Genomic DNA, 72089 nt, shown 5'->3' with positions numbered 1-72089 from the left:
TTTGATATGAAATATATTCATGAAAGATATTCATCGTGATGTACATGATATACATCTACAACAGACTGATAAATGTACTAAAGTATGTGAAAGTAAACTTTAAACTGCTTTAAATTTTGGTTTTACATTTATTCTTGTTTGACCGCTTCGTGCGAACTCCTCCGTCAGGGTTAATGAAGCCAGATCACGAAAAGAAACCCTGGGGATGTTGAACGTGCTTCATAGTACAGGCCTCTGGTTGGTTTAAGTTCGTACCATCACCCTTTGCTGACAGATAGAAAGAAATGACATCAGATCTCACTTTCAGATGTTGAAGTCAGGGTTTTAACTTATCTCTGTTACTATGTCTACAACAAAGTGCAAAACAAGAAATGCTACTCAGTAGAGACTATCCTATGTGCACTGCTATCTCCATATTCAAACACAATCAGACACCAGGCTTTGTGTTGACAACAACAGGGACTACAGCTCAAACTGACATACACCTGATGACTTTTGCAAGATCCCTTCAGAGCCACAGATGACATTTTGCAGCTGCTTTAACAGGCTGAGTAGTACACAAAAGCAGTGGAGTGTGGCTTTAAATGTATCAGGAGGGAATGAATGCGGCCAGTGGAAGGACACAGAGATATAACTCCTTTGTGAGAGTGTGTGTGTGTGAAGGTGAGGATGAGAGGTAAGACAGAATGTGAGAAGACAGACGACATGAATTTGGTGAGTCTGTGTGCGAGCAAAGAGGGTATGTGTGAGATTAGGTGTATTTGTGTCTGAAGGAGAGAAGAGGGGGGAGAAAAGGTGAGAGGAGGATGCACATTTGTATATGGATGTGCAAATGTGTGAGAGTGTGGGTGTGTGTGCAAGCTTGTGGCGGCGTTTGTTCTTGCCTGAGTGCATTTGCACAGAGGAGAACGGATATGACAGGCCTGTCTGTTGTCTCCCCAGAATAATTGCTTATGGATTACCTGAGGCGAGTCCCACTGGAGATACTTAGAAATGACACTCCCAGGTGACTCCTTGAATCATGTTCATATCCGGTCTGAGTGAGGATTTGATTGTGCTTTGCCTGATGTGCGTGTGTGTGTATCCTTGTAGGCGTCCCCGTATGTGTGTGTGTCTGTGATTGTGTGAGCGTCTGCAGATCCAAGGGGATACGTTGTCTCCTTCATCTCACTGACTCACACACAAGTAAATCCAAAGACGTCACAGCTGTTTATTACACACACACACACACAGTTCGTACAATGACAAACAGCGAACACATAATTCCCCCAAATCCTACCGCCATGACTCAGCTGTATTTCATGTTGTTACAGTTGACAGACTTATCACAGGGACGTTTTCTGTGCACATCATCACTATATGGTTTGTGTGCTCCATGAACACTAAAAATACTTCAGTGCTACTCCTTTGACGGAGACATTCACTGTGTCTTAATTTGGGTTCCTCCATCTTGGACGACGTGACAGAAGTGAGGCCTACACGTCTCGTCCGCCCCTTGCTGACTGGCTGCAGTATATAGGTCATAAAGCCCGCCCCTCCCTGTTAACAGATGAGACATGGGTGAAACAATGAAATCAAAATACACAACAACATTTTCTCAAACATGGTTTCTGTCATTATATAGTTCTTATCATGCTGATTTGTGTTATGTTATTTGATGCTATAAAAAGGGGGTGTAACATCCTGAGTGACAGCACTGTTGACAAATATGGCTCCTGTAGCGTTACATTCCCGAGTAGCGCAGAGGAGGAACGGCATGAGGAAACATAACTAACAGTAACACTACAGTCATTGAACTTTTCATAACCGTCAATAACAAGAAGCTGCTCTGCTGTAAACCTATGAGGCATAAGAAAATGTGAGTTTTAATTAGCAGAATGGGGCAGGACGTCAATACTGCAGACTCTGGCTCCAAATGCACAAGAAGGCAGCCCAGGCTCAGGGGTGTAATTTTGTACAACAAGAGGAGGAGGAGACACATCGTCCATCTACAGTCATTGGTTCACGCTGACAGTTGCAGTGTACAACAAGAACCTGGACGGTATTCCTAGGTTAAAGAGTTGAATGAGGAATACTGGACGTTGATCAACCTTGGTCACGATTGTTTCCTCTTGCCGTTCGTCCTCCACTCTGCTTATCCAGAACTGATCGGCTGCAGGAGCCGTATTTGTCAACAGAGCTGTCAATCATCATTTTGACAGCATCAAAAAAATAATTTAAAATAAACTTGTCAGAAAAATGAACACTTGGACGTAAATCAGCATGATAATAACTAACTATAATGACAGAAACCATGTTTGAGAAAAATGTATTTGGCGTGTATTTTGATTTTAGTTTGACTCATGTCCCATCTGTTAACATGGAGGAGGCGGGCTTTATGACCTATACTGCAGCCAGTCAGCAGGGGGCGCTTGAAATGTTTTGGCTTCACTTTTAGGGAGCTGTCATGTCGTCCATCTTTTTATACAGTCTATGCTACAGAGCTTAAGGGGGTGCACATTGTTGCCGCATATGGTGGCACGATTAGCATATTGTGTGAAACAGGGTGCACATGCAAGCAACTAAAGTTAAAGCAGGTTCTATTAATTTTAATAAAACTATACTGAAGCAAAATGTTGGCAATAATGCTACACAGTTGCAATTTTCTACTTAAAAGAATACAATGGAGAAGAACAGCACAACGGAGACAACACAACCCTGCCTTATAAACACACGAAGGGTACTATTAGATACATAATGTACACAGTATACCATATGGTGTATTAACAGAAGTAGCCTAATCTAATTGAGACACAGCAAGTTCTTGATCAGAGAGCCTCCAAACAGAGTTTACATGTCCCAGTATGTATTGGACAGTAGGTTCTCTTCTGTGAACCCTCACGGGCTAACACATCCCGAGGGTTCTCTCTTGAGTGATTCAGGAAACCAAAAGCTGCACAAGGACTCTGGAAGATGGCTGAGATTACAGATATTTGTTGCTTTAAAACTGTTGTGCTGTTGTCAAGAGGCCAAGAATTTCTAAAGCCCTCTTGCTCAAGCTTGAGGATGAGTGTTTACCTGCCTGTTAGAGTAAACTCTTCTCATGTGTGCCAACTGAAAGCAAGTGTTTCTGCTTGACAAATAACACAAAATGGAGCTGTTACACGGTTCATTAAAATCCCCAAAAAAGCCAATTAAATGGCCATTGTTTATGTGGACAGTTGGTGAAATACAGAATAGCCCCAAAAGGAACTCTGTTTACCAGCTAGCAGGTGTTCTATCTATGCTAGGAATTAGTAACTAATAATTGCTAATTGTGATTAGCTGCTAAGACACAGATGACATAGAATGTATCGGTTTAATCGTGTACAAAGTTTCAAGCCTCAGCACACAAAGACAACCTCTGTACACAGGTCTAACGACACAGTTAGCTGACCTAAAGTAAGGCTAAGTTACTGTATAGCTAGTAGCGCTTATGCTAGTGCTACTTTCTTTGAGAAAAACAGGCAATATAATCAATGTTTATTTTCCTGTCAGCCCGGAACATTTTTCTTAGCTCTGGTGGTTGCTGAGTTATGGCTGCTAAACTCTTTGGCTTGGTTAGTCTTTTAACAGAAGCTCAAATCTAGCTAATACTTTACTGCGCCAACTTTTGCTTTTTTATGCTATCCCAGCTGTCATTTATTGGGGGAAAAAAATTCAAAACATAAAAATAAAGGTTGCTGCAATTTTCTCAGTATGCGAGAAGCTTGTTTTCTTTTTTATAGCAAATTAGGATTTCAAACAGTGACAGTAACTGCTATCAAAAACTGCTCCCTGGGAGGGTTTTCAATATCCCATGGCATATTGAAAGTAGAAAGTGTAAAGGTCAGTGTGATGATTCGATGAAACATTTTTGCGGTAATGACAAAGAAAAAATCCAACTTGAAACAAAAGTAGAGGCCTCTTTTTTTGCTGGAACATTTATTGATTTAATGAAATATGTCCTCTCGTAAGTGCCCTCCTCATAATTGACTGGACTTAAATAAACTGCAAGGTGAGATAGGGAAGTGAATGACGATGTGATATTCTTGAAGGTCAGCCCTCAGTTCACATTTTGTATTAAATACCATCCGTCATTTACTTGAATATACTTTGCAGGCAAATTCTGAACCTTCTAGGTTTATTGGTGCCATTAAAAAAGGGGAAATTCTGCAACAAATGGAGGGTGATAAATGTTCTGCAACAAATGGTTTAATTGGCGCATAAAAGCAAAGGAAGTTTGGCAGGAATCCCGTTAGAAGGAATACATGAAAGATGGAAAATTGCTCTGAAAGACTTGTGCGACATTGACACAACTCTAAAAAAGTAGTTTAGTATCCCTTAAGCAATCAGGTAAAGGTCAAAGGTCATCTGTCAATGATTTGTATTACCTGTACTGCAGCTGGATTACATAAAAAAGAGCAAATAACAAAATAGATATATTCTCCAAAGCAGGATATATTATCTCCTCATTTATTCAGCGTTCTATAAAAGATTAAACCAGAAAATAACACCTGACATGAAGGCCACAGACAATGCTCCTGCTCAAGGATGCCTTCAGACCCCAGGAGGCTGTTTGTGAGTGGGGGTATTTGATAGAGTTTCAGTCTCGCTGGGACTCTGTGAGCAGTGAAAGGTGTAGGTAACATTCAATTACATACCTCTCTACACACAGGCGGTATTGAACCGTGCTGTGCCTGAAGTAGATGAGGGGTGACAGGGATAAGCTCAAAACTCACTGGTCCTTGTATTTTTTACTTGCACAGGAGCACAGAGTGGTTGATGCACTCGTCTATGGCAGAATGGGCTTTGGTTACACTATTTACTGTGGTGAAACTTCTAAAAATGTCTGTATTGGTTGCATTTTGAGAATTCAAATATGAGACTGTAAATGACAACATTTTTGTGTCATAAGAATAACATCCTGAAATCTGTCTGTGCACCATGTTTTTATTGCATCCTTTTTGGTCCTTTTTCTCTGCCAAGGCCGCCTGGAACTCCTTGATTGACCTATTGAGAATCAGTGATTTGAAGTGGTAATCCTGGATCAGCTGTTCTGCACTGCACTTGACAGATACCTGTTCTGAAATACTGATTTACTAGAGTCACATATAAAATTCAGTGCACTTTTAAAACATTTCTTTTATCTAAAAAATGGACTGCGTCCTATAAACCGGTGCGACCAATATAACAGTTTAAAATGCAAAGAGGGATATTTTATTGTGTTAAAGTATCTTATCCAGACGATGGCGCTATAATCTAGCTAAAGCTTCATCACGTACATGCGCTGTCATGATCGCCAGTGCAGCCGCCATCCTCACAGCAATCAACGTTACCGTAAGCTGAGCTCAACTACCGCACCGGTAGCTAGCAGACTTGCAAACTGGACATCACTAGGCTGTAATTTGTGTGTTTTAATGTGTTGGAAATGAAAATAAATTGAAATAGTGTTGAAATAACGTTATTATTAATACATAGCTATAGAAAACCTTTTTTCCTCTGGGATAGCCCAAAAACAGACTGGGTCTTATATCTGGTGTGATTTATATTCCGGATTTTATGGTAATCTATTTGCGACTAATTTATACATTTGCCATTACTTTAACATTTCTGAGCTATATAACTAAACATTGTTTACGTTGCTTTACTTCCTCCTTGTTTGGCACACAGCTTTATGTGTAAAAATAATATTTGCAGAGGCAATTATTTCTTTTCATCCGATGTTAACCTGCTTAATCATATGTTTTCACTTCTTTTGCATTATATAGTCAATAATCATTGTATCATCAGCGAAGGTTACTTTAATGATGCAGTGTGTGTTAGTGTATGTTTTGATAGTGTCTCATGATTTACTGTTGCTCTTCTGCCTTGAGAGATATAATTATCCATAATACATTTTCTATACTGCTTATCCTTTTTCAGGGTCGTGGGGGGGCCGGAGCCCAGCTGTCATTGGGCGAGAGGCAGGGAACACCCTGGACTGATGGGCAGTTTCACGCCTTTCACGCTCACACCAACACCATGCAAAAATGCAAAAACAAAATCGAGAATCCAACAAAAGACAAAACGGAAAATCAAATGGTAGACCAAAAAGTCTCATAGTCAAGGTAAAACAATAATCCAAAGGAAAAACTGGAAATGCATACAACAACGGGGAGCCACAAGGGAACAGGGATCATCCACAAGGATGACAAAAGTCCACAGGTAACACAACAAAGACAATGAACCAGCACAGAGACAGGGGAGCACAGAGACTAAATAAACTTAGGAAGTGAGGCTAATCAGACACAGGTGAGACAATCAAGGGGCAGGTGAAAACAATCAGGGCAGGGCACACAATCAAACAAGCAGGAAACACAAAGGCAGGAAGTGGACCAACACGAGAGACAAGGTGACAAAGTAAAACAGGAAATGATCTAATCAAAAAGACACAAGTGAAATACTTAACTAAACAAGACTAACAACTGACAAGAACACAGAATAAACTAAATACAAAACTAAACGATGAAAACTCGTGACAAGAGACAAAGTGACAAGGTAAAACAATAATAACTGAACACCTAAATACAAGACAAAACCAGAACCAAACTAGAAACAGTTTATATGATAAATTGTCTATATAGGAACAACATTCTAATAATACAGGGCCAATCATTTGTTTTCAATTAAATATATTTGTATATTTTTGCCCTTTTTGCCCAACACAAGAAAAAGGAACAAACTGATGCTGCACATTTGAGAAAGATTACAACATACAGTAATGTTTTAGTGCAGAAAAGAATAGTGTTTTATATATTATATGGGTTATACATGAACGAATATGGAGTATATTGAATTTTGTCGCCATTAAATTATTATTAAGTCATTATTAAGGGCAGTAATGTGTAATGCTATGATATAATAAGACAATATGGGTCAGTTAGTGGAGCTGTGTGGGTGCAGCTCATATAAATAGTCAGGAGAGGGCGATAAAGACACTGTAATGGAGCTCATCCAGACTGCGGCTTTGGGGAAAAGCTATGAGCTCCTCTCCAACCATCTGCAACAGAGAGGAGCTGAAACTGTACGTGTGTGTGTATGTGTGCACGCCTTTACATGTGTGTATCTGTCATAGCACTAAGCTTCAACCCTCTCCAGCACACTGAGAGCTGGAAGCCGCTGCCTGACATTCACAAACAATGGCCACACAAGACAATGCAAACAAGATGCCTGGGATCACTTCCCTGTCCCCGTGTGCAACAGCTTGCAAAGCTTTTACTTCCTCCACCCACCCCTTTCTTGCTCCAACACAAGACTTCCCCCTAGGTGTGGATTTATGTCACCACGCAGATCTCTTCTTCTTAAACCATCCTTTAACCAAATCATCCCGCATTCAAAGCACCTTTATATCTCGGCACCAAATCAGACATTTTAGCACCAGAGCGTGTAAGAGTAATCGGAGTTTTCCGGAAAAAGCCCTGCTATTTACTCCAGGGCGATTGGAAGCTGGCTGCAGTTTGCAGTGCAGCATAAACATCCTTAGGGTGTTGTTTGAGTCAAACATCCATTTGGCTCAGTAATTTTATGGGTCAACTGCACACCAGAGGAAGGGCATAAATACTCTGACAACACCTTGAATAGTAATGCTCCCTGGGCATCCTCTAACAGGCTGCGGTCATGTATGTATACGTGTGTGTGTTACCGGATTTGCAATGACGGACAATGTGTCAAATAAACTTATATTGGGTGAGTTGCAGTGTATTTGAGGGTAAAAGTAAGTGGTTATTTGTCGTGATGGTGTCATTTTGAGGTCGAATTGGTGCTAAAAGCTGCGTAGACAGCGGTAGACTCGAGGTTATAAGTCCGCCAGTTAATTTCCACAAAGCTATGAGGAAATCTGTGCTGACATTACATCATCAGTTGACCGGTGGGTTTGTATAATTACCTCCAGCTATAATTAGATCTGCTGTGTCACTGAGTATGACAAAGCAGAACTCTGGGCCTTGCTTAAACTACTTTATTTGGTATTCAATGTATAGCTCTCTCTCGCCAAGCACACCCACAATGAAGTGTATACTCTCCTACAGTTTACACAAACCAGTGATAAATCAGTCCTTTCAACAAAATAACACCTCCACGGCACTTACACATCTTTAAATAGCTGTGGTTAACATTTCTAACAGCATTCCTGCCATAATAATCCCTTTTAACACAACTCTGTTTACTTTGAAGCCTTTGTGCTACGTTCACAACAAATAATGTGCCATATTTTTCTTCCTTTAGCTTCAAAGTGATTATTTTCCTCATTGCTTTGTGTCCAAGTGCTTACAATCAATCATGACAGACACAGCAGTAAGTGTTTACTACATATGTGCTCAGTTGATTGTCTAATGAAAACAATGTCAGTGTTCTGTGATTAATCCTTTTCTCGCAAAGTTGCCAACTAAAAGTAACATGCTGCTACCTCTATTGTTGTTGTCTTGCCAAGAAAAAATGTATAAAGAAACAAGCTGCAACCTCCAGGCCAGAGATGAAGCAAATGCTTAAAGAGGGTGTATTATGCTGTTTTACATTTTAAGACATGTATATAATGTTACAATGTTGGATGTCCAGACTAAACGTGGGTGAAGTTTCAAATCTGTAGTTAAAAGCATGTTGGAGTAATCCCCTGGCTTCTTAGCTCAGTCTGCAAGGCTGCTGTGAACGCCAGGTTTAAGACAGTTTTTTCTACACCCTGCACTTTATGACTAGCCAATAAGAAGAAAGTGGGATTGTAGGGACGGGGTCTCTTAAAGGGACAGAGCGGACTGAGTCATTTCCGGCATAGGCTGTATGAGGGCCTGCACAGAGCACCAGTGTAAGAAAAATGATGAGCTTTTTTTAACTGTAAATTATGCTAAGCTACTCCAAAGGTATCACAGAGTGAAATATGACAGTTCCTTGAGTCGCCACTAGAGGCTGGCTCAGAAAGTGAGTCAGTCCCCATTAGGCTCCATATTAAAATGCACAACTCTACAGCAAAATAAATACCTAGCTTAGTACCTAGCTTACTAGCTCGTTCAACGTTTCATCATACATTGATTTTTTTATGAATGGGAAGCCTGCAGAGAAGATTACTGACAGTAGAGGTGACAAGACCTGTTGTTTTTTAGTTTCATGGTTTGTGCCGTTCACCTTCCACAAGCTACCTTTGATAACTTGGCCTTTTCAGACTCCTCGCTCCCTCCAGCTCCACCCTCTCTCCCAAATATGGTCATTTCTGGCTACAGGAAATCAACATAGGGATGGAAAATGTCGAAATTTAAGCTTCAGAGATGAAGTTACAAAACCAATGGATTTTTACGGTCGCTACATAGATTATTTATACAGTCTAGGGAAACAATACAGTACATTAGGAACACAGGCAAAGACATACCAAAAGTCCAATGCTGACGTTCATCTTATCTGTTATAGTACAGTTTGTCATTTATTTATCTTTACCCTGAAAAATGAAACACTAAAGTGAGATAGTAGCAAGTTTCCTATAGGTGTACTTCTGCCCCTTCTTGGAAAAGTTACTGTGCGGATGAACGCTGTAGAATTAATGCAGACCGAAGGCACATCTCACCCTGGTGAGTCAGTGTGTTTTGACGCAGAAGTGATGCCCTTATATGCCACACTCTGTATAGTAAAGGAATTATTGCCCCTCTGAATTGTAGCTCAGGCGTACAGCTCGCAGCCCAGTGGAAGTGCATTTCAAGGTAGAGATTTGGGGGATTTTAGGAGCATTTGAGGCTGAGAAGTGGAGGGAATAGTCATCTGTGTAATGATGGTAATAATATTACTGGGGGGAAGGAGGCTAAATTGCAGCCGGGCTGACTGGAAGTGAAACTCAAGGCAGACAATCAGTGTACATTTAGAAGTGAGGTGACCTATTGGAGTCAATTAGAAGTCATTTCGACCAAATCAAGAACCCTTTCTGTAGTGTGTGTATAAGTGGAAATGAAATACCAGCATTGAAATATTGTTATAATTATTATCAGGGGTGCAATAAAAAAAATAAAAAAATCAAACTGTTTATTAATTAACTTACTTATTAATGTACTTCAATGGGTCTATATACAACGTATTACTCGACCTGCTGGAAAACGTGGTGGGACTTTGTGTCTATAAGTAACCTCACATCTGCGCTGACAAAAATTACATGTGGCGTTCCCCAAGGCTCTATTCTTGGGCCTCTTCTGTTTAACATCTACATGCTTCCACTATCAATCAAGTAAAGTGATATTTTCCTCTGTCTTGCTTGTCCTTTCCTCATGTCGACACATGGGGGAAGTGATCAAAAGCACAAAATATAAAGTATTAATGTAATTGTATCCTGATAATTATCATACTTAACTAGAAATTGAGAATGAACTCCATGCAGGTAGTACTTGTAGTGTAGTGTACACTTACAGTGTGAAAGAGTATAAAAGTCTGTTCACATGTGAGCAAGTTCATGTAGAAATTGGCAATGTATGTTTGCTTATGGATACAGCTGTGTACGTGTAAGCACGTCTCAGCTCCTCCTCATCCAGCATGTCTGGAGATCTGTCTCCTGCAGATCAGCCAGAGCTCTGGGTGAGGTACTTCAAAGCGCTATGAGAAGTAGTCAGACTAAGAGTGAAACAGGGGGAATCAGCTCCTCTACTCCAATCAGCCCGGCGGATGGAAATGCTTAGCTCGTGAGACCTGCTATATTCTGCTCTACGGAGCCAAAAAAAAAAGAGATTTCCCCCCTTGTGGATTCCTCACAGCTTGTAAAACCTGCCAGTTAGCTACCTTTAGAATACCCACCAAGCATGATAAGCAGAGAATATTACAATTTAGGAAAATAAAAGATGAGGGGGGAAAAAAACATATGCCAAAAACATGGCCCAACTCTGGGCTTATCCACCACCGCCCCTCCTGCTTCGCTGCCTTTGAAGAGAGGCAGCTAGCCGCTGGTCTTGGTAATTCTCCAAACACAGACTGCTGTGAGTTTGGAAGCTTTAGAACTTAAGTTTTGGAATCCACTTCTTGTTGGGCTGGATCATCTACCCTGCTTTTCGTATCTCCCCTGATATGTTTGCTTTTTTTTTTTTTTTTACGGAAACTTGACTCAGAAGAATGTTGAAAAAGAGAAAAAAATTAAGCTTTTCCCCCCAGAAGAATACTGGAACGTGGAAGGAGAGAGGAGGTAAAATCCTAAAAATACAGGCTGAGCATAATTTCAAGGCTTTCCTTTTGAAGCAACATCACAAAAAGCCTTGTGACATATGAATAATGTTCATAATAATGAGGATGAATCATTGCTTCCTATGGCAGCAATATATTTAAGACACAGACAAAATGTAAAAGCAACTAATTTGAGGCCTAAGATGCCCTGTGTGTGTTTGTATAAATTGCTCATCAGCTGCCATCATCACGCTTTGTGTCGTAATATGATGGGCTTTCTTGTGTCTCAGCACAAAAAGCAAGCAGCACTCCACACCGTTTGATGACATCGTTGGTGAATACAAGCCGTGCAGATTCAAATTGGAGGTCCAATTTTTTCTTCGACTCAAAATGGAGCAGGTGGATAATCACCAGCAGCCTACAAAAGCTAGCTTTCATTCTCTCTAATGATCAGATCTATGTGGAGGCCATTAGCCTGCTATTCTGCTCAAACTCCATCAAAAATTCTGTCAGACGCAGCCGAATATTATGATTTCAGCTACTGTGGTTAGATGTGTTGAACAGTGTAATATTACTGAATTATCACAAGGTGTATGAGTGTGGGTGGGTGGGTGGGTGATGTTTACGGTCTTACAGCCACAATACTATACAGTATCTAACCAATGGACACAGAATAAGTATAACTTTTGCTGAAGCTCATCTCAATGGTATCAATGCTTCAAGTTATATGCATATATTGACCCCTGTGCACAGACATTAAAAAGGTCCCCACCCAATCTACGTCAAGGAAAGACTTGCAGTTGCACGTTCTGAAGGCTTTTTTGGTTTGTTTGCTAATATTTAGTCTCATTTTGCATCTCTTTGTTGTTGTTTATTGTGTCTCTATAGCCCTTTTCACATAGCAGTTCCGCCACAGCACTGTTACAAAGCTCCGCCATCATGCTACCTTTGCCATTTTATATTGGACATCAAAGACAGACTTGCAGCTGTATGGTTTGTTGGCTGTTTGTGGCTGGTTTATGACTATTTGGGGTAATTTTACATTCCGTTGTTGTTGTTTATTGTGTCTTTTTAGCCCTTTTTACATTGCAGATCCGCCACAGCGACGTAACGAAGCTCCGCCGTCATCTTTGCCATTATACATTGGACCAAGCAACACTGGCGTAAAACCGCCCCAGTGTGTGTTTTTACATCCGGAAGAAAAACATGGGCAGGGTGTTAAACTGCCCAAGCTTCACCTACACAAACATGGTTGTGTTCCACCCTGTAGGTGTTGGCATTTAGCCACTGTTACGCTTCTGTTACTAAGTCTGATGCTGGCTCAGAGGCGGAACGACTTCGCTCCCCCAGTCCACCTCTGTTACGTTTTGTCTTCTATGTAAAACGCACAGAGGCGTCAAATCCCACCTTGAACTGGCAGTGTAAAAAGAGGCTTATGCCATTGTGTGTACATGTGTGGTTATTTCTGTCTCTGTAGTTGATTGTGTCTCTTTGTGGACATTTTGCATATCTTTGTAGCATCATGGTCATTTTCAGTTGCAATCCTCTGCCTGCATTGAGTTAAATGCAAACATCACTATGCCCCAAAACACAATGCTGGGATGAGTTTAGCAGGTGTAGTGTTCAATGTTCTGGCTAAGATTAAGCATTCTTATATGTGTCAAATGTCTCTATATCTAGTACAAAATTATGAGGATGCATCAACTGAGAACCAGTAGAAAATTGTATTCCCAACCTTCATGTATACATCGAAATATTTCATTGGATAATTGAACCCAAAACTAAATTGCTGGGACTGCAAGCAGGGCCAACTGAGTCTTTATGATGTATCCCTTGGGGGCCACCAATATCTGCACCAGATTTCATAGAAATCCACTTTCCAGTGCAAAAAAGTAAAGCTCATGGTTGCCAGAGATGGAAAAGTCAGAGTAGGCTTCATCATCTTAGGACCAGAATTACTGTCCATATAAGAACTGTTGGATACACCAGGCAGAAATCTATATCACCGATGACCAACAAATCAATAGAACGACCACACAGTGAAAAATAGGTAGCAAAATATTACTGGTATTGCCAATGCTGTGTAGTAAACCGTTCATTTAACCTCGTCAGACATTGCACAAGTACCCAGGATCCTGGAGCAGTTAAGATTTAAGTATCAAAGCATGCATAGGGGAGACACCAGTTAGCCCCTGCCTCTGATATTTTTCAAGAAGTCAAAACCTAAAATATATCGAGCGAGAGGAGAAATCTCATCTATAAATGCCAAAACATTTCATGTTAGAATTGCCTAATTGCTTGCCGACAGCCTTGACAAGCCTGTGGTTAAGTTTCAAAGGGGGTCATTGAAATATCCATCACAGTGGCCAAGCTCTGAATCAACACTGTACATGACTGAGCAGGTTATAAATATAGTATCCAAGCAAATCCAATAGTCTCCAGCACTGTGATCATTACCACTCCTGAGGGGATTGCTGGTTGGTTTAGGAATAACATCAACCATGAATGATTACCTACCAAACCAACATCAACTTTTCTATGATCCAAAGTCATGCAACTGCAAAGAATAATGTACTACAATCGCTTACAGAAAGGATTGATTGCATTCTTGAGTGTACAGTGTTTGGCTGTTAATTTTTGGTTGTGCCTTCAATCATTGTGAAGGATGTGATTAAATTATAAGGCTGAGATGAAATTAATCAAAAAAAGAAAACCACTAAGAGGTCACTGAGCTCAGGGGCATTAAAGTGCACAACAGTTATAAGTCTGATTAAACCAGAAGTTGCCACTTTCATTGATGGAGAGGGAAACCATGCCAGTACAAAACAAACGGGTGGGTCTAAGGGTGCATTTAGACAGCTTTGGTCCAGACTTTCAAACTGTACCCCAAAAGTCTGGTTTGTTTGGACAGGTGAGAACACGCATTCGAAATCTGGTGCGAACCAAACCATCGGACTATAGCCTGCCAGAAAAGATGGGACCTGGTCCGTTTCTAAATGAAACACTGTCCCGTTTGAGTCAGGTGAGAACATGATCAGACTTAAAGTAGGACCTTATATAGGAAGCACACCAAAAACTGTGCATTGCGGGTTGTTAACGGATGTCCCTTGCAGAGACAGCCAGGCAGCAAGTTGAGTAGAGTCCAAACACGGGGGAGTGTCGAGGTTAATAATTAAAATAAATAAAGCTCTTATCGCAATTGTAATACACTGCTGTTGCTCCGTCGTTGTCCGTGACAGTGTGATTTTCCCTCAAAAATGTTCTGCCCAATAGGGTGTGCTCTCTCTTTTTGTTTCCGGAAGTTGTCCTATGTGGAAATTCTGACGAATCATAAAGCAGTTTCTTTGCGCATTAAAACTTTTGGTCCGCTGGTAAAAAATGTGAACACAAACCAAACCAACCATTTGGTCTTCGATTCGGATCAAACAAACAAAGACTTTTGGTGTGAAAGCACCCTAAGGGTTCATCTCATATGGGATTTTAAATTTTGTGACATTTTTTTCAATGACTTGTGCTTTTTATGCATCAATGTCAAAGTCCTCTGCAACTCTCAGCCTGAATGTAAAAGGAATGAGGAGTCTATGAGAGTAGAGTTCAGTTGCATAAATGATGTCAGATCATAGACAAGGGCTAAACGCTAAGCTAAACCCTTTATCCCCATGAAGGATAGGTTTGCCAAGCTTTAGTTGACTGATGTCCACCAATGTCCTAATGGGAAGTATGATATAAAAGTGTATTATCTTCTGTTGAGAAGAGACTAAAAGTATATATAAGTATAACCTTCAGTCCAACCAATTGAGGAAGGATTGGGAAGCCTTGATTATTTTCAACAACATTGGTTCTTCACTCAAGGTTATGGAGTTGGAGGGTCTTCTGCTTACATCCTCAGAGAACTGGCAACTTGTGTACCTAGGAGAATACCATAGCCTAGCTACTGCCAGTAGAGACTCAGTACAATCTAAAAACAAAAATACACACATTTACTAAAAACAGCTCAGGGTTGCTGTTTCCTTTGCGCTGCTTGGACATACACAGGCTTACCAAGCAGACAGTGGAAGCGGCTAACGAGAAAGCAATCTCGCTTGGTTGACTTCTCAGTTGAGAGTTGTACATGCGCCATTCCGATCAAGTAGCGCCATGATTATCAGCGGTCGATGATTGTGCACATCAATTTTTAGGTTCATTGGTTAGGTAGTATACAAGGTTAGCTATGGATGGACCAATACAAACCCACACACAGGACCGAACGCATGATCTCTTCCTGCCTGAGAGAGTCTCCCATGTTGCCCACTTCACAGCACTGGGAGATCGGCAAGAGGGGAGTAAATTTGAACAGGATCCGTTCCAATTGAGACTTTGCCGTGTTATTTTCAATCAGACTCCCCTGATACAGTTGCCAGCCCCTTCACATTAACCCTCCCTCCCTGTTCTCCTGACCCTTCAATACCTCCAACACCCCCCCCAGCCCCCCCACCCTCCGTCCCAGCTTGCCTCCAAGGGATCAATTGTACAACAAATTCAATGAATTCTTTGGCAGGGCCTGTATTTCCTCTGAGAGCACCGGTTGCTCTTGAGCTTTGAGTGAAAAGGCGATGGGAAAGGGAAAGACGGGGGGAACAAGTGAGAGAGAATGAGAGAGGGGTAGTGATGGAGAGATGGGAAGGGAGGTGGAGAGCACCTTTGTGGCCGCTGCATATTTAGCGCTGGGCTTTTGACGAGGCTTGGCAAAGAGAGTTTTGCTGCGTTGTGGCGGCTAAATGAAAGGCGCCAGACGGAAATGAAAGGGGGGCAAAGGATAAGATCAAGAAATACAATAAGGAGCTGTCTTGTAAACACGCCTGGATGCCAAAAACAGATAATAAAAAGAACCGGCTGATGAAGCAGTACTTTTATTTTCCTCGACAGAGAGGTGTGTCCAGGTCATTATCTTTCAGGATGAGTTTAGGAAGTGTTGCGAGTGTTCCGCTGACACCAACATTATTTGTTTGAGGAGCTAAATAGCTCTTCATAGTTGTGCAATATTTCCTCTCTTCCTCCCCCTTCATCTCCTTTCACAATCTTTTAAGGTAAAGAGTGAAGAGAAAAGACCTTACAGCACAAGTACTTGTTATTCAGTGCTGTGAATTAAAAGATCCCTCTGAGCCACACACAAAAAGCACCGGCTAATAACATTCATAAGGTGCTAGATGAGTAGAATATGTAAGTAAAGGTTTAGCATTATTGTTGATTTTATTCATACATTCCATAAAAGGCCATGATAACACTTAATTAGCCTTAGTCGGCCCGATACATTATGTATCCTTTCCAGTATAGAACAAAAGAAACAATGGTTGATGCTGGAAAATACGCCTCTAAATGCTTCACACAGGTACGAAAGGTAATTATACACGTCCGTGTGTGAACTTTACTTTTTAAATTATGATGCGAGAGAACTTCCTGTCCCAAGAGGGGCCGCCAAAATAGTAGAGCACAGTATGTGCTGGACGGAGCACATCATGTATACCAAGGATGTTCCAGAACTCTAATGAGTAGAGAGATCACTGTAACCCTACGCAGAGAGTCCATAGATCAAATGCATGACTAAAGAAGATTGTACTAATTGCATCTCGTTATTATGCATTGGGTTTCTATCTAAACACATTGTACTAAGGCTGCAGCATCTATTAAGTCCATGGGTTTGTTTTGCATTAACAAACAATAAGAAGGAGTACAAAGACTTTAAAACTGTTGGAACAATCAAGTTGTGAGTTCTGCAACACATTAGATTTGGATACTTAGGCTTTATTATCTGATCACCCACAAATTTCACAGCTTCTTTTTGGGGGTTTTGTCAACCTAAAGCTTCTATTACTTTGCCATCTTAAAGGACAGTGGATATAGTTGGAAATGAAGGACAGGCGAGTGAGGACAACATGCAGCAAACAGCCAATAGTTGGAGTCAAACCTGGGGCCACTACGTCAAGGGTTGTGCCTCCACACATGGGGCGCATGCTTCAACCAAAGTTGCAAAGTTTTGAGGCGTTTTCTTCAAGGAGCACATGAATTTCGCAAAAGTAGTTGCAACTGGTGTGAGCGTTGCTTGAAACTTAACAGTAATATGCTGGAATATATATGGAATATATGGAATACAAAAGTTCAGACGAATCATGCTTTATTATGAGATGCAGAAGTGCACTTGGAACTGGTGCACCAAAAGCCTAAAAGACAAACCTTGTGTTCAAAGGAGATTCAACTAGCTATTTCTGCAGATGAGTTTGTATTAGACCATTGATAAGAGACTGGGAGGATTATAATCCCACTGCACTATGCCCCCATTAGATCAGCGCCAACACACACTCCAGTAACACAGCCCCTGATTAGTCGACAGACTCAATTCAAGGCATCCCTGGATGGTGGACAGCTATCTGTTTTCAACAAGGAAATGTTTATAAATTATCCCAAGAAGACTCCAGTATTGGACAAAAAACATTATAGACTTCCTATACAAAGTCAATGTAAAAAAAAGATTGTTCATGGCTGGATTCCAATGCATCTGAAAAGGACACGATCACACTGCAGGTCTTGTTCGAACGGTGCAGCTGTCTGCTTCACAGCAAAAAATAAAGTAAGTCTCTAAGATGAAGCGTTCCAAAGATATTAAGGATACAGTAAACAATACCTTTTGATGTAAGTTGTTGACTATTGCAAGGATTGGTAGATTTTGCGTTCTAGTGCGACCGCAGCTTCCTTTGGCGGACTGATGGACTGATCAGCATGTATCTCCGTTCTTCAAATTGACATCTCAAACAGCAGATGAATGAAGCCGTGTGCTATCTCTCTTCATGCCATGTACTCCCTGCACAGACGTCCTCCATCACAACAGACAAGATCAGCAGTTTCTGACATGTATAAATGTGTTTGCAGTCATGGATGGCCACCTCTGAATTCCATGTAAACATCACATCAGTAATGTGTTGAAAACCAATTTTAACAGTCACACTCTGACACACCACTGGTAAATATGATATCTGTTTGACTTCTGCATGTCATTGTGTGCCTGTTAGCGTGCTGACATGAGCAGAGACTGGTTTGACGTTGTATGATAAATGGTATGTAACAGGTCTGCTAGTCAGAACATTCAGGAGCCAAATAGTTCCCTCAGATCATAGGTTTAGGATAGCAAGGTTTATCTAAGTTCATTCATTTCATTTTACTAACTGTATTTTTTTTCCAAAAATTCCTTAATTCTTCCATCTTTCCTTTCCAAACTCTATTTCTGGACATTAGGATCAGAGCCCAAAAGGGTCCCAGCTCAGTTTCCTTTATTCTAATTTTATTATGGTCGTTTGGGTCTGGGTCATATCTCACTATGAAACCCCCTATCCAGGTTACTGTTTATTATGTCTGGTCAGAAGAGAAACGATGTGCTGTTTGTAACTTGCATCATGATTAGGCTTACTTAAAGCTCCTGTCAGGAGCTTTTGGTTTGTGTTGATTTTGGCGCCCCCTGTGGACAAAGCCGTACCTCTTATCTCTGTGCTGATTTTGTCCTGTACATCCTAAAGTGGTGGTTCTTAACAAAAAATCACATCCTGCTTCCACTCAGTTTAAATTTCTGCCCTGGAGACAGCACGCAGTTAATCTCCTCGTCTGACGCCTACCACCCACCAGTGGTTTCTGGCATTAAAGATAGCTATATAGAAATCATCAATATTGTCGCTGATGGTCTGGTTTGTTTTTGTAATATTATGAGAAAATTCTGAGATTAAAGTGGTAAATTTGCCAGAAAAAATCATTGCAAATTTGCCAGAAAATAACTAGCAAATACATTAGATTGTACACTCATACATTTTGGAGAAACACAAAAATAATGAACTTTTTTGAGCTGCGAATCCCCCCAAAAAAGTTGGTTGGGGTTCACGGCCCCCTCCTTCTCCATTCACCTGTTTGTCTTTTGGCGCTCGGCCCTGTTGGCACAGCTGCTTACACATGTTTGCATGGCACTGAGCTCGGCACACATTTAGGCTATTTTCTTTGCTCCCCGTTGCCCCACGGGTTACAATCCCACATTAAAGTTACAGTAGGGACAAAAAAACTATACAAAACTACGTGTTATGGTCCTAACACACCGGCGTACAAGTCGGAGGCAGTGAAGTGGAAGAAAGTCAGATAGCGCCTACAAGCCAATGAGTATTAAGAGGTCAAATCTAGCAGCACCTTCTCCGTCCGGGCCTCATGTAAAGGGTTGCAGACTGTTACGGTCTGATTCTATCATACAGCCATATTGCAGAAACTTACATCACAACACCAAAATAAGTAACAAAAATGAAATGAAAAGACATCTGAAACAATATGATATACAGTCATACGGGTAAGAACAGTATTTGAACGACATTTGTAGTAGAAATTCTAAGTAGCATGTTATTGCGTCTATTTAATGGACCTGATCCGTCCAGGGTCTCGGCTCTTTCTGCCATTCACCAGGTAAGTTATGAATATCTACATATCTATATATTTATTAATTATTGGGTCAGATCTCTTAAGAATCTTCCAGGTCCGTAAGGGTTCGAGTCATTCATTCGGACATGTGCAGACCTCTATTCTTAAGCCATAACGTGCTCACTGTAAAACCATGCAGCTGTGTTTTTATCAAGCGAATGACAGCCTCAGTCGAATCGATGCAAGAAAGGGGAAAGTTTTATATGGTTTTTAATGTTATATAAAATGTGTTTACAGTGTTTCATCACAAAAGATTCAATTTCTTTGTGCTTTACAAGACGAAAACTGAAGTGTATTCATTGTACACCAAGATAGAAACAAAACTATCAATTCTAAACAAGTTATTTCCTTTCGAGCGTACTAGAAAACTTCTTTGCGAGCACTGAGTACAGGAATTGAACACAATTTAAATATTGAGAACAACAAATAAACAGTTCACAGCACACACTTGTTCTTGTAGACACAGATTTATCCCTCCCTCCATATCTTTCTAGAACACAGGTTTCAACGCAAACCCAGCAACAATTCTCCGTCTACCTTGAGCTGCTTTGTTCATCTGCTCCACTTCACTGAACTGTCTCGCGGCATAAAAGACAAGTCTCGCCTTTCAACAGTTTGAGTGCCGCATTGTGACAGATGGCTCTGTCTGGGTATGTGTGGAAACTTTATGGTGATGGGTAGATTAAAGACGGTCAGCAGAATCTGCAGGAGTCGACCGCCCACGCAGGTCTGAGTGACGCCTCGCTGGAGAACACTTACAGGTATACACTTTCTCTGCTGCTTTACATCTCGCTGTAATTACTGATGTCTCGACGGTTTGGGAGGGGAACATATGCACACTAAGTATTTTTTTTGTCATTCCACATAAAGTAACATACAGTCTTTATTTTTTTTACAATCTGAAAATATGTCATTTTCAAAAATGAAGCCAGCAGCGATGCAGCAATGTTGCTTTCAGGAGAGAGGGAAATGTATATTACAGAGCCCTAGGCGGACATGCATCCATACATTTTAATTACAATCATTTTCCTGTGATAACGAGTAACTTAAGGTTGTTTCCTCTTCAGCATGCCTTATATTTCTCTTTATCTCGGGATAATAATGTTGGTTTTCACATGATAACAGATTGATTTTTCTCATTATCTTGACATAAAGCTGGTTTGTCCTGTGATAAAGAGTCATTTCTGGTGCTTCTCTTGATCTCTCGACTTCTTTTTCTTGTTATCTCGGGATACAAAGCTGGTTTTCTTATTGTGATGGGTTAATTTATCTCATTAAGCTGATTTTCCTGTGATAACGAGTAATTTCCGGATGTTTCCTCGAGATCTCCAATTATTCTCTTTATATTGGGATAATGAAGTTGGTTTTCCCAATATAATGGATTAATTTTTCTCATTATCTCAAGATAACAAAGCTGCTTTTCCTGTGATGACGAGTCATTTCCAGTTGTTTCCTCGAGATCTCTTATTATTCTCTTTATATTGGGATAATGAAGTTGGTTTTCCTAATATAATGGATTAATTTTTCTCATTATCTCAAGATAACAAAGCTGCTTTTCCCGTGAAAAGTAATTTCCGGTTGTTTTCTCGAGATCTTGACTTATTTGTCTTGTTATCTTGGGATAACATTGGTTTTCCCATTATCATGGATTTATTTAATAATCTCGAGTTAACAAAGCTGGTTTTCCCGTAATAACAAGTAATTTCTGGTTGCTTTCTCAATTAAATTTATCTCATCTCGAGATAACAAAGCTGGTTTTCTCGTCAACGGGATAATTTTCCGGGGATCTAGAAAACACTGTGATATTACAGACCAGGACATGCAATGCCACCATTGCCTGCATTAATGAGGCAAGTTAAGCTTTTTTCTATGTATGTTTTGTGCCTTTGCAACTCTGGGGATATGAGTTATGATCATCTGACGTGACAACCTGACATGACTTGTTATCGCGGGAAAACGGAGTAAATAAAATGTGTGGATGCATGACCGCGTAAGGCTTCCGTAATATAGAGCACTTAAGAAGTTGCTTGCCTTATTTTATTGCTTTGGTCAGTGAGATAAATGTGTGAAAATATCAAAGGTACATCTTTGCTAAAGAATTGCATCATCTTTTGCAGCATGAGGGCGGTTGGTACAGTAGCTTGCATTGTACCTTAATTATTTAAAAGAGCAGCATGCTGCGTGCTTTATAGGGAAAACCACCAAAACATGTTGTGCATCTGCACAGCCTGGGGATAGTGGATGCTGGGTATTGAACTCTTGCTCTTTTGCCAATACTAAATGTTTAATCATGAATTTTTGCAGTTCATGTAAACTGATCAGAGGCAGGATTATTCGATTCTTTCCAGCAGGAATTGAATTACCCTTTTATAAAGCAGCTGATTAGAAGAAATTGACAGGGAAATGCAATATGAGGCGCATGCAGAGATGTAACAGAATTGGTTAAACTGATTTAAACGTAGTGTGTGTGTGTGTGTGTGTGTGTGTGTGTGTGACGCATCGGAAAGCCAGTTAATCAGAGTTGTGCATGTGTGCAGGGAGCGGAGAACAGGAAGTATTTCTGTGAATGCTGAGGCCACACGGTGACAAATGAAGCAGCCGGACAGCTGGGCGTGATACATGAACCTCATTGCACGCTGCAGACGACCACATTCATTGTGGATTTAATGGTCTGTTTAATTAGCTTTTAATCATATTTTGATTCAGCCTCTTTCACTTCTGTGAGGTAAACCCAGATTTCTCCCCGTGTTCATTAACTCGAAGACGAATGCGCCGTCGGATTCGATGACGTTCTTCGGACCTCAGGTAAATCTAACCTTTCCTTTAGATTACTCAGGCGGATAATGCGAAGATACAGGAGAACGCTGGGTGACCAGATTGTGGACTTCATTCATCAGGTGAGAAAAGAAGTCGTAGGGCTGTAAACACAGTGAAAACGGAAGGCCAGAGGGGTGTACCATGAAGCGATATTATTTGGTAAGCAAGGTATGTTGGGCGTAAAGCAAGTGTTTTCCGTGTACCGAACTGGCTCTCTTGGCTACACACGTAACCGACTCTGATGGAGGATGTGTTCAGAGTTTCCGATATATGACTCACAAGCACTATTTCAACGCTCTAAGGTGTCGTTTCCAAAAAAGCGATATAACCCAGTCATGCAAAGAGGATAAAAGAAAGTCAAGGCCAATCAAAAGTCTGAAAAAATCTATTGCTGGAAGACGACCTGGCAGGCTGCAATGGTGCATCGAGGAAGGGGGACGATATATCAATATTCTGGATGAGTAACTGTACTTATATGTGTATATGTGACGCCTCACAAAGGAGATAACGGTGCACAGCCTGACGTCACGAGCCAAAAACGCTGTCTACCCCGTCTACACGTCTCCGTGGAACCAGAATTTCTAAAAGTCTTCACCCTGGCCGGAGTTTTACAATTTACAATTTTTTACAACTATTAAAGAGTTTACGAGCTATGTGCTGTTGTCTCGTTAGCAGCCTGCGATTGTTCCTACTTGTGTGAAAGAAGGGTCAAATGATGCCACAAGCAAAAAAGCCTGGGTTAACAGAGATAGTTGATCGAACCTTTGTGTTACCCGTTACTCAAGTTTAGGTTCTGTACAGCCAGTTCACGTAAAGAAAGTAAGGCTAGGTCAAATTTGCTTCATTAAACACCCCTCAGACTGTCTCTGCAACTCCATTTCTCCACTTACTGTCAGCAGTTTGATTTGTGTTACACAACCTTCCTGAACTCTTCAGAGGTCCCAGACCAGTGTGCATTTTTAATTAGCTTAGTCTACATGATGTATAATGCAGGCAAGGTGTCAAAACGAGATAAACGTCAAGCTCCGGAGGTAATTACAAATTCTTTGTCCAATTTAAGGATGAAAAATAAATGAAAACTTCTCTTTACGTCCTTTTCGAGAGTGGTTTTTAACTCTCCAAAGTCACTTTCCTTGTCTGTCTTAAGAATGGAGTTAGCTCAATGGTTTCCGCCTCATTTACTACGCAACCTCTGAAACCGACTCCTGTGTCAGGGCCAACCTGTGCTGACAACCCCCTGCTGGAGCTCACACACACACACACACACACACACACACACACACACATACACACACACACACACACACACACACACACACACACACATACACACACACACACACACACACACACACACACACACACAAGAGGCCTGTGTGCAGTCTGAAATCCAGCATGATGTCTTGGATCTTCTCCCTTCTCTTTTCAAATCTTGATTGACTAGCTTCTGCTCACAGCCAGCCAACCCTCCAGGGTCATTTACGGCGCATGAAGAAGAAAAGAGACGGCGAAGAGAGATGGATCAGAAAGAAAAAAGAGTCCAATAAGGGGAATGAATAGCAGAGGTGAAAGAAAAGAGGAGGCCAGAGTTGTGTCTAGCTGTCAGAAGCCCCAGCGTTGAGACGCTGAAAAGCATGTCTCGATTTTCTTTTAATGTTAAGAAGCTTCCTTTGGGATTCTGTCATTAATTTATTTCAGCGGAGCAAAGTTGGACTGCAGCTGGGAGAAACGCAAGAGTTTGTCAACCTTGGAGCCAGGGCCACACAGAAGATTTCAAAGGCGGAGCGGATATATTTATATGTTTGATGTGCATAAGAAAATGGTTAAATTATCATTTAATAACATCTTTTGTATAATCACTTTGAAGCTGTTTTTGTGCCCCCGAAAACGAGATCCATGCAAGCTTTCGTCAAGGGTTTCAAGACTTAATAACTGCATCCGTAGACTGAATAGCACTGTGCTGTGATCTACAAGTGTTTTCAAATACATCAAGGATGCTCAAGTCTACTTTTGAATGAGCCATTCAAGGACATTCAGAGTGTTCGTGTCCTCAAGCAACTCTACTCTCGTTTAGGCTGTGTGCTCGAGGTAGTTGTTGTGGTACATCAGTCTTAAGCTGTGGGCTCTCTATTGCAGGATTTCTTTGAGACCTCCTCAAGATTCGGCTAGGTTTCTTGGATCAGTAGAGGGTTGGAGATAGCCAAAACAACTGCTAGCTGTTTGACCAATACCAAAATAAAAGGTGATATGGCAAAATAAATACAGGATGCCTTAATTATGTGTTTTCTTGATAAAATCTCGAGACAGGTGAATGGTAAATGGACTCCACTTAGTTACTTTTTTAGTCTCCTTGAGACCACTCAAAGCACCTTTACAGTACATGTCACATTCACATAGACATTAATACACTGTTGGCAATCAAGATCTAACCATTCACACTCATTTATACGCATATGGCTACGCCTTTGGGAGCAATTTGGGTTTTAGTGTCTGGTCCGAGGACACTTTGACATGTAGACCTGGGGATTGAACCAATAACCTTCTGACTGAGAGACAACTGATGACTGATTCGGGGTTCAGTGTCTTGCCCAAGGACACACGGACATGTAGACTGAGGATTGAACCAACAACCTTCCGATTGGGAGACGACCGATTTGGGGTTCTGTGTCTTGCCCAAGGACACACGGACATGTATACCTGGGATCGAACCAACAACCTTCCGACTGAGAGACGACTGATGACTCATTTGGTGTTCAGTGTCTTGCCCAATGACACTTGGACATGTAGACTGGGGATCTAACCAACAACCTTCCGATCGAAAGACAACAGTCTCTTCCACTGAGCCACAGCCGACCATATGCTTTAACTCCCTGATGAAATGCAACATCCACCATTAAATCAGTAAAGCTCAGAGATTGCATGGCCAATAGTCTGTGTGTTTTTGATATTTCAAGCAATATTAAGGAAGGTGGTTGCACATTTCTAACTGTTAAATGCATAGGCTGCAAAGCCTCCCTCTACAGAACCAAAATGATCCATGGTTTGGCCTGGTAGTGTGATTTGCCTCAGTGGATTGCCATGGTGCAACTTTTGGGTCTGATTATCTAACTTCTTCTAACTCCAGCTCAAAGTTTTGGTATTCAATCCCAACCAATGATGACTCAATTAACATCACTTTCAACATGACTCCCCCCAGAGCCACAAGAGGCTTTTAATGACACTTTGAACACATTGTGATTGGAGTGGGATGGGATTGGCGAGTGGGATGGGGTTGGATGGAGGTGGTCTCGCCAAACTGGGCATGATTGAAAAAGTAACTGGATAGAATGCATAGTCGGTTGGTTTGTTAAGTTGTTAAAGCCTCGAGTTGGCTTTTTTGGCCGTCACCATACTGGGTTTTGGGAACCAGAAGCAACCCAATTTAGACAAGAGGGTATATATGCATTGCTTTGTCTTGGTACGGTAGCCATCCCCTCAGGCTTATGCTTAGAAGGCATACGTTTATTGTCAATTTATTTATTTTAAGGGCACTGAAGAGGACTTAAAACAAGCAATAGAGACCAAAAATGGATTATGAAAATGTTTGTAGGGTCATTTTCTTATAGACCTCCATACAATCAGAATTCTTTTTGCAACCATTGCAGCCGCTCCAGGCTTTAGGTAGTGCTTTCGCCTCACAGCTAGAAGGTTCGAATTCAGGTTCGGACCAAGAGCTCCTTTCTTTGTGGAGTTTGTATATTCTCCCAGTGCATGCATGGTTCTTTCCTCCCACAGCATGCTTGTTAGGTTCATTGGGGATTCTAAAATTGCCTGTAGGTGTTAATGCGAGTGTGAAAAGTTGTCTCTGTGTGTCAGACCTGTGATTGACTGGCGGTCAGTCCAGGGGGGACCCGCCTCTCGCCCAGTGACAGCTGGGATCGGCTCCCCCCTCCGTGACCCTGAACAGGATAAGCAGTATAGATAATGAATAGATGGATGTAGCCACTCCCAACTGGCCATTAAAAAGACTGCAGGTTTAAAGCATCTCCGCATTGCCTTCAGTTTCGAAACAAATACACCACTAACTTCTTATACACAGCCTATGATTGACTGTCATGCAGATACAGATCACTTGTTAATACTAGGTGTAAACGGAGCCTAAAAGCACATTGTAAAATGTTCTGCCAAGTTCTCTGAGAGGGTGCCTTGCAGGCTTTAGATCAGCGCTCTAAGCCTTTCACTCAGGAGCTGCTTCTCTTTGGTTACTGTGCCATTTAGTCCTGATTGATGGAAAGCTAAGGAAATGGGTTTCCCTCCGGCAGATTCTTCCATCTCTGCAGTGAGAGAGATTCTGAAGCTTGCTTAAAGTTCCCATTATGTTCTTCATCAGCTCCCCGGTTTGCATCATGGAGCTCCCCAGCATTTATCTTTTCACATCTACCTTTTAACAGCGGAGCCTGCTGTGGTGGGGAACATTGCGATAGCAAAATCTTCACGCTCCTCCTGAAATGATACCCAGACATGATTCTACATTGGATGTTTCCAACGCTTTTGTGTCTGCTCTTGTATGCACTGAATAAACGAGTGCTGTATATTTAGACAAGCGTGTGCCTTTTGAAATCGAGTCAAATCAAGTGTGTTTATCCCAAGTGAACTGCAGTCAAATTTTAGAGACATTTTATTGATGATCAAAAGGAAACAGGGTGCATCTCAGATCAGCCAGGAGATTCAGAGTGAAAGGTATGCGAATGAGGTATTTTTGGCGAACCAATGCAAGACTAACTTCAAAGAGACGTATTTAATCTGTTGTATTATGCAATGTGAAACAGTTTAAAGCAGCTTTTTTTATGAGTAGATTTCCTCATTTAATACTCCTCCATTACTTGTGTTGACATTGAGGGATTATCCCAACTTGAAACTGACTTCACATCGGTTTTGCAAGAAAAACATTTGTTTCTGTTTGAAATGTTACAATGGAGGACATTAATAAGGATTAACAGTCCTTGGTAGCAACACTGGTAATTTATACTATATTTAACATTCTGTCTTTGCTGCTGTACTATACATTATTACCTTATTATTATAAATATATTATTATTATTATTCATATACCACATGCTGTATATTATGTCATACTATATGTATATTATACTATATACTTGCAATTTCACATTTATGTAACATTTTTACAATTGACAAATATTCCTTATCATACTACATTATGCACATTTACCTACTGTATTTAATTGCCACTTTCATACTGCACCTTGTATTGTACTATATGTTATATATTACATCTAATATCATATTGTATTATCTCATACTGCTAAAATGTTGCTGCTATTACCCATACATTTTAAATTGTGTTGATTGTGGCACCCCCTGTGGACAAAGCCGTACCTCTTATCTCTTTGCTTTTTTGTGCTAAAGTGGTGGTTTTCAAAAATAATCCTTATCCTGCTTTGTTTAACAGTCACATGAATAACTCACGTAAAGTTTCTGCACTGGAAAATGTAAACAAAGGCAGCGTGCAGTTAAACGCTTCGTCTGACGCCTACCCCCCTGCCAGCGGTTTCAGGCATTAAAAATAACTGTGTGAAATAATCAATCTTGTTGCTGATGGTCTGCTTTGCCTTGTAGGTCATATAGAGTCATCAGAATTAATTTCAGTCTGTTTCATGACCAGTAAAAAACTCCTCACAGGAGCTTTAACTTGTCACTTACTCCTCCTTGTATGCCAGTTGTACATCTTATTGTCTTTTATTATTATCTTATTTTATCTATTCTTAATTTTACACTTTACTTGCTATTTGTCTTTGTGCTGCTGCAACACCCGAATTTCCCCACTGGGGATCAATACAGTATTATCTTATGGTATTTGGCAAACACAACAGGGGAAAAAGGCAGGGAAACTCTTGAGCGCCTCTAGTGGAGAGATGAGAAGTTTCAAAATAGGATTTAGGACGAAACTCTGAACCTGGAGTGATAGATTTTGATTTGGTATTACGAAAATCACCAATCTCATTTACACAGCTGCCAGACTACGGAGATGGGACGATGTGACATTGCAGGCAGTGCATTTGGTGACATTACAAGCAGGAGAGGAAAAATACAACATATTTTGCCAAGGAAATTAGGTGTCATTTAAGGCATCTTGCTGTGCCATTTTCCTGAAAATTGCGCCAATTTTACTTCAGTCCCTTGGAGGCACAGAGCCAAAGTATACAGGTATACAAAAACAGGAAGAAACTACAAATAAATGTTGCTGCAAAAGCTTATAAAGCAGTAAGTTAGTTTACAAGCTTTAATTATGGTGAAACAAAGGAAACAGATCGACAGAGGCATGTTTATTTTCACTTTAATTTCCTCTCCTCCCTTTTATCGTAGCACGACGGCGTCCTGCTAATTGTTCACACTTAGATAAAAAAAACAACCCACAGAGAGTCAAACAAACAGAGCGAGCGAAGAGCTGCACATGGTGAGGATTTTCCTCCATGTGTCTTATTTTCTCAAAGGTGCTCAGCTGATATTGACAGACACAAACAAACACATATTGAGCCTCGCCTTGCAGGCTTATTAATACACAGAGCTTCTCAGTGATTTCAAGAGTATTTATGTTGAAACAGACACACAGACATGCAGCGCGCGCACACACTACTCCCACACTAATATTCATCAACTCACTTGGATCTCTGCTGGAAAGCTGAGTGTACTTTTAAGTCGTCATGCGGGTTGAAACTTTGCCAGTGCTTCACGCTCATTTGCCATTTCTAATTTGTACAGAACCTCCAACCGGCCTATCTGAATAATACAGTTGCTCCATTAAACTGCCAAACTAACACGCTGTGCATATTTGCTGGATTAAGTGCATTCTCTTGCTTCATAGGTATTTTAGAATGTACTTTCTTCTCGCTGAAATGAATTTGAATTTGGCTCCTCAGAGTCAAATAGGAATACGGGGCTGAAAGGAGTGAAAGGATGATAGCGAAGCAGCCGTCGTCTTCTTGGCTCTTTAAAATGTAACATGAATTCTCATTAGGGTTGGAAGGGGCTGTTGCAGATGGAGTAATCCTTGGCAGCCGCGGCAGCAAGCGTGCTAATAATTCCAAAAGCATTAATACGTCAAACACATTTGGGTATGTGTAAGAATGTGTGAGTGGTGGCTGGGAAGTAGGGTGCCCGCAGAGGGAAGTCGACACACAAACAGTCTCGGCGTCAATGCGACAGAGCCCCACACACACACACACACACACCCACCTGAAGCTGAATCATCCGAAAAAAGTGCCGCCACCGCCACCGCCGAGCTGCAACAGCCTGCACGATTTGTTAATGCAAATTTAGGCCCAATCACACCCACGCTGACTTTGTTTGGGAGAGGAGGGGAAGCACAGGGAGAGAGAGGTGAAAGGAGAGGAGGAAATCAGAGCATGGTTGTAAGGAGGAGACGGCTGGGAGATACAGAGGAAGGCAGAAGGAGAGGGAGAGATCTTATTTGCGGTTTGAAAACATAAAACTGCCTTACTATAGGGAACATAAAAGGGACACAGACAAGGAGGAAGGATGAGTAACTATGATGTCTAGGATTAGTATTTACATATTGCATATCTTGCACAAATCTGCAGGATTAGACCAATAGACTGTGTATAAAAAATGGATGTTACTTTGGGAATACCCATTTTAGAGCCTCAGGTTTGGCATTTTGGCGGTCGCCATCTTGGAGTTTTGGAGAGCAGAAGTTGTGACAAGTTGTCTTTGCCTCACGAGGTCTTTATGAATCCCACTTTCCTCAAGTTGATCTTCATCAATAGCCATCATGCTAGCTAACCTCGCAGTTGCCACCAAATTGACTCCAAATAATGTAAGTGTAGCTGACTGCTAGCTTCTTTAACGGTGTGAAAGCATGGTCCATGTATCCAGGACTCACTTTGATTCAATGTTTGCAATGCAGTTGGATTTATGTGCAATGACTATGAAATTGCGATTAATTGTGGATACACGTCGGTATATGTCTATCCTGGTTGACAGGTGGCAATGGTTTCCACTTGTCACTCACAGGTAGCCACGTCCCAAAGCATTCCTTGCTTTATCCTCTATTTTACTCTCAATAGGACCATCATAGATTTAATAACCATTATGCTTTAATGAGGAAGACTTGAAACTAGCTATTTCGACCATAAGCCCTTGAGGACAATGTTTACTGAGGTAATAAATCAACTGAGAAGTAGACTCATTTTCTGGTAGATTTACATACAGTCCGTATTTTATGTGCAACCATAACTCTGTTGACAATTTAGCATCAGGACTAATTGGACTTTCACACACACTGTGACAAAAACTCCCTTTAAAAAGAAGTAACTTTTAAAATTTTTAACTACAAAGTAAAAAGCAGGGGACCTAATATTAATCCTTGTGGGACACCTTTATCAGCTATTGGTGGACTTGCTTTCAAACCAAAGTAAAAAAACATATTTTTATTTGATTTGAACTAGCTGTTGCAACAATAGACTGTATAAAAAGATGGACGACATGACAGCTCCCTAAAAGTGCTGACTGGCTGCAGTATAGGTCCTAAAGCCCGCCTCCTCCATGTTAACAGATGGGAAATGAGTCAAACTATAAAATCAAAATACACGTCAAATTCATTTTTATGTCATTATAGTTCTTATGCTGATCAGTGTCAGTATTCATTTTTCTGACAAGTTTACTTTTAATTTGTTATTTTACACTATTACAAGGGGGTGTAACGTCATGATTGACAGCTCTGTTGACAAATACAGCTCCTGCAGCTGGTTTGTTCTTGATTAGCAGAGTAGAGGAGGAATGGTGAGAGTAAACATAGCTGAAACAATCATTGAAGTTTCCATATCTGTGAACGTCTGCTTCAAACCAGTTTTGGTTAGCTGAAGGGGCGGGGCATCGTTACAGCGGCTGCACCCAGCAAATTGGCTCTGGCTTCAATTTTGTACAATGAGAGACACATCATCCTTTATATACAGTCAATATGTGCACCATGTTGTGTCTTCCCCCTGCAGGCCATAGGAAGAAATGCAGATTTAAGAGACATCTGCATTAGCTTCATTTTGAAACCAGAGGCTACATCTACTTTTTTAAATCCATTTTTAATTAGACCAACTGGCCTAAAGTAAGTGCTGTACAGTTAAGATTTTAGCACTCATGCTTGAATAATCAAAAACTAATTATCTATCATTAGAATTAAAAGTTCTCTATGTTTATTGTCTCCTGCTGTAAAGTCTGTTTCCTTTCCCTTTTTATGTATTTAATAAGCTGCATGGTCGCTCTTGTAATGAAAATACAGGACATTTCCATCCCAGTGCATTCTGACCTTTGAAAATAAACAGCCGGCTCTTAGTATTGTATATGGCTGCAGCCCAGGTACTGAACTTTGTGGCTCTGGGGAAATGCTAATCAGCCAGTAGGGACTGGAGCAAAGCCAGTATACAGCAGCTTTGCCTGAGCTACTGTAGCCTCTAGCTAGCAGATAAGTCTATATTAGACGTTTAATATGATTCAGAACACTGATATAGTGCACTCAGTGCTGCCGGGTGCTGCTCCCTGGGCTAAAAACCTTATGGAAATATACCAGCAGGATGTAGTCTGTAGGACATAAAGGTGACCACTGCTGATAGGAACTGAAGTCTGGAAGGGGATTTATCAAATGCATGTGGGCTGGCCTGAATCTATGCACCAGGTGGGAATGCTAAAGCACACCGTGTTCAACACATCCTAAATATATGCTTTTAATAAATGTTTGCGAGTCTAAATCGGGCCACCTTGAAGCTCTGGCTTTTATGTTGCAGTTAAAGGCAGTTGAGCGAATCAAAAGATAAACTGTTAGCTGAACAAAGAAGCGTCTCCGCTTTCAACAACAAATGGAAAACAATATTGAAGGTTTGAGGCATCACAGTCCCGCCCACACATTTGAGTGACAGGAGTGACAGCTGATCTCTGAAAGTCAGTGTGTGGAAATACGAGTGAACATCAAGGACTCTCTTTATCAGAGTTAGGCCATGACAACACATCATTGTATTTCTAAACTGTCACAGAATATTCATCTACTTTTATATTTAGTTCATATTTTGTCATTTAGTTTGATTTAGGTTTTTTAAATTAATTCAAAAAAAGTTCTACACCTTATTAAGTTTTTTACTACATTAAAGTTATAATCTCGTTCTCTTTGGCGCCACCTGTGGCGATATACGGGAATTGAGGGAGCACACTTCCCAGATATCCAGACAGTGTTGCATGTGTGGCGTCCACGGTTGGCTCTGGTTGCTCCTCTTGATTTTCCTCGCTGACGGCATTTTGCCTAAAGCAGTAGGTCATGGGTGCAAATCTCTGCATTGCAACACCACAGAAAACATTTTTGACCATTAAAACAGACATAATGCACATGGACTTAAAGCTCCTGTGAGGAGTTTTTAGCTGGTTATAAAACAGACTGAAATTAATACTGGTGAATCTATATGAGCCACAGAAGCACACAAGACCATTGGTGACAAGATTTATTATGTCTTTATTGTTATTTTAATGCCTGTTACCACTGCCGGGGGGGTAGGTGTCAGACAAGGCGATTAACTTTGCTGATGTCTCTGAACCGTTCTTGTTGACATCACACAGCCAATAAAGCGCTGTATTTTTGATTTTTTGACAATTATCTTGGAGAAATGCTGCTACAATCATCACAAGATGAACAAATTATCAAAATTATTAAGCAAAATTGTGTTTTGTGACACGTTGAGGATGTGGTTTAGCTGGTTAAAAAATGGTCTTGGATGTTCAGACCTGATTTCAAACTATCTGAAACCAATCAACACTGTAATTAAAAATTTGTCCTCGTTGCATAAACTTGTTGATGGAATAATTTTCATCTAAACTGCGTCTCTGTTATTAGTCCTTACTACAGCTCTAAGTCTGTGTGCCTTATTTAAAACAGAGTTGAGACATTCAAGGACATGCACTTACAGAGCACAGCCAGGTCGCCATTACCCTCTCCTTTTGCTGCCTATTACGTCTAAAAGCTATTGATTGATAAGCTGCAGCTGTGTCAGTAATGATCTAAAATGGAAAAGTTTAGATTTCCAACCACAGGAACCAACCATCCCTCCTGCAGCAGCCCCTGCCGCCCCCACATGCATCTGTATGTGTGGTTGAGTGCACAGAATATCCGAGCATCTGATTCAGTTGGGAATGCATTTGAATGTGGTCTCGTATATATCTGCACCCGACTCTGCAATTTGTCATTCCGGGCACTTAACCAGCTTCAAAAGAAAGACATGTCAGTGGCAGGATAAAGATGAAAAACTCATTCTTCATGTGCAGCCATGCATTCCCAATGCACTCCACTACTATTTTCTCACACTCTAAAATCTACTATGCACTGTAATTGCACGGGGAGACAACTGGAGGATCAACACAGGAAGACGACACTTTGCTTTGCAGTGTTTATCCCAAACACAAAAAGTGCCTGCCATCACGCCGTCTCTTTGTTTTCCTTCTTCCACTTTCCCTCATCCTCAAAATCATCCACCGTTTGTCTCTTACCCTTCTATCTGTTCTCCATCGCTGTATTTCCTCCCTTTACTCCCTCTCTCTCTCTGCGCCGAGTCGTCTACAGAATGTTAAAAGCCTCTAACACTGTGATGTCCCTGCAGAGCCTGCTGTCCTGAGAGTGGAGGCTGAGTTGAATGCTAAATGGGCCGCGGCGCAGTGGCTGACGCTCGCCGCTGCCGGGGTCCTGTTCGATGCTCAACCTGTGGCCGTGGCAGGCGTGTGTGGAAGTGAAATAACGAATGTGAAATGGGGTGAGTGTGTCAAAGAGGGGGGAATGAGAGGGAGTGGATGATAGCGTATGTGCCGGTGGGTGGGAAGCTAAATAGGGTTACAAAGGGGTTGGCAAATGAGGCATTGCCCCGGCCTCTCCTGTAAGCTATGTTAATGATGATGAGTGAGGAGAGCTAGGACTCCCACTGTGCTGTATCTAAAAAAAGAGCTTAAAAAAAACAGGGTTTTTTTATTCCCACATTCCTTTACTGTAGACTGCCATGTGTGGCTTAATGTCTATGGCAAGCATTTGTGCATTGTTGCCGTGACTCTGCAGTCCTTTCAGGCAATCTAGGTACTTCTCTAGTGTCAGTTTTGCACGTGCGGGGCTTTGCAGACAAGTTAGAAATAAGAAAAAACATGCGCTGTCTGTTTAGACTATCGCAATTAAGCGGTTATGTTAGCGCTAAAAAATGCGCCACATCCGTTTGGAGTTCCAAAGCAAGGCTTGCAGACAAACGTAAAGGTTGAGGAAGTAAAAACGTATGTATGCTAGCCACGTGCTAACACACTGATAAACGTAGCTAGCACATGCACATAACATACAGTAAATAAAGCGTCGCCTGCAAGCTAGTTCAGGCGTCTCGAGCTGCACTTATTTCCCATTTGACATGTGTCGTCATCCTCCATAATCACCTGACAAACACTTCCTCCTAATATGGTAGTCTATTTAAGGTGCAAGTTTTCCCATCTCTCCCTCTGCTCTGTCATTGCCACTGCTGCCCTGCACCAGTACTGCATTCATACTTTCAGCCCCACCACCACCACCCCAGCGTCCACCTGCAGGCTCCGCCAAACGCAAGCTATGTCCTGCTGCTGCAATAAACATTTTAAACTATTACAAACTTGAGTTGTCTGACTGAACTAACATGAATAATGTAACTAAAGCACTGTACTATCGTACATAGGTTATGTAACTAACGTACATTTTGTTACAATAATGACCATATTATGTAACCAACATGTTACTAAAAGTTCTTTGTGTTTGTGTTGATTTTGCCGCCCCCTGTGGACAAAGCACTGACCCTGCTCTCTCCTGGTTCAAATCTTACCTGTCCAGCCGCCACTAGTTTTTCAGCATCAATAAATCCAACTCTAACACAGCCCCACTCTCTCAAGGCAGGTTAAGTACTCGGTTCCGTCCTTATCCTCTACATGCTTCCCCTTGGTCACATCATATGCCGCCATGGCCTCCATTTTCACTGTTATGCCGACGACACCCAGCTCTACATCTCCACCAAACCCATCACTGCTGACACTCACTCCACCATCGCAAACTGCCTTATGGACATAAAAACCTGGATGCACCAGCCTTGGTGCGACAGAGCCTTCTCCATTGCTGCCCCCTCCCTCAGAAACTCTCCCTCACTCCCCTCATGCAAAACCGCACTCAAACCCACCTATTTATTTTTTGATCTCTAATTACGACATTCTTTTCTTTATATACATATATATTTAACTGTAAGTTTTGTACTTTGTTTTTTCACAGTATATGCTTTTAATGTCTTTGTTATTGTTTTTTTTTAATCATGTAAAGTGCCTTTGGGTACCTTTTAAAGTGCTATAAGAATAAAACGCATTATCTTTTGGCTGATCGTGTCCTGTACATGTGTAAGTAGTGTTTTTGTATCACTCATTGAGAATCTTTGCCACAGAAAATGTAAAAAAAAAAAAAAAAGGCTGTTTCAGCAGCGTGCAGGTCTGACACCTACCCCGCGGCAGAGATTTCAGGCATTAAATTGAGCTACATAGAAAAAGTCAATCTTCATGCTGATGGTCTCGTTTGCTTCTGAAGGTCATAAAGAGGCATCAGTGTTAATTTCAGTCTGTTTGATAACCAGTTAAACACTCACAGGAGCTTTAAAGTCATAATCTTGAAGATTTTCATGTGAATAAATGTATGTTAAGTCACTATCTATCGCCGGATGAGGTAACACAACGGTGACCGAGCCTATGGAGTAGGTATTACAGACTGGGTGTCTTTGTTTTTTTCCGCAAATGTCTCCACAAGCGCACCCAGGTAGTGACACGTTTTCCGTCAGCCAGCACTCGTTGGTCTGCCAGAGAGGGTAGGCGGAGCTAAGCGGCTGCTTTTCCGCTCTCTGCAAGTGTTGCGAGTAAACAGTAATCTACTATGGCTGAACAAACAAAGAAAAGATGGATGACTACAGATACAACTTCAGAAATAAGTGAAAATCCAAAGAAAAAGAAACAAACTCGACGCTCAGATGAAGGCAAACAGTCTAAAAAGGTAAGCGACCGTCAGCCAGGAAAATTAAGAGTTACCAGCCAGCCGTGGATGCACACATGCGACACTGTCTGGATATCTGGGAAGTGTGCGCCTGCAATTACTGTTTATCGCCATAGGTGCTGCCAAAGAGAACGAAACTGAAATCTTCAAGATTAGCACTTTAAAAAAAGAAGTCCATTTGTTTGCTTGACCCGTCTACCATCCCAAGCGAACATCCGCGCTTGTTTTGTACGTCACTTGCCTTCCTCAAAAACAAGCTGCAGTTTTAGTTAAATTGGAGGTGACAGCGGCTGTAGAAGTGTGAGTGTGGCCACAGTAAAAATAATGGCCCCTCGCTTAAAAGTTTGGATTTGTCTTCTACACATAAATATAGCAACATGAGGCCACTTTTCCGTGCAAACAACACGTATTTGAAATGAAGGATTAGGTACATTTAATGAAACAAAGTTAATTTACAGAGTCGAAAGTGTTTTTAATCATTTTTTTCTCTGCAAGGTTGGAAATGAAGTGAATTCGCTTTAATCTGAGCTGCTCGTCCGATCAGCTAGAACATGGCATTACATTTTAAAATTAAATACATCCAAAAACAGATTATTATTTTGGTTCCACAATCATCCATGTGTCTGTTTGACTAATGAAAAGTTGTCGGCATGAAACGTCAGTATAAAACCGTATTGTGTTTATCATTCGTAGGCCTGTCTGTTTCTCAATTCAGCACACCTGAGCAAACATTTTAAAGGTTGTTGTGACAGGTAAGTGTAAATTGCCAGGCTTAAGATGCACAGCAGAGTTTGTCCCACTTTTATTTGTATCCTGCAAGTAAACAAGGACAAACATGCACACGTGTGACAATGCTTGCACAGAATAGTCCCTCTTCTGGTTTCACTCTATTCCGGTCATCGACAGGTGCCGTTGTTAAAACCCACAAGTGTTGTAAAGCGCCAACAAAGTCCAGGAAAGTACTTTGAGCTAGCAAACACAATGCTCCCGTTTAAATATGCAAAAAATCTTTGCAAGGGTTGACGAGGGAAGAAATGCATTCACCGTGTTTGTCAGGCCTGAAAGAAACACATAATGTGTTTGGTGAGTAACTGTCTGTAAGCAGAAGCTCATGGGGAAAATCCACAGGGCTCCTTTAATTAAAGTGAGGAAGTGATTGCAGGCAAGACACTGTAAACTGGGTTCTCGAGATACATCCTTGTGTACTCAAGCAGTCTCTGTGAAAGGGAAAGCTCCTGGGATCAGAGGTTCTTTAGTAAATGGTCAAAATAAGACTTTAAGTCTACAATATGAGCTTCAAAAACCCTGAATCATACACTTCCCATAATGCAACTTTCCTGGTAAAAGCCTACATCTTTCAAACTCCATCCCCTTTTTTGTCACAAAGGATTCCAGTTAAAAATTTGCCTCTAAGGACTTTCATGTTTGACAAAGCTCCAACAGAGCCATAGACTCCATTACTGTTTAGTGTAGTACTCCTACTAGTAAATTGACCTTGACATTTACAATCAGTGAAGTGCCCCTTTAAGTTTAAGCCTGCAAGTCGAAGTCAGCACCAACCTGGTTATCAACAACTATAATCATGATTTATTGTGTGCTTGAAAAATACCTGAGTGTGTGATTACTAACAGCTTCATGGCCAAGTTAGAATTTAAAAAAGAAAAAGGTATGGCTGCATGGAAATCACTTGGACACACGCCAGTATGAACATTGAAAGGGAAATGATTGACCCAGCAGCCAGCACAGCAGACGGCACCCTGGACCGAACAGCAAACAGAGGAGGGAATACAAAAGGTTTGATATCTCTCAATGTTACAGCCAGTGAGTGAAAATGGTGCACAGGGGGGCTAGGTAATCCAAATTTGTCACTTAAACTGAGTAAATTCACTATTTTACCAGCACTAATTAAAGGGGTATTCATTTATTTTTAATCTGTGTACTAGTTTAACTTGTTTTAGTGTGTTCATGACGAGTAGGTCAGAATTGTTTTGTAACTGGTGCAGTCGATCGCCTCAGCTCGCAACCACGAAAAAGCTGTGACGTTCGCAACAATATCCTTTGGGGCAATTACAGAGCACAAGAAAAGTCCACTAAAAGTGATTGTTATTGCCTTCAGATTGTTATTGCATGTGTTTGATGCATTACAAAAAGGATCCTTACGAAGACAAACAGCACTTACAGCTTCCTCTTCAAACATACCAGACTCCATTGACAAAAAACAGTAATTTTACCTCTCAGAACATGAGATTTGCTTGTCTACTGCTAGCTTAATCATTTACTTTTTCTTGTTATTGTGTGTTACACAAATACTGTGTTTGATTTAAATGCACCATTTGAATCACCAAAGCCCCACATTACGCCAAACAAACTAACCAAAAAAGGAACAGCAGCAGACCAGCAACTGCCATGTTCTGAGAGAAAAAAATTACTGTTTTGTCAATGGAGTCTGGTGTCTTTGAAGAAAACGAGCTAACGCCAGATTCTGGTTAAAAAACATGTCTTAAATGAACAAAAATTGCAAGTGTGTGATGCATTACAAAAAAGGATCCCTACAAAGGAAGATGCTTTTTTTTTTTAAACCAAAAACAGCACTTACAGCTTCCACTTCAAATGCACCAGACTCCAATGACAAAAACGGTAATTTTACCACTCAGAACGTGAGATTTGCTTGGCTATCTTAATCGTTCCTTTTTTGGTTATTGTGTGTTACACAAATACTTACAAAACCCCACATTAAACCAAACAAACTAAGCAGAAAAGGAACAACAGTAGACCTGCAACTGCCATGTTCTTTGAGTTAAAATGACTGTTTTTGTCAATGGATTCTGGTGTCTTTGACGATGTGTGCTAATGCCAGATTCTGATTAAAAAAATGTTTTCTCTGTTGGGTTTTCTTTCAGTAATGTTATCAGGCACTTTGAATTACAATCTGACCCTGTCAGTTGTAAAAAACAAGCACTTTAGTTGGACGCATTTGCCCTGAAAGATTACATTGCAGCCATTATAGACTGTCTCAGGAATGCTGACTGATCAATGCCCTGGAACAATTCAAAAAACTTTTGGTACCTATGAGTCATTTAGACCCCAAATACTGGGATTTTTTTCATCAAGGGCTGGGCAAGCAGACACATATGATAGATTTATTAAATAAGTATGTGTGGAGGGGTTGCTAAAAATGCATGGCCTGGGACCTGGGGGTAGAAAATGAGAGCTTTTAATGCAGCAGGAGTTGGTGACAAATGCACCGCCCATATGCTGTATGGAACTATTAGAAACTTTGCACACGAAGATGCATGTACACCTGGGTGCGCACTTGCACTGACTCCTGCCTACTTGCATCTGTACACACACATTCCCACCTAAATGAACAGCTGCTGTGTTAAGCATTATCTAAATACAATCAGGGTGCTCTCACCAACAGCACAATTTGCATCTCTCTCACTCTGTCTCGGCATTTCGCCATGGCTCGTCAGCACTTTAGTAAAAGGGCTTTTCACGCACAAACACAATAAAGCCCCCAACAGGCGTCTCAGGTGGGTAGCAAAGCTGTAATCCTCTTTCCATCTAAGCACCTTTTTACAGTAGGTAGGGAAGGAGAGAGAGCTGAGAGCCAGAATTTGTCACCCCCTTTTCCTTCCCTCAGCTGCAGGAGTATTTGCATAGCGTATACACAAGGTGCAAGGATTGATTTAATTGGCTATCTTGTCTTCTTCACCGAGATATGATGCTGAGGGAAAAAAAGAAATGAGGTTATGTGGTGCGTTTGAAGGCAAAATAAAGATTTCCAGCCTGTTTGATAAATGTGTGTGTCAGCCCGTCTGTGTGTTCGTGCTTAGGCGGCTGTCAGCGCATCGTGTGTGTGTGTGTGTGTGGGCCAGTCTGTGCAGCAAAGTGCTCATTCACGTGTGCAGGGAATATGTGTGCGTCTCTGACAGAAACGAAAAAGGGTTTTTCAGAGCGAAGAAGCGGCGAGGCCCGAGACAGGAACACACACTCTTTAGCTGAGAACACAGGCCTCATTTAGGTTAGCACAGGATTAGCCACGCCGAGCCGCACAAGCAGAGGAATTAAAATGCAAATGAGGACAAGGATTGCACAAGAGGAGTGCAACAAGATGAGGATAAAATAGCATGGGTAAAGATGGATGCAATGCGTGCTGTACTGGTATTATTTATATTGTGGCTGGTTTTAATTGCTACTGTTGTGGAGATGTCACACTAACTGAAGCAGATCAAAACATGTCTTCTAATAACAGGACTTAAGATTCCAGGCATTGAAATGCATTTTTCTGAATTAGAATGTATTGGCAATTAAAGTGGTTGTTTTGAACAAAGGAGTCGAGTGGAAACACAAGGGCGAGAGAAGATTGGTGCTACACTGTTATTGCTAATAGCAGCTCTCCTTAGTTGCACTATAAATGCAGCTGCGCTAACTTGGTAGGTCAACATGCACATGTGAAAACACAGATGATCTTAATGGGGTTACCTGGTTATGGGAAGTCTTTTAAAATAAAGATCCTGCAATAATGGTAGGTCTGTTTTTACACCAATCAAAGCTGGCATATTACAGCGTCAGTGTCTACTGTAAACTATGAAATACTAACAGGCAGCGCTATTGCCTTCTTAACATTAGTAATGGTCCTTTACTCCCTGTTATACTGAGGTTGATCTCTTCGTCTGATAGTAGGGTAAGTAACAACAGGACCTTGTGTCGCCCCTGTTTGCACACAGTTGCTGTAGGTTAGCTGCTGTTAGCCCAAGAGGCTCTCCAAAAAACATATACAATTTTAAAATGATTGAAAAGCTTTTTCTATTAGCTGAAGCATCAGTTGCAGCAGGTCAGTATACAGCAGCACAGGAAACACAGCATAGATAGGCAAATGGACTTGCTCTGCTCCATGCACAGTGGCCCACCATGTCTGTAGGCGAATTTAATTATGAAATAAATGTGTAAAAAATCTGTGTGTAAAATAAAAGTTTACACGACAGCAACAATGTAGGTGTCTGCTTCTCTTTACAGACACACACAGACATCACCTGTGTGTCTGCTTATTAAACTTTGTACGTGCTATAGTCTATATATGGAGATTACTTGTATTCGGCCTCCGGTCTTTCTTTTATTTAGATTACAATAAAATAATGGTGTGGTTGTTAAGCTGTTGTCTTGTTCTAATGCCCGTGTTTGGAGAGGTCTATTAGTGTGTATGCACAGCTGTGCGTAATGTTATGTGCTTTAACCACCTCCAGGGACAGTGGGGGTTGCCAGGGTTCTGGCAGCGTTATTGTGGGGGTCATGGACTGAAAAGTTTGGGAAGCCCTGACTAAATTCACTGTGGACATAAATGGCAATAACTATGCTACCACCATTCTTTCTTTTAAGTTTTCCTGCAGATAGGTGAAGAAGAGAGGCCATACTCAGCCTGTTAAGATTCAGTCAATCAATCAAATTTGATTTGTATAGCATCAAATCATAACCAAAGTCAGTCAATCACAGGGCTGACACATAGAGACAACCCTAACTCACACCTGCGGGCAATTTAGAGTCACCAATGAACCTAACGAGCATGTCTATGTGCAACAGCGCTAATCACTGCACAGTGCAGCCCATGTCATAGTTATATCATCAGGATTATCTCAGCTGGGTTTTGAGGCAAATTTAAACAGGAAACCTGTGTTACAAACTGGTTCGAAAGTAGTGGTCAGATATTCAACAGAGAGGGTCTAAATAGGGTTGCAAAAACTGTTGCATTATGGGGGAAACTTGGAATCCAGCATTTTTCGATAGAAGGGACTAAAAGCTGCATTGGTTTAAACCATTCTGGTTCTTTATATTACCTGTCTCTTAACTACCCAAAGTAGTGCATTACTAAATCAATACTAAATCACATAAGAAACACCAGGAAAATCAGTCCTTTATTTCACAGTAGAACTGGGGCAGTGAATGTGCAGTGAGGTAAAATGTCCAAACAGTCCTGAAGGAAGCCGGGAGGAAATTGTTTTTGCAATTCAGTGAAATGCAATCTCATGGGCTGCTAACAAACTCAACGCACTGTCCAACATAATATCAAAAATATACTTTCTGCTTTTATAAGAAGATTTTTAAGATATTTAGATGTAGATGTTTAAGAAGATAAAATGTGCATATGATTTAACTGATTTCATGATCCACTTCCAAACGACAAAAAATAACAGTGAAGGCAGAATAACTTCCTTACAATGACCTCGCTGTTTTTTCAACTGTATCTGTTTCTGATTAAATCCCTGCTAGATTAGGCATTATTGAATAGGGGCGCTCTATCATAGGCTTGACATTGAGAAGGGTATGCAGTACTGAGGCAATTATAAGTTTTCTCTGCTTGCATCTGCCCTCCAGCTAAAAACACAGTGGCAAATTAATCATCTTAAAATGGCCAAAACTAAAGGTTAGCTATAATCCTCCACATCATTGTCCATATACGCGGATACAGTCACACACACACACAAGTTCCTCTCCTCCTTGTCTCCTCTCGTGTCCTCTGAGTGGACGTAATGAAAGTTAATGAATAAATCCATAACTTATATTTTAAAAATGGGACACCCTGCGCAGGCAGGAAAGGACATTTCTCTGAATATGTGAATAGACTTCAATGGGGCAGGAACACTGCCTCGGGAAGGTTCAGGGGAGCAACCAAAACAGAGGCCAAGTGAGCAGCAGTAAAAACAGCCAGAAGGAGATGGAGCAGATATGAACACAACAATAAAAACAACTCCCCTTTCTCTTTGGTTATGGCTGTCGCAACGGTAACTTTTAAAGTTTGATTCAAGGGTTTCGGAGGTCCAAGAAAGCAACCTTTGCACAAGTTGCTCGATCAGCCACCAATGAGATCAAGGCTGTAGCCATGGAATCAGCGTTTTCCCTTCCTTGTACTTCAATTATCTCTTCTCCTTCCGATTCCTCCCCGGGCAATCCAATGTGATTTGATCCAATGGCCTTGATGTGCTTCCTGCTGATATTGATAAAGAGCAAGGCATTTTCTTTCAAGGTCTAGTTGGTCCACTATCTCTTGGTGCACTCAACACATGGCTACATTGTTCAGCCTATGATCCAAGCAATGTCTTAAGCTTCATCAGAACACTAAACTCCTCAACCTGGTGGCTGTGGCTCAGTAGTAGAGATGTAATAGCAGTAATAGGTGTCCAACCAACTAACCTTTGGCACCATACACAACTTGGCTCGATTGAAATGTGCCATTAGCCCCAAAAATGGACATCTGTGCATTCAGTAGCCTTGAATTCAAGTCACGATAGTCATCTACCTCTTTTTGACATCCTGCTTGTTCTCCTCTATGAATGGGCGTCAAGGACGCCGTTGAATTGGGCTATAAATAAAAACTGGTCATCTTGATGGACCTGGCAGGTAGAACAACAGAGATTTCCAAATCTAAGGCATCAGGATTGGTTGCCGGGCCAACTTTGTTGCCATACCAGTCGCTTCAAAGAGTAACTATCAAAGTTCTTATCATCTTATCACCTTTTGACATGGTTCACAGCCTCAACCATGCCTGAAATAATCTGTTTTTCTATGCTGCAAGTACAGATCAGATCTGTTTTGAAGACCATTGACCTTACTAAAGTAATCAAAAAGTTGGATTATTCCATTTCCTCCAGGACTATCAGCATCGGCTCATACTGTCAGGCAGGGGGGCAGACTGTCCACCTGGTGGGACAAAGAGCTTCCAAAAAGGTGAAATAATGCCTTAGTTTTAGGATTTCAAGGAGGATCACCTTTAACCTGCCAGATTGATGATATATCCACCCAAAGTCACGTACCAGACCCATTGAATCTCTTGCTCGTGGAGTGGCTACGTCATGCTCATGATGGCGACCACTGTGAATGAAAGCTGTCCTTAGGCTTCGCCATCTTGTATAGACAGGAAGTCCAGCCATTAGCCTTTAACCCTCTAAAGGTTGGATTGCTCAAAGGAAGTGGCCTTAGCAAGGGAGTGTGGCTATACAAGAGCGGCCTGCATTCTCCTTCAACTTGTCTGTAATGACTGTTGAAGCTCATTTCCGAGGTGGTGAGAATGACTGTGCGAGAGTCTTAGAGTGTACGCATACTGTTAAGACCTATATGGTTGGGTAGAGGACAGGGGTGACAGGAAAGGCGAAACAGAGGGGTAGGATTGTGTGACGGATTTACAGCGTCAACAGTCACTAAGGCTTTCCGGAGAGTGCGTCAGCAAGTTGCATCTTTGTCAGAATACTGACCTATAACATGGTGATTGAAGTGTCACCGCGCCTGTTTCACAGCAGGGGTGCAGCCCCCTAAGCTAGCAGAGCCCTGTTAGAAGGTGACTGTGGAAAAATAAAATCACACACAGTGACTGTAGTCCAATAAGTCCTGCTGTTCCACTAATAACTTAAAACTCTGTGGATGGGGAGCGGTCACCTTTTAATTGGCCCAGCCTCCAGACATAACAGGACTCATGACTTCTGGTATGTATAGAAGCATTTTAGTGCACATGGAGGTGGAAATGGTAACAGCCTACAGAGTAGCTTTTAAGGGCTTTAAATGAGTCATCAATGGCAAAATAAGTCATGCAGTTCGACTTATCTGTGCAGAGGCTTTGCAACTTATGTCTGTTGTTGTGTTGGCTGACTGCTGTTGATATCATGTCCAAATACCTTAAAGACTAACAATCCCTTCATTGTCTGTTGTTTTTAACTATTAACTATTGTTTTTAACTATTTAGCAAATGATAGCATGTTAATATGCTAAGGTAAGTTGGTGGACATGGTAAACAGCTTTGTCATGGTGACCATATTAGCATGCCAAGCATATTTGTCCATGCTGATAAGAGGATTAAAAACTTTAAAAAAAATATCTCTTTAAGGTACATTTACAACAGGTAAAAAATGTGTGATTAATTTGAGATTAATCACGAGTTAACTATGGACAACCATGCGATTCATCGCGATTAAATATTTGAAGCGATTGACAGCCCTAAGTAAAATATAAATATGATAGTAAAAAAGTTAATTGTAATAATATAATTCATAATAGCAATATAAAGGGATATTTTTAAAGGCTTTATTCATCAGAACAATGGGGGTTGGTAAGCAAGGTTAAAGCAATGTTAGCATGCTAACTCAAGGGAACAAATTAACTCAGTCTGTAATGACTTAATGGGTCACTGTGTAGCATTTATAGGAATAAACTTTGGACTAAAGCGTCTGCTAAATGAAAATGAAAGAAATTGTAACATTGTAACTTAGCCCCACCTTTGAAGCGGTGTTCAGTTGTCCCTTATACATCAACAATCTTGACGTTAGCATTTGGTTTAAGCATTGCTGTGCCAAAGCACAGACTAACGGTGCTGCTAGCATGACTGTAGTCTCCTATCGTATCTGTTTTTCACTACTTCTATTTATAGGTTTATGTTTGAGTAAAATTAATTACTTCCAAATATAATATTCTCATTTAGGCCTTATGGTTTGTGACCGTCCGTTTTCCTCTTGATCACATTCAGGAGGTTTTCAATGGGGTTCAGATGTGGATCGAGCTGACCATGACATGCAGAGAGAGATGCTGATTTAAGCAAACTTCGGAGCGGTCTCCTACTATTTTCCGGAGCTGTATGATTAAGGTAAAAAGAAAGATGAGGATGTCAAAATAGCAATTTCAGGGGCGCCGGTTTAGCTCAGCGGTTAAACCTCAGCCCCAGGTTCCACTACCAATCCTCAGCCATTTGCCACGTCATCTCCACTCTCTATTCCCCCGTTTCTGACACTATCTACTGTCCTCTCTCACTTTTAAAAAAAGAACACTTTTTGAGGATCCGTAATAAGATTGTACGATCATTAATAATACAATGCAATACTAGGTATTGAATTTGGACGATCAGGACTGCTGTCTGTTCGTTTAACCACACAAACTTACTCTACCTATCCATGATCTCTGAAATAGATTCTGCATTGGAAGAAAGACTCACTGATGGATCAGTATCAATCATCCTAACATGCTTTCTGAACTCCTGAGAGTCTTTTGCAAAGAGTTGGAATCCCACATCACAGATTTTTATCTGTATTCAACACAGCACTGAGATCGAAGCGTTCACTGTCCTGGTGTAAGCAACCTAGATTTACGGCGGGTGTATTTGTCGGTCCGGGTCTAATCCATAGGTTTCCTTCAGCATGGAAGCTTGTCAGATAGACCGACAGCCAGACAGACTTTCCTCAAGAAGGCTTGTCAAATTGCAGACACACAATCAGGCATTTGCACACACACACACACACATGCACACTCTTATTCTCTCCCCAGCAAGGGGTCACATACCCAATCAGTTACACACAAACATATACACACACATAGCAGTGTACTAGTTTGATACGGCGCTCAGAGTGTGATGACAGTATCAGGTCCTTGTGTGATTGAGGTGACGGAGGCAGAGACAGGATGGGGGCTGTCATCAGCTGTGAGTGACAGGAAGCTGAGGTGAGGGGGGGGATGACAGCTGAGTTCATGGCATGCAGTCTATCCCTTTTTCCGTCTATGTGTTTGTCTCACCTCCTCCCTCTCTTCGTCTCTCCACCCATCCGTCTTTTCTTATGCCTGCCAGTCTGTTGCAACCTCTCCGTCTTCTTTGTCCTGTCCGTCCATCTCTGCCTCTCTCTTACTTTCAAACAGGTTTTTTTGTCCCTCTCTCCCTCCCTCCCTCTGGATGATGGGTGGATGAATTTTGCCCTTTCTTCCCCGTGTCAGACACTGCATCAAGAAAAACAATAGGAGACCCATAAATAGGGTTTAGAGAACATGCACCCAATTTACTTTGGCAGTGGGGGAGGTGTGTTTGTGTGTGCGTGCGTGTGTGTGTACAGAGTGCACGGGTGTAAGTCACTTTGACAGCTGCTGCAAATGAGGCAATATTGCAGGTATTGACTGACATTGTCGGCCCTGGGCCCACTGCTCACTTGAAAAGAGTGGTCACCGTAAATCACAAGTTGTATTAGCAGTTGATGCTCCAGCCGGACATGCAGAAGGTTCAAATCTTACTCTAACATTATTTTAAAACTGAGGTAGAGCCGTTAAAAGTGTACCGTAAAGCTAAAAAAAAGAAAGTCTTAAAAAAAGATGCATTTCTGATTAAATTTTCTCCGAGAAGTGAATAAAAATCCCACAGGTTGCATCCATAATGAAGCTTTAATCAATAAAACCGGAGCTGAAAAAATAAAAGCCCTAGAATTTATGGGTGATTTCAAGGGAAGCGGCTATAAACCACATTGAGCGCCTTACTCGGTAATACTCAAAGATCTGTGTCAAGATCGCACCTCTGGTGCAGCCGTGGGCCTGAAGAGTCAAACCGCCATGTTTGTCAGCAATGTTCATTTTATAACATATCATTTCTTCAAATCAGGCTTGGAATTTATTGACAAGTTCCTAAATAATAAAAGAAAGAAAAAGCTGTGTTAGTTGCAGAAATACTGGAATGTTATGAAATGATTCAGGCTTATTAAAGGAGCAGTTCGCTCCTGGAAAAAGCCACTGTCACTCAAAGCTGGTGTTCTCTGTAATCGATAGAAGCAATAATATTTGAAATCGGCGCCATAGCTGTGGAGAAAGTTGTACAAACAGCTCGTGGGTTCGGCCATTCTACATTACACCCAGCGTGCATTGCGCCCCTCTGAAAGGAACAGCCCAGCGAGAGACGCTGGAGTATAATACTCCCGTTTTTGCTGCAGGCAATGGCTCAGAGCCGTACAGAATCTGGTGGATTGTCCAAAAAATCTTCAGGTCCACAGTCTACATTTCAAACCTGATGATTTGACATTGGTTGATTAAGGATTGAGGATTTAGCGAGCTCCCTGGCCTCCGCCAGATGACACGTTTTACGTAGTCTGACAGAGGTTTTCATCGGCTCATTGGAGAAGCGGATAGCGTCCTCCAAAGGCACAGAGCCAAATTGCATTTTTTTTATCCTACCATAATGGCATTAGCTCCCCATAATAGCATGATAGGACTGAGGTTGAAAATCGACGAACTGGCCCTTTAAGGGGATAAATTCTCTGCAGAAATCATGCAATACTTACTAACATAAAAAAAAGTCACAAAATAGCTCTGAATTTGCATCACAGGCTCACGGACAAACAAAATATATGATTTAATACACTACAGTCGCTTCTGGAGTCAATTTGTTGTATGTTTTCTTTTATTTATGCATCGAAACAGACAACAGGATGTGGCGTAACATCAGGGAGTCCCACCGATTACTGACGGCTTTAACATTAATAAATATGGATATAAATCCCAGTCTTGTCATTGAAGATGAAGACATTGTTCATTCATATGCATACGACGGACCACAGGCTTATAATTATGAATCTGTTAGGCACCAAGGAGAGCAGGAACAGGCCGGGATGAGGAGGAATAACAACCACAGGAGAGACATTGAGCGGTATCTAACGCTGTGCTCACATCACAACACTGTAAAGTTTATCACATACAAAAGGCTATAGCAAATCATGAGTAGTAGCAAATGGGAGTGTTAATACTTAATGGTTACAGTTATTAATGGTCGACTGTCAGCTTGTATCAGCTGTATTTGCTGTCCATAACGGTAAATCTATGTTACATTTTACGGTGCCTCAGCGGTGTGAGAGAGAGACAGAGAGGGAGAGAGAGCGACGACAGTTTACTGATACTTTGTTTGATAGGTGCTCTTGTGTCCTGTCTCCAAGTCCCGTTTCTTCACCTGCACGAGAGCTAGCTCTGTTCCACTTCCTGTCAGGAGAGCGGTGGGCTTGATGTCTCGTCAAGCTAGAATTTGTGTAAACGGCACAAACGCAAAAATTAACCATCATAAGAACTGGTGAAATGCAGTGTTCGACTACCGATAAAATATCTACCCAAAATCAATGATTAACCTTTTCCACAGCCATTTTCAGACAAGATTGAGTATTAATGCAGTAAAAAAATGTACGCTGCAGGCGGCTCTTTAAGGGAACAAATATTCTGCAGAAGTCATGCAACACTTTACAAAACTTGGCTTAAGGTTTCATGCCCCAAAAAGTAACACTAATAAACTCGGAAGGAGTAACATTTTTACACATGAAAAGTCACAAAATAGCTCTGAATTTGCATCACAGACACCCTGGGAAACCTCACTAAAATGCATCTTCGACTATCATTTTTCACACCAGAGCTGCTAATTTTCACACACCCACAATCTCAGCTCCAGAAAACAACTATTCATCAACGCGCTGCGGACAAACTCACGACAGCACATTCATGCCGCACACGTCCTCTCAGCCCAGTTACTCTCAGGTATCCCAGAAGCACAAACTATTCTTAGGCTCCACTGTCATTTTTTTGTCCGCTTTGCTTCCTCTCTTGTTCCGAACAAAGACTGTGAGATGAGGGTCATCTTTTCTGACAGCAAGGGCGGTCAGCCCCTCTGAGGTTGTCGTACTCCGCTGCCTTTAACAGCGTGCTGCCTTCACTGACCTCTTTGCTGCGAATGCGCGTTCGTGTACCTCCGTGCGTGTGTGTAAGAGGGAGGTTGTTAAAATCCTGATCTTTTAGCACTGCCCAGCTTCAACCTCTAATGTGCTTGTGTGCATGTGCAGAGGGAGGCGGTGTTGTCACGGCCCTGCCCTTTTAACATCACTCTGCTTACGCTTCTTTTGTTTTTTGTGCCAGCAGTGTAAACGTCCCACATTAGCAGATCTGAAACCCTCTGACGGGGAGGGTTCTGACCTTTGGATATAAATAACACTCTCTATTTGACTTGTGAACAGAACGGATGCACGCTTCTCCATGCGACCGTTGGTGGCCGGGCTAATTGCTTTTGTGTGCCTGTCTCGTCGGCTGCCAAGTCGCACTCTGCTGAGCCACGGACTTGGCCTGCGCATAAGAGAGAGTTGGACAACAGGGCTCTAAAATATGCCAACATCCATTTGACTGCTTGGCAGTAATACAAAGGGGACGCAGAAGAGAGGGAGAGAACGAGAGAGAAAGAGAAAGGTGAATGAGAAACTGTCGGACGCAGAACAGAGAGAGATGCAGATGATAAAAAATAGAAGACACAGTGAATTGTGGATAATATCCCCTCATCTGTTTTAGCCTTATTTTGGATCCTGATAGCCCGTGACTGAACAGCCTATCCTCTGCCGTGTAGTAAATTTACATAGAAATCAATACCTATTGACTTGCCATTAAATTTATTCCCCTTTCCCCTGAACTATTTTCCCTCTACCTCCGCCCCTTTCTAATTCCTAATGATTGCCTTTCTGCTCAGTGGGGAATCTTCCGAAGCCTCGGAAATTTCCTCCCCTGCTTGGCTCGCATCAGCTCCCCAGCAGCTCACCAAGCCGCCTGTCATCCAAATCAGGCAGGAGATGAGTGACAGCATATCAAATCCCCATCTTTTAACTGGTTCTGGTTGGAGGAAGAAGAGAAAAGCTGATGAAAAGGGAAATCTCCCCGAAGGCTGTCTGTGGAGTCAAAACTCTTGGCATGCCGGCAGAGGTTGATTTGTGTGTGTATCTTCTCACAGCCTTGTATAATGGCTTTGACACTGAGCCTTCTCATTGTGACCATCACTAGTAAGCCTCTGTGTTAGGTCATCTACCATATTTCCTCTCTGGCAGTGGTATTAAAAGTGTCAGTCTGGGACTGCCAAGCAAGGAGCAGTGATGTCCTCCCTGACATTTCTGCTTGACAGTAAACATACTGCATCCATTTCAAAGCATTAAAGCCACTGGAGACCTAAATCCACAAGAGCCTTCTAACTCTGTAATATAGATTTAAAATGTGTAAGAAACTTGTTTCAATCCAGATTTGAAATTGTGTCAATTAAGTTTCTCGAAAGTTCCCTGATATTGGGATTTGATTGGACATGGTAATACTTGTATCTTTATTACATAATTACCGTATTGGTGTGAATATAAGACCACCCTGATTATAAAATCAAATCAAAATGTAATAAATCATTGACCATCAAAGTGAAGTCGGGTCTATTTATGTCTGTCTGAAACAGCTGGATGACAGCTCAGGTAACGGGCATACCTTCATTATGTTTTTAAGTAACACACGCACACACTCTCCTGTCAATGTCTTGGAAGCGGTCGCTTAAAGGACCACGATACGATTTTCTCTGTGTATGTTGTTTTAAGACGTGGCGGTATCGCGGCCTGCTGCGGAATTTTTCCGGGCCAGATCGGGCAGGCCTGGTCCTGGGGGACTCCCAGGAGCTTAACCAAGGTGCGAAGATGGTAAATGGACCGTTCTTATATATCACTTTTCTAGTCTTTGCGACCACTCAAAGCCGCTTTTACACTACATATCACATTCACCCATTCACACACACATTCATACAGTGATGGCAGAGGCTGCTACCTAAAGTGCACCACTGTCAATCAGTTATCACATTCATACCTGTCGGCTATGTCACCCAAGGACACTTCGACATGTAGCCTGAGGGAGCTGTGGATCAAACCACCGACCTTCCGATTGAAAGACGATCGACTCTACCACTGAGCCACAGCCTCCCCGAAGAGCCAGGGTTAATCCCGCTGAGAGCACAGGACGACGGGGCAAGGAGCCGCACGGTTAGCTGCGCTACGGCGGCCCGTCATCGGACATTACGCTCTGTGACACCGTATATCTTGGCTTTAAGAGTCTAGATAATCCCACTTTTTCAAATGTGTTTCAAGGGGGTAAAAACCCTGTCTTATAGTCGGACCAATATGGTTATTCCGTGAGACAATCTTTGTAAAACATAAAAACAAGGCAACTTTCTCGCTGATAATAGCAAGCGTTAGCTTCATCCATTGGCCGGGCATTACCGTGTTGTGTTAAACATTGAGCGCGGTAATCTATTTTTGGCAGCGGTTGTTTAGTGCTGGTCTTTGACAATCTTTTATTGATGGCAAGTGGTGGATGTCGGCTGAGATGTTTAGCTCTGTTAAAATTTAAGCACTAGCTAATGCTACTGAACCATCATTTAGCATTAGATTCATAGCTTGAGAGAGAATAGGGGCATCTTAGCTAACGCTGCATACATCCGTTAGCCAGGCAATCCCGTCCGCTGGTGTTGGGCGTCGACTGCGGTTATCAATTTTTGGCAGCGGTAGTTCAGTGCTGCCTTTGACAATCTTTAGTTGGTTGCAAGTGGTGGAAGTCGGCAAGGGATGTTTAGCACTAGCTAACACTACAGAGTCATCATTTAGCACTGGATTCATAGCTTGAGAAAATATAGGGGAATTTCAGCTAACGCTGCAAATGTATGCTAACTATGATCTAGATCATTTTGTAACTCACCATTCAGTGACCAATTACAATGATTATTTTCAGATGTCAGGACATCTGCTTCCTCCTCTGACCTGACCAAGACGACTCAAACATACTGCTAAGGGTTGGCGTTTTTTAAATGTACATTGTATGTTTATGTAAGAATTGTTTAATCACTCAGATGCAAAAGGAAACTCTAGAACTACTTTTTATACTTCTCTTATGGAGTGGGTCCATATATTAACTGCTGTAATAACAAGCTGGATGGCTTGATGGTACAAACAGAAGAGAATAACTTTGAATCCCAAGACTGTACAGTAATCTCTAATGACAGTCTGCAGTTTTTCCATGACGATCAGTGATCGACTGTTCTGTTATGGTTTCTTCTTCTGAACTGCTCAACATCTGAAAGCTCTTTTGATTGTGATGTTTCAGAGACGAATCTTTCCATCCATTCCAATTAATTGGCTATGGAGCTATACATTTGAGAAACTCCCACAAGCTGGTCGCGAAGAAGAAAAAGCTCTTTGGCGTGGAGCAAAACTTTGTCATCAATCGTCCTTTTAATGAAAAGACCAGGCTGCTTGGCACATTATGCTGTGCAGAAATCTAATGTATATCTTTAAGATAAAGGTAGCTTCAAGAAAAGACCGTAGCATGAGTCCATACCGAGAAATGACTTTGTTCACAAATTTGACAAGCGTCCACTGGTCCCCATTTGATCGGCAGAGCCTTTCAGATGGTGCCAAAGTGTTTTTGATTAAATACATCTTATAGGAATTGGATGGTGTGAATAATGCTGAGCGAACCAGTCGCCAGAAGCCAGGATCAACATGAGAGGGGAATGTCAATTGCTAAATCACACATTGTAAGAGGTCACAGTAGAGGAGTGATTTGTTGGCTTGAGGGCTCAGTCGCTCTAATAAAGCGTCGGCTTTTCCCCATTGTCCTCCACATCATTACTCTCCATCCCCTGTCATTATTGTCATTGGTCGGATTTTTCATTTGTGCAGCTATATGGCCATGTGTGTGTAATTCTTGGGCCTGGAGAAGCTGAAAGTTAGCAGATGAAATTAAAAGTGGTGTGCCAGTCTGGAGATTGTAATGAATAAGCCTGAAGGGGACATGTGACGGCATGAGGTTTGGTGTGCAGACTACAATCTGTCTTGTCTGACGATAGCCTGTATTACAGAACTGGACGCAGTAACCATGACGCAGCAACCATGACGTCGCCCCTTTGAGGCCCCCATTTTGAGGCCGTCGCCATCTTGTTTTTTTGGAGCCAGAAGTGACTCCATGGTTGACAGGACACGTTGGTTGCAACCACTAGCAGCCACGCCCTTAACTACCATGCCTTCTATTTACTTACTTCTAGTCTTGCAACCACTCAAAGCTGCTTTTACACTACATGTCACATTCACCCATTCACACACACGTTCGAACACTGAAAGAGGCTGCTACGTAAAGAGCCCAACCGTCAATCAGTAATCAATCACACTCTGATGGCTATGCCACCATGGGCAATTTGGTGTTCAGTGTCTTGCCCAAGGACACTTGGGCACTGAGGGAGCTGGGGATCAAACCGCCAACCTTTCGATTGAAGGACAACCGACTCTACCTCTACAGCCGCCCCAACCGCTTTCTATCCTGGTTAAAATGACACATTGGTTGCGCCTTGTCAATCACCAGTAGCCATGCCCTGAATTACCCTGCCTCATCAACTAGTGTACTAATAATGTGACCAATGTCTACAGAATAAATGTCATGCTCTATTGAGACCATTACATCATTAGGAAAATATTTACAGAGGTAATAAATCAACTAGAAGTGGTTATTTTCCCATTTGGTTTCACCCATTTGCAACCCCCCTGCTGGCCATTAGAAAGAATGCAGCTCAAAGGTATTTCCCCATTGGCTTCACTTTGGAAACTAGTGGCTATGTCCACTTCTTGTTGACTAAAATACAGTCTATGCTTTAGACAAGATAAAAGAGCTGAAATTGACAACCACTGTCAGCAAGTTCAAGAGTTCTTCGAAGATTTACAACACCAAGGACCTGCATTTGCAAGCAATCATGAACCAAGAAGGCTGAAGAAGCCATCGCATAAAAGCAGATGCATAATAGAGTGAAAAATCCTTGCAGCCTTGTGTGGGTATTGCATGCCCTCTGATTCCACTGCCTTCCTTTGCAATAGATAGTGCACACGGCCCACTGCATAACTGTTGCTAATTCCCACCTGCAAAGAAGATTTACAAGAAGCAGTGTGGGAGTAAAGCAACACCGGCTAACCCACCCAAACCACAAAGTGTTTTGTCCCTTGCTGTCGAGCAAATGGCACTGCAGCATTTCAAACACTAGAGCCAATCTTATCCCAAAGCCACAAGAGTGCTGAAGTAGAGTCTAATAAACACACACAAGCTCACTTTTCTTAACACTACCTCCACAAACGTACACAGTACAGCTCACCCACACTTCTGAAGTGGGCAGTGACCTTTGTAATGCAAAACTGACCTGCGCAGGATCTGTCTTGCACTCTTGGGTTGTTTGATGTGGAGCTGTTACAGCAGTGATACTTGTCAAATTGTATGCATCCTGGATTCACCAGTGCATGCTATCCTGTAGGTACGTAACACCATACGGTAGCAACATTACACACATTTTCAGGGAGGAGGTGGGTTGTGCATCCTGTCCTGCAACTAAAGAAGTGCAGCCATCCTTGCCAATTGACGGTGCACATTGTACGTTAGCATGCTGATTCTTACAGGTAGTTGATGCAGTTGATGCATGTACTGCATGACAATAGCTAGGCCTAGTTTCAGTGACGCTTTAAATCCCCTTTTCCCCTCCAAAGGAAGCTCTTCTATAAATCAACCCTAACAGGAAGTCTCAAGTTCAAACTAACCTGATTACCATGCTAACAAGCACACAGGGGACACAAAGAACAATGAGCCTCTCATTTGAATCGTAAGTCACCGCACAGTCTATTAAATAATTTATTCCGAAAAAACGGGGGGAAAAAGGAAAACATTCAGCGACAGAAGGTATCGGCTTTCAAAGCTGCACAATACAAGACACAATAGGGACACATATTAAAGTGGAGAATATTTCTGTGTTTAACAAGCAGTGTGGGCGGTTGATAAAAAGTACATTTCCATTAAAGTGTTATTTAATTGAATAATCATGTGCTCTTTAATTGGTGCTATACTGCTCAACAGGGCAGGGATGCACACAGTGTGATGATTTATCTATCAAAGTTCAACAGGTTTTCCATCAAACCCAGAGCTATACAAAATTGGTTCTCTCCTTCATTTGAAAGTGTTAGTAAGTAATCTGCTGCTGCACAGTTTGGTTGGAAGGAAATACGTCATTCTCTGGCAATGGACACGCTTTGGTATTAGAAAGCAACATGGGACAGTACTGGACACGAGACGCGATGTGTCAGTGTTGCATTCTTCGAAGTGAATCACAGATTGGGGTGTAACCAGAAGGGGAATTATGAGCCCATAGAGAGAGAAAGTTATTTTTTTGTATAGAAGTTTACTTTTTCAGTCATTTTAAGTAGAATAGATTAATAGCTAGTACATGTATGACATCTCAGATAATTAAACAAAAATTTTTGACATCCATTTTCAAACAATCTGAATTGTAAATTGTATTCAAAGTTAATATTTAATCCTCTAGGTACACACAGGAAGCACAGTCTTTCATTTTAAAAGGTACCCTGTTGAATTTTTAGACACTTGTATTGTTATGGAAGATTGTCTATAAAAGCGGGCCCCTGCATGTGCTTGTGTAGCACAGCACAGAAAGATGTCAGTAAAGCCCATCTGGTGCTACACATTCAGTTATGGTTTTTCACATTAGAAACAAAATAGCTACACAGCGGTGTCTGTTTACATCTTTGACAGATTCTCAGTCTTTGACGTGATGAAAATAAATCAATCATAAATGTCTAAAATAAAAGATAACACCACCTCTAACAGTGCGTTCACACCGAACGTGAATAGACGTGAATCTACAGAGTCATCATACAAAGTCAATGCAATGACGCGAGTAGACGCAAATTTGCGTTGGGCGGTGCGAATGACCTATGTCACATGGTGTTGCGAAATCATAATCGAGATTCTCCTGACGGCGTTGGTAACCATGGAGATAAGCCGTGCTTCCTCTCCTCTATTCTGGAAGCGAAGGACGAATATTCGCCTGTAATTTAAACGTGAATTCTGATCCGGCGATCAAACTTGCACGAGTAACGCGAGGCGAATATTCGCTTCGTGTTCGGTGTGAACGCACAGTAACACTCTCTTGTGGGTAATATGACATATTTCTTAATACACAATACTACTTCCCCGTGCACTACTACTACGGAGACCGCACATTAGCTACTTACTGTCTTCCACTTTATCACCAGCTTGCCTGCAGATAGCAAGAAATTTTACATTAGGAACACAATCACTACACAGCAGTGCTTTTCACATAAACAAAGTTCTCTGATGTGATCACGCAAGACTTCCCTGTGACTCCCCGCAAATACACTGCTCATATAGCAACGCTTGTGCTACTGGTGACATACTGGTGCTGCTGACGAATGATTACACCGGAAATGAATAACATGGGACTGTAATAACACTTGAATGAATACTCTGTTCGTATAAAACATATAAACACATAGTAAAAATATTCGCTTACATTAAAATAATAGTATTGAATATTTTCATATAAATAATTGTCTCTTAAGTCACTATCACCGAAAGCCTTTGCCTTGGTGTTTCGTGCGACTTCACAAGCAGCACAAGCAGCGCCCAGTTAGTGACACGTTTTCCATCACCCAGCAGTGGTTGGTCTGCCAGAGAGGGTAGGCGGAGCTTAGTGTGCGAGTAAACAGTAATCTACTATGGCTCAGATGAAGCAAACAGTCTAAAAAGGAAAAACAAGAGTTAGAACCGGAGCCAACCGTAGACGTCACATATGCAGCACTGTCTGGATATCTGGGAAGTGTGCTCCTGCAATTACCGTTTATAGCTATAGGTGCCGCCAAAGAGAAAGAAATTGAGAACTTCAAGATTACAACTTTAGATTAAGGCAAGTTATACAGTCAAATAACACATACCTGGATTTTTATACCACATTTCCAGATAAACACTCATACCGATGGTTTCATGCCAATCAGAACATCTGAAATGCAGCATGGATAGACCACAAGAGGCGAGGAAGAATAGGCTAGCAAACCAAACAATAATAACAATTTAGGTTTGAAAATCCTCCAAAAGTTGGGTCTGCAAATGATTTCTAAGAAAGAAAATGCATTCAGCACTTTTATGCGGCCTCAGAATGCTTTTTGGTGAGACACACTGAATGTAAAAATAACTTTGTTCCCACAAAAAATGAGCTCCACAGGGTACCTTTCATACCTTTGAGTTGCTATAACAAGCGGTGGGGGTTTTGTGAGAATATAGGCTTATAAAAATACATCATGAGACATATCATGTCTGGTGGATATGATATGTTCCACAATTACAGCATCAGTCAGCAGTAGTTTTCTGCTTGGTGTGATTCAGTGTGGGTTTACCCTTTAACACAGATGCTGCAGCTGTAATAAATGCCATATGACCCAATCCATCATAGTTACATGACATTTCAGCACTTTATAATGGTTAACAAGGCTTGATATATATATCACGCCCAGGCCTGAGATAATGACATGTTAGGAATCAGCGGGAAAAAGAAATATAATGGCATCCTGCTTAGTTTGTGGAATTCTATACAATATTGGACCATCATAGATGTTAGTTTATTGAGTCTTTTAAAAGGCCTGGCCATGCACTTTGCTGCCCACCCACACACACACACCCACACACGAGCTTCTCTTTCCCCCTGCAGAATCTGCTTCGACAAGATAAGTGCGGGACTGGTAATTGTGCGAGGGCCCTCATCTCTCCGCATTGGCTAATAATGGTGCTGTGAAAGCCTTGTGCTCATTACGCTAGCCTTTGTTGATTTTTATTGCAGTGCTCGGTTGATTATTTTTCAAGAGAATTCGAAGGTTTAATGCTCTCCCATGTTCGATAAACAGTGCTGCAACTGTGGTGAGCGAACTCCTGCTAAATAAACCAATAAATAAATGGATGATTTGAAAAAAACAGTCCCTTTCCTTAAAAACTTTGAATGATCAATAGGATTCAGTAAAACACCTTCCTTATTTGCACACAGCTACTCGGCATAAAGCACTTCTGATAGCAGTGCCGCTACTGATAGAGGGACCTTCAGACTGCTTTCTAACATGAGTGAACACTCCAAGTATTAATGGCAATGGCCCGGACCAATTCAACCGCGGCAGTGTGAGGAAGCAGAGAAACAGAGATAAACTCTCCTCATTCATTCCCCTTGCATGGCAAATACTTACTCAATAGCTCCTGCTCAAGCTGGGTATGCTTTGATTTCCCATTATCTTTTTGCAAAAACATAAGATTAAATGCGACCCCAGGTTTAGCAGCCTATCATCGGGAGATGCCGACACAGTCCAAAGTCATTCCTCGGAAGTCAACCTTCTTAAGAGTTGTTTTCGACTGCAGGAGCAGTGAACTGAAAACTTTGCAACTATCCATTCAAAGATAAAACATTACGCCTTTTATTTTTCTGCTTACTGCCTCTGATATGCATTTACAAAATAAAAACAGACCCTGAATGCCTCTATGCTTTAGAGAATCAGCCCCATTTTTCCACTTATCTCTGTAACTTAGAGTGCCAGAGTGAACCCAATAGTGTACGTTTTCAAAAATGAAAGCAATCCATTGTCTGGCCCACTGGAGAATTTCCTCTGAGTTCTCAAAAATCATTCAACTCTTGTTTGTACATTGAAAAAGAAAGAAAGAAAGAAAACACGTGTTAGCAAGGAAAAGTTTTTCAGTAAGATAAAAAAAAATCTCAAAGCTATGATTCAATTGAAGCATGCGACCGAAGACGAGCCCAAGCATCCTAATGGCAACGTGCCATTCAGAGTAAACAACAATTAGAGAGAATGAGTACATTTAGAGGACTTCAATACACAAGCAAAGCAAGGGAGTGTGCTTGTATTAATTGTTTCTAAAATAAGCCTTTTCTTACGTTAGCTACCAACATATCCAGCAGTACCCACTCATCGCATACCCAACCACTCCAACCGATGTTTTCCATTTCCCCACCATGGAATCATGGCTGTGGCTCTGGAGGTAGATGGACGGTTCAATTCACAACCCCTCAAGTCCATATGTCGAAGAGCCCTTGGGCTAGTTGCTAAGCCTGAGCTTCTCAAAGGCTTGGCCAATCTGTGTCTGAGTATGTTTGCAAGTGGCGTATATCACATGCAATGTAAAGCATTTTTATTAATTCAAAGACGAGGAAAGCGCTGTACAAGTGCAGTCCATTTACCATTTACATACTGTGCAGCTAAATATAAACTATAAATACACATTCAGTACAATATACCAATCTACTCCAAACCTACAAGAAAACATTTCTGTGTTCCAACGTACGCATGTACACCAGATCGATGTGATTTCCAAGGCCAGATTCGACAGCATTTTCAAGTGCAGTAGATTGCAACGGACGACAATACACAATATATTTTGTGTGTTATAAGTGATATGAAGCCCACTAACATCCTATGTACTCTGTCCTTTACAGCACTGATGCTAATGGCCACATTTAGAACAGCCAATGGGTACAACTGTGTCAAGGAGTTCTCGCAGCATCATCACTGTAATCACCAAATTGCATCATCTTGTCAGGCACCATTCAGACAAAGCCTGTGTCTTTTTCTTCATTTCCGACAAGGCAGAGAAACTTCTCAGAATAGAGTTTTAAATCGCAAGATAATAGCACGTTGTTTTTCAAACGCTTGGACGTCATTTTGAGATACAAAGGGCAGATGTAAGTGCAGAAGAACGAAACGTGAGCATCTTGACAAAGTTCAGTCCGATTATGCAACTTAAAAAAAGGTACTGTCTGTTTAATACATTCATGTTCAGGGATATTAGTTGGATATTAGAAACCTTAAATAAAATTGTAGTCAGGAACATGTTCATGCGTCCATCCTTATTCGGACAGATGGCATTTTCTCTTTGTTGGATCAAGTTGAAGAGCTCATTGCCACATAACTTAAAATGGACCATCACTGGGATAATTTTAAACACATATTGGAGCTGTTTAAGAGTTTTAAGGCCCATCTATGGATGAGCATGAAAAAGTAGTTAAGGCTATAATTTCCATAATACATGCCATTTTTTTGCCTTCATTGATAGGACAGCTGAAGAGGGACAGGAAATACTGGGAGAAGTAGGTGGGGGTTGACATTGACAGCTCATGCAAACGCACAAGATACTCCCAATGGATGGTTCCAATGTTTTCCTAAACTTAACCAGGTATTTCAGTTTTTTTTAAGTGGGGTTGTATGACGTACTTATCAAGAGTAAGTCCACTGCGTACAATAGATAACAGCCGGCAGGAGTTCCTACACGGAAGCTAAGCGATATTCCCACTGCAGATGGGGCCAAGAGTACCATATACTTAGCCACTTGAAAGAGTCCTACATAAAAAAAAATTTCAGTTTAAAGCTCCTGTGAGGAGTTTCTCGCTGGTTATGAACAGGACTGAAATTAATTCGGATTACTCTATATGAGCTACAAAAGCAAACCAGACCATCAGCAACAAGATTGATTATTTCTTTGTAGTTATTTTTAATGCCTGAAACCGCTGGTGGGGGGGTAGGTGTCAGACGAAGCCATTAACTGCACGCTGCCTTTGTTGACATTTTCCAGGGCCAATATTTAAAGTGAGTGATACATATGTCATGTGTTAAAGAAAGCAGGATGAGATTTTTTGTTAAAAACCACCACTTAAGAATGTACAGGGCAAAAATCAGCAAAGAGATAAGGTGCGGCTTTGTCCACAGGGGGCGTCAAAATCAAACTGAAAGTTCCTCACAGGAGCTTTAAGTGTATGCTGTATTTTTTTTATTTTTGTCACTGTATGTAATACACTTGCGATTGATAAGTACTTCATACAACCCCGCTTCAAAAACACAAACTATCCCTTCGGGTTTTAAATGATGCACATATCGTCCATTGGTGGCTTTAGCCTATAATAGAATAACTATGAATGCCAGAGGCATCCAAACAAACCATGGGCTGAGAGGATACATCTCCTCTCAATGTTTATGATGAGCAATGTAGTCTGTCTTGGTTAATACTGAACTCTTGACGACACATTGGTGACGTTTCAGGGCTATGTGGAATGATTGTTATGTACACACTTATGAAAGATAGGATACTTATTGATACACAAGTAGCATATGTCCTTTAAGATTTATCCCTAAATTCATACATAAAACATTAAAAAGCAGGTTGGTTACATTAGTCCAAGTTGTAAAATGTGTTAACAATTTATGACAATTGTTATTTAAGGTAATCCAAACCTCGTATTGACAACAAAAGCCTAAAAGAAGCTTTGTACTGTATTAACAGCGGAGCATAAAGAGCTGCCTTTAAGGGGGTTCACAGTCCGGGAACTTTATCCCTGTTTACCTAATCCCTTCAATTTTGGATTAGTGCAGAAAACTTTAATTTGTGTGAAAGGCTTGAATTGAAGCTTTCTAGTGAATGTTCTAAACAGGTAATACAACAGATTATATTAGGAGAGAAGTCTAATAATTGTGTGTAACAGCTACTTTTAGCAAAGGATGTTGTCAGAAATTAAACCGCACTGGAGCGTTAAGTGCCCAGGCTTTAGCTCTTTCAGATGACAGCACAGCTATTAATTTATGCCAAATTGTCAGAGTCGAAACAGAAACACAGAAAAAAATACCAATGCGCCATACCGAGTGCATTAATCTCTTTTATTCCCACTAGTTAAACGTCTAACCCCCCACCCCTCGCCACTAACTCGACTCTCCAACTCCCTCTCAATTGTCAACCTTCCCCCGCCCCGTCACCTTCATCTTCCCTCGAGAATGACGAGTACTAACAAGTAAAATAAGCTGGAGAATGCTTAAATGATTGGATTGTGTGAGAAACGAGTGTGCCAAAGGTAAGGACGAGAAGCACCTAAGCATTATCCCTTCTCCTTGAACGCTGCCAGCTATCTCCTGTTATGAGTTCTTGTTATGCACGGGAGAATAATAAGGCCTTCTCTTCTCTACGCCGAGGAACAATAATGAGTTCTCCGAGAAACAGTCGTCGTGGTTCAATAGATGCACCCTTGATTCTGATGGCTCTCTCTTTTTCTCTCCTTCTATCATTTCTATCTCTTTTTTTGCTCGCTCTCTCTCTCTCAGTGCAGCGAGGAAACTCCTCTCTGGGCATCAATCCCCTGCAAATACGATTAAAGCACTGAGTCATCATTTGGACCACTGGGTGTACTTACTAAAGTAGCGAGGGCGCTTATGTGTGTGTGTAGGTGTCAGTGTGTATATCCATGTCTGTTTGTCTATCTGTGAGACGGTTCAGAGGATTGTATCCAGGGAGGACTCCATTCGTCTATCCAGGAACAAAAATGGGCAATCCAATCCTGTCTTTTTGAGAATCAAGGGAGGGTAAGGCGTGACAAATCACACTCAGATATCCCCACCCCTCCGACTTTCTCCTTCCCCCTTCCCTCAAGCCTCAAAAATGAAATTGCGCCTGCTTTTTGCAGAACCTTGCAGCCAAAATCTGAAGGGTATTTTTTGTCTTTTCCTTTCAAGACGACAGAGGCATAGGGAGAAAGTAAAGGGGTAGGAAACCAGGGGTCTAAAAGTGGCTTCTCAGAATGTCAAGTTGAATTTCTCGGGCCACGCTGGAAAATGAAAGGGGTCTTTGGCGTGGAAATGACGGCAATTAGAGCTATTCCTCCCTCCTCAAAGGAGACCTACTGTACTTTGGAGCTTCTAAAGCTCAGAGCTCTTTCGCTGTCAGATGTGCGAGAAGGAAATGTCACTACAATTGACGGCATTGGGCTTCTTTTTTGTTCTTGATTACTGAGATCAGAAGACAGGGAAGAAGAAAGCTCTGCCGTTGATTGCAACAGTTAGAGACAGACTTGTCACGACGATGCTCCAATCAGAGGACAAAACCACATTATTAGTGACATATCATTTTGTCTCCATTTGGAAAGCTGGTAAACAGTAAACAAGAGATTTTAGTATCGCTGAGTGTCATCTGAATGAAAACATCCACAAAACTTGCAGGCTGGTTTGACGCGGTTGTTTTGACGAGTGACACAAATTAGCATTCTCGCCAGCAACCGCAAATGAACAAGACATTCATTGTGTTATATGTATTGAATCATGATTTGGAAGGCAGGAAACTGATCTGCCCCGACTGCCTCTCTAAACACATTAAGGATGTTTGTGTGTTCTGTTTCTCTACAACTTATGAGTCTGCACACTTTGTCCTGTTGTGTGTCCTCAGAGGACAATCCCTTGAACAAAAGCTTTGGATCAAGTCCATTTGTCGAGTACAGACAGTGTTTGCTCTCGCTGTGGACCAAGCGTTTCGGTGTGTGTGTGTACATCTGAGAGAGGCAAAGATCCTTCTGTGCATTCAGTGAGTATATCTTCAGTGTTTGCACTACCTATAGTCCTGTACCGCCAAACTGTCTGTATGGCTGCAAGAGAACAAAAGTATTGATTGAAGAGCCTGTGAATCCAACTATTCTCACCCCAGGTTGCCAACGCCTTGGCTCGACCTTTTGCATCTCATACGGACACTCAAGTGTGGTAGCGTCATGGTAGCGTCAGTTTCCTTTGGAGGGAAACTGACGCTACCGTGATTCTACCAAAAAGTCCACCATGGTTAGGGCATTTGGGAAACCATAAAAGGGTAGATTGAAATGGTTTTCAAATGGGACTTGTGTTGTTGGGTCCATTCATCGCCCTTCAACCTCAGTCCCAAGCTGACTTTTCTTACTACATCAATAACAGCAGTTTCTCTGAGCGCCCAATATTGACAGGGAAGGGTTTAAGTTACACTAAAGGGTGTTTAACTCCTTGGAAATGAGAACAAACTGTAACAGTTCTGATGTTGCTAAAGCTAAAGGCTACTAAGGAGACTTGGTTTGCTCAGATTGGAACAACCCAACAATCAAATGTTGATCTTCCTCCGCTGAGCCGCTCCCCCATAACACGAATGTCCAGAAGCTGCCCAAGTTTGCGTTTAAATTATTCACCAACTGCTCAAGCCAAGAGGAGGAATGTTTTGAGGGTTGGTTGGCGTGATGAATGATCAAACCCATCCTCAAAGCTGCTAAGATGTCAAGAAGCACTGGCCGCCTGAACTCTTCAAGCCGAACTCATCTTTTTGGTCCGTTTTAATTATGAATGACATTTGCTGAGCAGTGGAGCTGCTTAATAACTGCCAGGAGAAGACTGAGGTTGTGTGTAGCAGGCGAGATCAATCACTTTATCAATCAATCATCTATTAATCCATGTAATTTGTGTTGCACTGTCGAACTAGACATCCTTGTTTGCTTAAAATATTTACTCAGGAAGCTTTTAATTTGAATAAACTTGTCTGTTGACTCGATTTCTTGTTTGCATGAAAACAAAGTCCTAAATAATTCAAGCAGGAAACCTGAATACAAACACATTTGGCAACACTCCTGGGCCGTCCTCCCTGCCAGGAGCTTCGGGACACAAGGCCAGCCGGTGACGATTACACAAAGTGACACCTTATATAAATATATATATTTATAGAATCCAGACAAAAGTAGAGCGTATCAATAATGCATATATTATTCATGAGGGCAATCAACTTGTTCTCCCCTCCACCATAGGGGAGAACAGATAACATCTTCATTGGCTGATGTCGCTTTAATTGACGGGTGATACGACATCTGGGATGGAGAAAGGAAAGAAGCAGGAAGCAGAGGGGGGCACGGACTGGAAGGTGGAGATAAAGATAAGGTGATGTGTGTGGGGGCATGTGTGCTGAGTCAAGCTCAGTTTTAGTGTGGCAGTAACTGTGGTTTTAGAGCGTGCTGTTCATGGATTTTACAGCAGGGCCCGACTACAATCTGAAATGCTAGCATCATAACTGGTGCTGGTTCAGGTAAAAGTGTTTCTCCTTGGGATTTTAAAGGACAATTTCCCTGTATGAATACATAAAGACAAGAAAAACAACTTCACACAACTATAAACAAACACTTGCTAACTGACCAACTCAACAATTACATGGATTACCATTTTAGATTGAATGCTATCCTGACCGTAAACCAGATTGCATGACATAAGCCCATTTCTCACATGCCATTTTAAAACGTTAATGCAAATAACCTCATTCATGTTAAAGAGGGGGTATTATGCTGTTCCACATGTTAAGACATATATATAATTTTACAATGTTGGATGTTCAGACTAAACGTGGGTGAAGTTTCAAATCTGTAGCTTAAAGTATGTTGGAGTAATCCCCAGGCTTCTCAGCTCAGTCTGCAGGCTGCTGTGAATGCCAGGTTTCACACAGTTTTTTGTACTCAGCAGTCTTCGGAGAGCTTGCCAATCATAAGAAAGCAGGGCAGGGTTTCTTAAAGGGACAGAGCTGAGTAATTTCAGGCAGAGGCTCTATGAGGGCCTGCACAGAGCACCAGTGTGAGAGTGTTTTTTTACCTGTAAATTATGCTAAGCTACTCCACAGGTATCACAGAGTGAAATCTGAAGCTTGAAATTAGCATAAACACAGCTTAAGTTAAAAGTAAAATGGTACACTTCCATGAGGTTGCTGCATTTGCAACACAGTCAAATGTAATTATGGGTCAAGCTACAGAATATTTGATACTGCATTTCCCCTAATGCAATTTGTCATCTTTACATTAGACCCTCACTGACTGGTAGAATGAACTTCCATGCTTGAATTAATGGCTCAGACACCCACTTAAACATATAATAATAATAATAATCTGTTGATTACCTTTAAGGTTTATTATTTGATTATTAAAACCCATCTATCTGAAACCCAATGATTTTCAACATAGGTCAAAATTCTGAAAAATATTTTTTTCCCTTTTTCTTGCAGAGAGTGTGATGAGACGATAGATACAACTCTTATATCTGTATGAGGAGGATCAATTAGCTTAGCATAGCATGAAGACTGGATTAGGGGTAAACAGCTGCCCTTTATGTTTAAGTAGTACAAAATCACAAGTTTAAAACTGACACTTTAGAGGTTCTGTGCTTGACTATGTCTTAGACCGACATCTTAACTTCCTGAAATCTTGTCGTGACCATGAAGTTGCCAAGCAACTGCTTCCTGGCCACAAACTACTGAAACATTACCTTAAAAGTTTTGGCTTAATGACTTTTAAAGCTTAAAGCTCCTGTGAGGAGTTTTTAGCTGGTTATGAAACAGACTGAAATTAATACTGATGCCTATATGAGCTACAAAAGCAAACAAGGCCATCAGCGACAAGATTGATTATCTCTTTATAGTTATTTTTAATGCCTGTAACCGCTGCCAGGGGGTAGGTGTCAGACGAGGCGGTTAACTTTGCGCTGCCAAATCAGCCTTTGTTCTGTATTCACCACAGCAAAGATTGACAGCAAGTAATATTATTTTAATTTTCAAAGAAAGCAGGATGAGATTTTTTGTTAAAAATATTTTTTACACATGTACAGGACCGGATCAGCAAAGCGGAGAGGTGACGCTTTGTCCACAGGGGGCGCCAAAATCAGCACAAACCGAAGGTTCCTCATAGGAACTTTAATTAAAGTACATAATGTCACGGTACTGCCCACGCTATGAATTGGCTGTTACGCTGTGCAGGGTGATGGACTGTGGTTGGTTAGTAGTTGAGATAAATACCTGTTGTAAGGAACGTGAGGGGATGGAAGTAAGGATGCTGAAGGGAGGAGGCTTTGAGGATAATTTTTCGTTATTTGTCTTCGCCAAACATGAACTGAAACCGGCGGGAAGCCGTGAGACGTGCGGGAGCTGACCAATTGCAGGAGGCGAGGCTGGGAGAGTGAACGCAACGGCCTTTTTGGGGCAACAGCTGTTGTAATTAGCGAGCGGCCAAACATGTTACATCTCCTGGTTATTGTATGCACGGCGCCGCGCTCTGGACACCCCTAGACTGGCGACCGAGTCAGGTTGTATATTCAATGAAAAGGAATTGGCATTATTGGCAGGTGAATCAGCATCAGGGAATCTAGCCGACTTGAAAACAATCTTCCTTCCTTATTTGGTGTATTTTTATATTCAGTCTGGTCTGTGTTTGTTTGCTTTCATTTTCATGCACACTGGCATTCCTCCAGCTTGTCCACCATGAGCCTGACATTAAAATTGCCACCGTATGCAGCTAATGCTCTCACCAACGTCCGTAAAAACAAAGGGACGCTGAATCGGTTTGTTTTTATTGATGTCCTTTTCACATCTTAGCAAAACCTACACTTCAGAAAAACCACCTTTGCAGTAAAGCCCCGCTTTATTTTTATGTAGCAGGACAGAGTTTATTGCTTGAAGATTGCAGCGGATCCCCCCAGGGCCTAATTATGGCTATCAAAGCAAAACTAATGGGCAAGGTATCAAACTGCAAATGATCAATCAAGGCCATATGCTTAGCGTGAAGGTCAAAATGTCATGTCGTATAACATCTCGGCATTCACAGCGTGGATGATATTGAAACACACATGTAGCACCAGTGTGTGCACGCGTGTGGAGAGAGGTTATCTTTTTTGATTGCACGATACACATTCATGCACACACACACACACACACACACTCGCAGCTGCCTCCACCTCACTGCATCTAGAGCAGGACAATTAGTAATCCATCACCGCTGTTTACAGTCTGGGTGGTGGCGCTCTGGAGAGAGAGATGAAGGGAGAGGAATGGAGGGAGGGAGAGAAGAGGAGAGGAGGAGAAAAAAAGGGGTCAAAAAAGCAATATGAGGAGACAAGAAAAATAGGAGTAAACAAGTGTAAGAGGACGGCAGGGACAAACAAGTGTTTTTATACTGGCTTGCAACTTCCTCACCGTGTGTGTGTGAGTCCTGTGTGCTTGTTTGGATTCATCACAGTCCATGTTAACAGTGCACAAAGAAGATTAGGAGTCATTGCAGCTTTGGCATGCCAAATAGGGAATCTGCGCTACATGCGCAGCCCTGCATGCATATTAATGCACGCGGGTGTGTGCATGTAGGCGTGTGTGATGTCTAGGAAATAAGATGGAAGAGCGGGCTGTAAGAGTCAGGGAGAAGGAAGAAAGGAACAATGACAAATATGGGAGAAAAAAAAGAAGGAGAGATGAAGGGACGGATGAAAAGGGGAGCCCACTAGATGGCACTGTTGTGTGGTGAAATTAAAACCTCAATCCTCTCTGTATCCTCTCTTCCCTTTTCTAGGTCTCTGTTTCTATCTCATGTTCCTCTCCAACTCCCTCTCTCCTTCTTTTCCCCTCTCCCCCTCTTTTTATGCGCAGCATGTATGATGGAGCCAGTTATACAGCTGGGAGTTGAACACACAGAAGTGTATGGTTCCCCTGAAATCGAAGCAAGGTATTTGAGAAGCCCAGAAAGCTTATCCGAGGATGGTGTCTGTTTGTTTAATTGACTGCCACCCGAGCACACAAGATGCAAATACAAATTTGTACGCACATTAACATTTATGACAGAAAACACCACACATGTGCATGAAAGATTGGCCTATTTTAATGCTAGCAGAAAGGTGAAAGACAGAGGCTGATGGGTGCATAAATAATGCTTACTAATTAGAGACAAGGTACATTTTCCGCCAGGTCGAGACGAGCAAGATTGGAAGCAGGAGAGTGGGCGAGCTGTCATCGTAAAGTGGAAGTCAAGCGTAGGTGAGTGATAAGTGCAGAGGGTGGGAGTAAAGGGCGATGGATCACTGATGTCAGGAGTAACTGTTTACGTGAGGTGTCATGAGCACAGGACTGATAATCAGCCTCCCGCAGACCTTGTGTTCTGACTCTGAAGCAAAGGTTTATATAACGCAGGAATCAGCAGGCATCAATTAATGGTCAGTGGAAAGTGTTCATTTGTTCATTAAACAACGGCTTTAATAATTTGGACGATTGGATATCTTTCAAACTGAGCTCCAATCAGATACCAGCCAGTGCTTTCCAATTAAGCTGCATGGTTCCTCTGCTGGCCGCATGTTAGCTGGTGCACCAAACTAAAAAGGCCTCTATTGACTGATATTTTTGTCCTGGTGAGTTAAATAATTAATTGAGCAAATATAAGTTGGATGAAAGTTTATATGTTTATGAATGGGGAATAGTCGGTATTGAACTGGGGAAATAGGGCGTTAAGGACACTGCTCCCTCTGCTTAGAATCTTCTTTGGGCGTTGGTCTCACTGGACACTCATTATTTCTCAACATTAAATCTACCCTCATGCTAAAATTACATTTTGACCCTACATCTGTTGTCTCTTTATCTTTAAAGTTTTTTATGGATGGATACAGATTCATAATTTACTAGATGATAAAATTACACCTGTCATCTTGTAACAACCAAGAAAGTGGAATCAAGTACCATTATATTTAGCACCACTGGAGGCCTGCCTCGAGAGTTAGCAATCAATGTGCGTTGTGGGATCATCCAGTCAACCATTTTTATCCAAACTGAAATATCTTCATGAGGGGGTATTATGCCGTTATACGTTTTAAGACATATATAATGTTACAGTGTTGGATGTCCACACTAAACGTGGGTGTTTTAAATCTGTAGGTAAAAGTATGTTGGAGTAATCCCCAGGCTGCTCAGCTCAGTCTGCAGGCTGCTGTGAACGCCAGGTTTCACACAGTTTTTTCTACACTCTGCACTTTGTGACGTCACAAAGGGTTTGGAGAGCTGGCCAATCAGAAGAAAGTGGGCTTGTAGGGGCGGGGTTTCGTAAAGAGACAGAGCTGAATGAGTCGTTTCAGGCAGAGGCTGTATGAGGGCCTGCGTAGAGCACACCCCACCCCCTTAAGACTATTGGCTAGATTATAACATATTTTGAACCTTCATTCATGCTCCTCAGAAGATAAGGCCTACAACTTTCCCATTAGCCTAAGCTGCACATTGTGTTTTGTAGCCAACTACATAGCAGATGTTCGCATGCTAACATGCTAATCTAAGATGATCAATGTGAGCTGTGTCCTCATTAAGAGGCTGCATCCTTCGAAGGACATATTCGAAGGCCGATTGTGCCACAGCAGTGTATCAAAGGCTGTCTCATTTCGAAGGCTCCTTCGAATGTCCACAAATGTGTCCTCCTTTTCCCAGGCCACATAGGATCCATCAGGTGCATCCCTCGTGGCCCAACGTATCCCGATATTCATTGCACACCAATTCAAAGGAGATGGCGGCGTTGAAGCCACCAAATAGTTTTGGTTTTCAACTCAATCAAATAGCTTGCATTACACATGTTCAAATAAATGAAAGGGGCCTTGAAACTTAATAGGTTAAGTTACATTGCATTGACATTAGTTATGTTAGCTAGTTAGCCAGCTAGCTACCTGTTGCTACACCTAGCAGGAGCAGCGCTTTGTGACACAAGGGTAAGGGCGAAAACAGCTGGTGACGCTAATAGGAAATCCTCCGTAGACCAGACTGTCTCATTTGTGTTCGGCGTTAGCGGTCTCCGCAGACTATGAATGACTCATCCTTTGCTATCTACAGAATCCACTATACAAATCGTTATAATTACGCCAACACCACATCAACCTCGACCGTAAAAGTGACTCAAAGTTCAGCTAAAAATTGATGTTTGATCATAGAAAACGGACAATACAAAGATAGACTTTAAATTTAATATCAAAATGAAGTTTAAAAACTTTCATTTTATCTGCTAATGCTTTTTAAGAGTTAAAGAACATTGTGGTCCGGACTGCATGTCTCAGTTTCTCCTGTTATGTAATGGAAATGTGGATGTAAGTGGGTCAGAATTGGAATTATAATTACAGTTCATTCCCAAGGTCATCATGATTTCAAGTCGTGACCAGACCTCGGGTAGGATGGTTCCCATTTTTAATATCTTATAAGAACATTTTAACCTTTACTTTAATATTCAATAGGTAGTTTATGCATCAATAGTTACCTGCACTGGGAATTAGCATCATAAATATTGATACTGCCTTTAAAACGCAGCAGGAAGTGTGACTGGGTTAACCCACAATTCATGCTTCATGAAATCTTCCCATATCATACCCGAACGTATCAATTCTGTTGCATCTTATGGTTCCTTTCCCTTCCTGAGAAAAGCGGCTTTACAGGACTTCAGCCCACCCTATTCCCAGGAAACCCCTCCAGATCATATATCCATTTACACTCACATTCATCTCTAGCCTTG

Source organism: Semicossyphus pulcher, unplaced genomic scaffold, assembly GCF_022749685.1.
Source record: "Semicossyphus pulcher isolate SPU_LCO1_2020_fin unplaced genomic scaffold, fSemPul1.0.p SCAF_24, whole genome shotgun sequence".
Classification (NCBI taxonomy): Eukaryota; Metazoa; Chordata; class Actinopteri; order Labriformes; family Labridae; genus Semicossyphus; species Semicossyphus pulcher.
Note: the sequence above shows the minus strand (reverse complement) of the source record.